Here is a 72089-nt window from a genome sequence, read left to right on the forward strand (position 1 = left end):
AAAAAGGTTGTGAATAACACGATTTTCTTTCTCTTTCAAAGAAATTTGCAAAAAATAGATAAGTTTTGGCCTTCTATTTCAAACTTCTGCCTAAAACCGTGATAATACGATCTTTATGTTAAACTTATTTTATTCTCCATAATACTGGAAACCTCACGTAGTAGATTTGATGTATAAGATACATACAAGAATTCTTAAGTTTAAAACTCTCAATCTTTTTCGATTAGCTACGAAAAAACGATTACTGACTGTGTTGATAATCTCTTGATGACTCACTAAACTTTTACTGACAAATTCCCTGACGTTCATTATCAAATTATGAGAGGTGATTGATTAAATTCTAAAAGAGATTATAGTAAAAGTTGCATACAAAAAAAAAGTTTTTTTTCAGGGAAAATTTATTTTTATTCTTTTTTCACTTTAATTGATTAATTGGTGTACCATGCATAAAAATGTAATAAACAGAAAATTTACCAGTACTAATCAAATGAGGAAGACGCGCTTAGGGTGGCTTAAGTAAATTTTCATGGTTAAAGTTTGGGCCGTATAATTCCACTTTTTCCACAAAATCGATGAGCTTTGTGGAGTCTTGACTGATAACATATCACCTGAATCGTGTAGAAGGGAATTTCTCCGAAAAACACATCATCTATCGCCACTTGAGCTTTTGGAAAAAAAAACACAGACGCCAGTATATATTTTTGCCTCAACATTGAGGAGTTTATTGTCGAGGTCTGGCCATTCTTATCAAGACTCCTGTGTGCATCATATGCTGCACAGCATGTGCTGAATATTTTTTCGAATTTTCATTATGAGACATAACGATCACTGAAGGAGTGCAATGTTCTCGCGCAAGAGGTGCTCGTTGTGAAGAAATTTGCTTAAAAATTTTCGTCATGTTGACAATTGTATTATGTGATAAAATGGTGCGAATGGGCTATGGAATGGCCAAAGAAAAACGACGCGTTTTTTTTGCTCCACGCCAAATTATTGCTTGACAATTAAAGATGAATTAACACTTCCCTCTCGAAGAGTTTATTTTGTGCTTTGGCGACAGTGTTGCTTGTTCGGAGCTCAAACACTGATCTTCAGAAGATCGCCAACCGCTTAACTCTTCAGACACATTTTTGGGAGGCTTTTCATTCCACATAGTGTTCAATCGTGGTCGAAGTGGAACACATGTTCAATAGTTTGTGAGAAGCTGGTGGTGTCCCAAGGACGGCAATAATTAGTGATTAGTTGTACGAAAAGAGAGAAACAAGGGAAACATTGTTATGGATTACTTTTAATATTCGCATTGGAAATTCTTGGTGTGTCTCACAGTGATCTTTTGCCAGTTGATCCGGAAGTACTATTGCGCGTTTCAAAACTCTCACTGGAGAAATCCAACACGAAATAGTCAAAGAAAACACAAAATCTTCTCAATGCTGCTCAGCAGTTCTTGTGACTTTGCGTGCTGTGATGTTAGTGTGGATAAGTGGCTTAAATTGTGGACAACGTCAAAAATTTACCATTATAGTTCGAGGCTGGGCACAATTTTAATTGACCCAGCGAATATAAACATTCTAGAGAGAAGGATCAAGTAGAAATCTGCCCGGAGACTCCAATGAAACACTTCTCTCTCGAAAACACGTTTATGTTCTTATGGAAATTTCTCAATGTAAGTAAATCCTCTGGGAAGACATTCTGGTGTAACATCATCTTTACGTGTCACGTGACTAAGTCACGTGACAACTAAAGTTATGTGAATCAAAATTCCTACTCTACACATCCTCAAAAAATAGCAATTTTTTGTCATATACAAAGTTACTCTGAAGAGCTCTAAAGTGGGTATTATGTCCCTTAAATGGGATACTTTTGAAATTTGGTGGCAACAAAAAAAAGGAAAGAGACCCTTAATAGGATTAGCTGTGTAGGTGTTACTATAAGAATCACTCTAATCCTCTCAGTTGTTTGCAGAGAAGTCCATTGAGGGCAACAAATAGTGCTAATTCCATTTTCCTCAATATATATATTCCTTAAACTTTCCGTCTGGGTAGACGTTTTTGTGCGATACAATCCAATTCTTGTAATGCTCCATGTATTTACAGACGATTTTTCATGGAATATTTAATCCAATTGGACATACTAAATAATAAACGTATGTGTTTCAGAGTAATACAAACAAATAGCTTATGATTTTGGATTCTCAAAAGACTATAAAGTTTTTATATGAGAACATAAAGGTTCTTTTTAGAAGTTATAAAGAGCCTAATTAACTAAAAATTTAACTTTGATTACATGTCAATAATACGAGAATTTACATATGACATAATCATATGTTCTGAATTACAAAAAAAAAAACTTGAGACAGGTAAATAGAACATTCAAAATAAATTATAGTGAAATGTGGTGAAAAATTTGAATTTTCCAATTTAATATAAATGGTTTTAATAAGGCATTCAATATTGAGCTTGTGTTTAAATATAGGTTGAAGTAACCCCTTTTGGCCATATAAATACTTTTGGACATCTAAAATAAAATAACTAATTCATTACATTTATGAATAAGTGTAACTATAACACGCTTAATATGTTTCATTCTAATATTTACATATTCTAATATTTATATATTAGTCATTATATCTCGTATTTAATTAAGAACCATTTTAAAACAAGTGCCCAAAACTACTTAAACTACTTAAAGGAAAAAAAAATTTTTCAATTCTATTTACAAAAAAAAAAAATCTTAAAAATCCCATATATACATTAAAATAGATATTGCTTCAAAGCACCTCTGTACATCAATTCATTTTATTCTTACACCAATTTCAACTTACGAGGCCATTAAAGTTTAAAGTGCCCAAAGGGCTGATTCCTACCCTATCACGAAATAAGTAAATTCAAATAAATTGATTTATTATTTATCATAATCTATAGCAATATAAATCTTTGAATTATAAAATCAAATAGGGTAAGTGTGTCAAATTCCGGCCAGCTTGCAATTTCGGCCACTTTTTTTGTTCCTCGAATTTCCATGAACTTTTAGATTTTACGTACTCTAGAGATTATACAATGCAAAAGAATAACAAAAAATGTAGCTTCGACAAACGAGACAAAGGCATTGGAAGAATTCCCGAAGGGAATGAGAAATGAGGAATGAATGTATTAAGAATTATTTTAGAGTAAATGAAAACGCTAAACTGTTCACAAGGTTCCAAGCAACACTCTTTCAGTTGAAAGAATAAAAAAACTCAATTTGAATTTAAAAACTTACATTTCAAACTTGAGACTTTGACGCTTGCATGCAACTATGCCGAAATTTGGCGCACTTACCCTAATCCCTTTAAGTTTTCTTTCACTCATTTTATAGACGATTCACAATCCAGTTACAGATTTTAGATTTAGACGTTTATAGTAAAATATATAAATCATAAATCCAATATATAAATCGTATAAATCGCAAAATATCTGCTCGTATTCAGATATAAATATTGTATGATTTGTAAATTCTTTATAGCTTTTAACATTAATTTTCAGAAAAATAGGATTTATATTTATTCAAATAATGAAATTAAATTTTGGATTTTTATGAAATTCTTGATTTTTTCACTTTTCTTTCAGGCTTTATATTTCAAATTTCAGTTTATGAATTATCCCATATATTTTTTATATCTGTGACATAATATTTTTAAAGTAATTCTATATAGGTAAATTATAAAGTCTAGCGCTTCCTTGAACGCTTCACGTACGAAACCAGTCCAGCTTGTGAACTACATAATTAAATTTAAAAGCAACTTTGAAAAAGTTAGAATAAAAAAATCTTGAACAAGAAAAATATCCTAGTTTAAAACTAAAGACTTTATACAATGCGCCTTTTCTTACTTCATTTCGCATTTTTTTTTTAAACCAAGCAACGAAAGGATTTCAAAAAATTGACGCATTAAATGGGTAAATTCAATGCTCTTTTATATGGGATAGCTAACTAAAAAATTTTAACAAAATATTGATAAACAATCTGAAGCTAGTTTCTTTGTATAAAGTTGAAGGGTTTGCGATAGGTCTATCGAAGATTGGATAAAAATTATACAAAGTTCATATTATAAAAATACAACATTTGAACAATATTTTTTTTTTAATTTGTATTTAAAAATTTTAAAAATTACCCATTGATTGAATCCTAATCTTTGGAGATCTTTTTGCAAAAACTACATTTGCGATAGTAAGCAAAACTCTTATTTGTAAATTCGTCTGAAATAAAAGAAAAAGATATGTATTCCCTTTTGCAACTGAGTAAAACTCGTATTTGAACGAAGGTTTTTTGGAAAAAATTAAATTAGAATTTTTGGGAGATTTTTGTTTTTAAAAAAAGGACAATTTATACGACATGTTTCAGATCGTGTTTCGTCTTGTAAAGTAAGTTGTCATCAAGAAAAGAAAAATCCTTCGATTGAATACTGAAACAGTATTATCTTAGGAAAACCATACAAAATTGCAATGAAACCTGTGCATTACTTTTTTGGGAAATTTTGCCTCTATACTAGTTTGAAAATTTATGTTTTCTAAAAGAAAACTATTAAATTTTACGCTTTCAACTGATACATATATTACTAAAGGTTTTATCTCTTATTTATTCCGATTAATTTCAAACTTCAGAATGTATTTTTGGATAAATCTCAAGCAATTTTTTTTACGACCAGAAGAGCTGAGAAACGTCTTCTAAATTTCCCTATTCGGATTAAATCTGTGGAAATGAAATGGACTAAAGCTATAAAATATCTTGGTATGATTTGGATCCCAAGCTAACGTACAAAGACCATATTAATTGTACTATAAATAAGTCACTAAAGGCCCTTAGAATAGTTTAACTGTTGAACAATAGGAAATCGAAACTCTTCACCAAATTATTCGAAATAAATTCTTAAAAATTGTCTACAAGAAACTATGGGACTTCTCTAGTATAAAATTTCATTAGATTGCCAAAACTCCCTTTTTATAAGCCCAAATTTCTTTGAAAAAAAATTTCTTCTGTAACATTGGGACCAATTTTCTTCAAAAATTGCTTTTTTGAAGGAAATTGAATGCAGTGCAGTGGGTGTAAATTTTGTCAAAAATGCGATTATTGATAAAAATTACTCCTAATGTGTAGAGGCCTTAATGCAAAACCTCGATTGTAAATAAATTTTTAAATAGCATCATTTGTATAAAACACATAGGGTAAGTGTGCCAAATTCCGGCCAGTTTGCAATTTCGGCCATATTTTTTGTTCCTCGAATTTCCATGAATTTTTAGTTTTGGGATACTCTTGAGATTGTACAATGCAAAAAAAAAAAAACAAAAAATGTCGCTTCGACGAGCAAGATAATCTGCAAAAGACATTGAAAAAATTCTGGAAGGACAAGGAACTATGAGAATGAAGGTGGCCGAAATAGGCCACCAATGCTATGTCTACATTTTTATTCATTTTAAAATGTATTAAGAATTAGAGAAAATAAAAATGATAAGCTGTCTGCAAGGTTCCAAGCAACACATAAAAGAGTAACAAAAATATTCAATTTATATTAAAAATATTACATTTCAAACTTGAGACTTTGTCGATTGCATGCAACTATGCCGAAATTTGGCACACTTACCCTATCTGTCTCATATTAAAATCAGTAAAGCACAATATTATCTCGTCCTTAATACATTTTACTTAATTTCTTATTTTCTTATATAATTCAATTATTCTTTACAATGTATTTAAAGTTGAAGCAAGTCAATCATTTAGAACACTTACTATAGGTAAATATGTATGTTGTAAATGTGCAAAAGGTAGCTCAATAAAAACTTTCTTTAAAAGTAATTTTGAATCGTAGAATTCTTAGACCCACGTAACCTCTTGAGTCTCAATTTCTCAATGTTCTATAAACTGATAAATTTAATGATTTATGTACTTTCTCGAGTATACAAAAATATACATATCACACTAATATTTGAAGGGTTATTGTTTATCATTTTTAACAATTTATTTTTATCATTTATGTACAAAAAAACTGATTTTTTTATATACATAAGAAAATTTAAATGAAAATCTAGGAATATCTTTTTCAATGTCCTGTTCAAAGGATGATAATTGATGATTTAAATTTAAATGGATTAGTAGAGGGGAAGGTGGGGTTACATTGAAAACGATATTCTTCGCATATTTATAAAGAATGCTGGGTTTTAACGTAATAAAACAATTATTGTATATCTAAATTAAATTATTTCTAATACTAGCTTGTTTTAGAAATATGCGACAAATAATGTTTTCCATAAGTCTCCAATTTAAATGTAGCCCCATCTCCCCCTACATGATTTATCATTTATTGCGTTCAATCAAAAATTTAGAAATTTTTTTTTACCAAAGTATTGAAGGCACTAAAAAGGGGTTTCCTCTGTCCTCCTTCCGGTAGAATAACATTATGAGAATAAAATTTAAATTATATCTCTAAATTCGATAAAACGCTACTTACAACTTTTCCCAGAGGTAGGGTAACGTATGGTATTTCGGGACACTTTTTAGCACATTTAAGTTTCAAACAGCTTTACGACTTCTCAAATAATTTTTTTCTTTGTTGATACAAATATTTATGTTCCTTAAGCTATCCAGAATAATATTCTTATCGAAAAATGTTGAAAAATGCATAATTTTTAATACAAAATAGCAAAAAATGTAAAAAAAGTAAGAGTGGTATATTTCAGGACAGTTGGGTATTTCGGGACAGACAAAAGTCGCTATTATGCAAATAAACTTCACCAAGCCTGATTATTTACCTTTAAGTAGAAGTTCTAAACTTCACTCTTTCATAAAAATTTTGTTTAAATTTCACTTTTAAAGTGATTTAAATCGAAAAAAACTAAGCACTGTTTGTGTTGACGTCTGCAAAATTGACCACACTGAAAATCTTGTAAAAAGTGAAATGTGACACTCACAATTCACGCATATTTTATGCTTTAAATTAAATAAAATTTCAGAAGTTTTATGTTTATCTGATACGTAAAGAGCTTAATATTTCATATAGAACTTAAATATAATTAGAAAGCAAATATTTATAAGATTTTTGATGTGTCCCTTTTATACCCATATTATGTCTCGAAAAGAATTTTGTCCAGAAATACCACACGTTACCCTATGTTTTAACCCTTTTTTAGATCAAATACGTCAATGAAAATGATCTTTGGTTTGAGACTTTAAATAATCTCAGTTGTTCTTTTTATCACAATTTTCTTAATTAATGCCGTTAATTGTTAAAAATAGGGGGGAGCTGGGGCTACTTTGAGCTGTGGGGCTAGATTCTTATACCTACTCTTTCGTATATTTCTAATGGAAGCGAGGCCTTATAATAAATTATTTTATTTAGTTCCGCAATCGTATTGTAAAGCTAAATTATGTCACGATAAAGCCAAGTTTCCTTTATAGAAATGAATGAAAAAATCGCATATCAATGTAGCTCCACAGCTCACCCCCTCCCCTTATTTGAAAAATCTTCAATTAATACATTATAATTTCATGAATGAGTATCTTCTGTTATGGACTAATTTTTGAGAAGCACTGAACTAGTAAACATTTTTCTATTCGTTACATTCATCACTTAAATTGTTGTGTATAACATGAATGGTTGATATTCAATTGGGATTGTTTTACGGAAAATTACACAAAAATTCACACAAAATTATTGACATTACTCTCATGAACAGTTTTGGGGAAGCAGTTATGTGGGAGAAAATTAGAAGAGAAACTGGTTCTGGGGGTTCTGGGATATATATAGGAAATTCTTGAATGGTTTGTGTGAAACACTCCTTCTTGTCTTGCAATCAATTCATCGAATGATTCTAAATCATGGAGCAAATATTGGAGAGTAATATTAGAGTTATAACAGTGCTGAGATTGTGGTTGCACATTGTGATTTCACGACTGATTGAGTGTATTGTGTTGCGAAGGAGGGAGAAGCGATAGATTAGGTGGTCGCCACTGATAACACTTTGCCACTTTTTATCCAAGATTCAGTTGATTTTGGGGAGGAGGTCGCGCAACAGGTGGTTCGTTTGAGTGCCAAAATTTTGTTCCGATACTCCATTCAGGGGGTTTATTATATCGTTTTTTTTTCGGGAGTGGCAGCAGTCAAAGGACCTCCGATTTCTGGTTTTGGCCCAGGGTCAAAAGTTGAACAAATATCAAACACCTGTGGCACCCGTGTATTATTTGGTCGAGTGCGCGGAAATTACCAACTCAATGTGCTTCACAACAGACCTGAAAATATGTTGCTTTTTGTAGAATAATTGTATTTGCCCAACTCATTCTTACACAGTGAATTGAAGATATATTGATGTTGTGTTCTGTGAGGGAGGAAGAGAAATGAAAAGTCTCTGCGTATTTCGAATTGATGTTTCCAAGCTTGCCCAGGGCAATGGGAAGTTTTTGTGAAAAGGGTTGAATTGATTTTGAATTTCATTTGAAAAAAAAAAGAATAAATTGATGCTCAATGTCAATTAAAGTGCATTGCTTCTGCAAAAAAGAGGGATTCAGTTGCATTTGGCGTGGAAAAGTGCAGATGAATTATGTCACTTTCCGTTGGAACAGTCTACACGAGACCTTGGTTCTGGAAGAAGGTCTCTTATATGCGTCTGCCAATTAGTAGCTATATATGTCTCTGTGCAAGAGTTTTCACATGTTGATTTTTCTCAACAGGGAAATCGCGTCGCAGTTCAAGGAGATTCCCTCACAATCCACATCGGAGGCGATCAGAATGACAAGAAGGCCTTCGCTAAGCGCAAAAATCGCATCAAATCCACCAAATATACCCTCATCACCTTCCTACCGCAGAATTTACTCGAGCAATTCCGCCGAATTGCCAACTTTTACTTTCTTGTCATGACCACAATAGCACTTATTATTGGTAAGTTCTGCATGGGGATAGAGACATAGTTCAGGGGTTTATCATTCCTAACGGTTCAAATTGTTATCTTATCTTCGCGGAAAACTGGGACGAGTCACTATTGATAGTAGCGATAAGAATGAATCAGAAAGCAAATTTGGGTATTATGTAAGATTTTTTTTATCGTAGATTCTTCCACATTTTCAGTTTGTAGATGTTTTAGGAATGTATTTTAAGATTTCAAAATATTCTTATGCTTGTTATCAAAATTCCACCTCAAATTGACGTGAGGCAAAAAAGTTTATTGAAGCGATAAATTTGAAATATTCTCTTTAACCATCATATCAAAAATACATTTTAAAAATCCTTGTTAATGTCTAGGACGATAATAATTTATGACGATTTTATTAATGATTTATATCTTATTAAATTGCAGTTCGAGACGGATCTGTTAGTTTTTTTTTTAATTAATTAAAAAAAAATAATTTTATTAATTTTAATTTTATATTTTAATTTTAAATTTAAATTTTTAAATATTTTTTTTATTAATTTTAATTAATTTTATTAATTTAAGCTGTGAAAAGAATAAACCTCGTGGTTTTTGAAATCCACAAACAGTGGTCTCTGCCAAACTTTGATCAATAAATCTTCACTAAACTCGCAGAGATCAAAATGATACTTATCTAATGGCCTCTACACAACAGGAGAAATTAGTGTCAATACTGAAAGGTTTTTCCTACACAAGTGTAGGGAATGTGCTTCATGGACATAATTTTGTCTAGTATGTAGAGTGCATAAGAAAAACTCTTCAATATGGACATAAATCTATCTAGTGTGTAGAGGCCATAAAAAATAATTATTTTACACAGAAAAAAAATATTTTGTAAAATTGTTCGTAAATGTTTGTGAAATCCTATGGCAGACTTACGAAATGCTCGTAAATTGTCTAACCCACAAACAAGTTCGTAATATTTTGTACTTTTTTCACAAACATTGTTCGTAAAATGATTATTTGACGAACACTTGTACTTTTACAAACATTTGTTCGTAAATATTCGTAAACACACAAAAAATGTTCGTATTTGTTCGTAAATTTTTGTTTGTCTGGCAAAAATTTAGGAACAAATGACAAAATTTTAAGAACATTTTTTTGTGTGTTTACGAACATTTACGAACAATGTTTGTAAAAATACAAAAAATGTTTGTCAAATAATCATTTTACGAACAATGTTTGTGAAAAAGTACAAAATTTTACGAACTTGTTTGTGGGTTTTATGATTCACAAGCATTCCGTAAGTCCTCCATAGGATTTCACAAACATTTACGAACAATTTTACAAAATATTTTTTCTGTGTATTCTTTGTGTATCTGTGTACAAATACAGCCTTCCTTGCTAAAATACTTCAACTCAATAATACTTAGATTAACTAAACTTCCATGAAATATATACTTTTGCAACATTTTTTTCTCTGTACAACTTTCTTATAAATACTTATGGGAAATAAATGGGTGGTTTAATACTTCAGCGGTAAAACGGGACCCAAAAGCCTCAAAATACTCCTGGATCGACTATGTACGGACTGGAAGAGTACAATATCTGATGAGAACGGATTAAGACCTTTTTCGCTTCTACCAATTTTTATTTGCTCCAATGTTTCGGGAATACGATGTCCTTTGGTTATACTTAAAAAAACGAATATTCTAATTTTTATAAAAGTGTTACAAAAATAGTTCAAAACGTTTTGTAGACCTGGCGAAGGAGACATCGTATTTCTGAAACGTTGTAGTGAATAAAAATTTCTTAATCGTCTTAATTCATTCTGAACAGATAATATTTCTGGTTCATTGAGGAATATAGAGCATTACTGGTTAAACCGCATTGAAGCTTGATAGCACAACAATTGTGAACTATGTCAAGCTTACAATTTTATTAGGGGAAAGTGGTCTGCCTTTGAATGCGGCAGCCTTTGAATATCGTAATTTTTTCACTTTTCTTTAAAGCATAAATTCTTTTCTATTAACTATTAGATAGCTATTCATAATCCTCACAAGTCATCAAAAAATGCAGACCCTAGCTCTTATTTTCTAGATGCTAGGGCAAAAAAACGAATCTGAGCTCTAAACTGTAATTTTGATGTTCCACAATTCATGTGTTTTTTCATAATTAAAATAATTTTTCGAACAAATCTTCTATTGTGAGTCATAGAACGTTATTTTTGGATGGTATTTCTCCAAATACATTTTGATTCAGATGAGACAAATTTTGTGAGTGATAAAAGTTTGCAAATATTGCTCTGCGGCAGCCTTTGAATCTTAATGTTGTGTGTCTTTGAATCCTCTCTTTCCATGCATTGAAACATCTGACAGCTTCCTGTCCGGGAGCAGAATAGAACTCCTACTTTGGTCTGGCGAATGTCATACAAATACTTATAAAATGCTATCTTGCTCCGACCGGGATGTTTTAAACTGACAATTGGCAACTTCAATGGCGTTTTATTACAAATTTTCAAGTGAAAAACAGTGCTTCAGAAAAATGTAAAAAATGTTGTTGTATAATGACTTTTGACTACAGTGGTGGTTATATTGAGTGCATTAGGGTTCATGCTAATCAATTATGGTCCGTTTAATGTTACAGCCCTAATATTCTCAGTGAAAAATTAAGATTCAAAGGCTGCCCAAACACATTTAAAGGCAGACCATGCAGGCTGCCTTTGAATATATCGACATAACATTTTTAAGTTCCTCACCAGGAAATACTGAGGACTTGCGAGTCCTGAATGGGGTAAGCATAGAAGCTCAATGAACAAGAGAATTTTTTGGTGTAGTGCAAAGTAAAACTCATGTTGTAGTTTACTCTGAAAAAAATCTCAAATTTTGAACATCATTTTGCGTTCAAAGGCAGACCACTTTCCCCTAGCCGTATAGCATCATCATAATTTTTAACCGCTTATTTCTACTCGGGTAGAGGGCACAGAACATCCATGTTAACAGCCCATGCCTATCGATCCTCCGTCACTTCAGAAAAATGTTTACGTTCGATGCCATGGCGCTTCAAGACAAGATTTTGAATTTGATTCAGCAACATTGTCCTAGGTCTTGCCCCTAGGTCGAGGTCCCTCCACAACGACTTGCAAAACTTTTTTGGGAAACTTTTTAATTGAGTTAAAGTTATGAAAAAAATGTAATAATTTTGTATGGGTTATTTTATAACAGAATATACAAAATAGAATTTTCATTTGCCCTTAAAAACTGTTAAAACGAATGAATGGACTAATAAGGGTGTATTGTTTAGTAGGTAATTGTCAACCTGAAAAAGTTCTACTGAAATGAAATTGTTATGATAATATTGTCTTGAACAAACGTATGCAGTCACAAAAACATGCCTTAAATATTTAAATAGATCAATAAAAAGTCAGATAGGATGGGAACTACTAAAGAAATTTATTTTTTGGACTCATCTTCAGAAATATGATTAAAGTAGGTGACATTGTTAAGAAACTCTCATACATAATATCAAAAATATAGCTTAGATTTTTGGAGTAGTTATATGATAAGTTTTTCTTGTACTACTTGCCTAGGCTATAACTGATTAGTCCATTAGTGTTTCAATTAATAAACCCCTTAGCAATTTCTTGTGAATCCATTCAAATCAACTACATTTGTAACCGAGTGAGTTGTGATATAAAGACCAAGATATATCGTAAAATCAATTCAAATTTGAGCAATTTTGTGAGTGTATAAGCGACTGGAAAGGGTCGATGGGTCAATAGTGATCGTCACATAAATTGACAATCATCTTCAGACTCAGTATATCAAAATACGACGGAGAGATCGATTCGCAAAAAATGTGTGTATATCTACCACAACACTTTCGATTGTAGTTAAATTTCGATTAGAGCATAATTTGCATTACTAAACATTTGAGACACGGGCAGAAATTTGTCGTTGTGCTCAATTAAACTCCTCCTTTTCAGATCGCGAGAAGTGTTTCTAATTGGAATTTATCATTTATTATTCTTTTAAATTCTTATACGGCTATATAGTACAAATTGGTTGCGCTTTTGAGGTTCAATGTCAACACTTACATCAGCGTCACTCGTGAAATTTAGTAATATATTGCGATAAAGTGTTCAGTATTGATCTCTATAAGTCTTGTTGTAAATACTAATTAACACATTCGGTGCATGGCTTCAAAGATAAAACCCAAAATTAACGGCTATTATTATTGTTACACATGTATAAGCGCATTTACTTAATAGATTTGAGGAAATGTTACGTTTTAATTTTATGCTTCCCAATGGCAGCTCTATTCATTAGACTTCGCAAGAACAGTTTCGTGGTCAAAGTGAATGTTGCTTTACCAAAAGTTTCTTTATGCAAGAGAGTGTCCCTTGAGCAAATTTACACACTTCTTATTCTTCCGGCATGTTAACACTTATTACTTGACTCATATAATTAAATAAATATTTGTTTATGCACCACATAAAAAAATTGTTAACATGACTATCATATGACTAAGATTTTGTCCAAACTATCCAGAAATATCAAAAGTGTACTGTCTAAATTCTTTTCTAATTATTTACATCTTCAGATTACTTTCCTTGCAATTTTTAAAATTCAGTTTGTGCGACGAAGCGCATCAATTTTTTGCTCATTTATCGTTAAATTATAAACATAAAATTAGTTTAAAGTAAGAGTTTTATCTATCAAGGATATAGTCATATATATATAGAAGTGTGGAAAATATATACTAATGGGTTAATACTGAATTTCTTCAGACAGTCCGGTATCTCCCCTGACATCACTAATACCTCTGGTGTTCGTCATATCCGTGACTGCTATGAAGCAGGGCTATGAAGACTACCTACGTCACAGGGCAGATAATATGGTGAATTACTCACTTGTCACAATTATTCGGAATGGGATTGAGATGGATATCAAGTGCCAGAACATCGTTCCGGGTGATCTCGTGAAAGTTGTGCGAGATTGCGATGTTCCGTGTGATTTGGTTTTACTCAAATCCTCAGATCCTCATGGGAAGTGTTACATTACAACGGCCAATCTCGATGGTGAGTCAAATCTCAAAACACTTACTATTCCTAGAGGATTGCCCGGAGTGGATATTGATCGTCTGCGAACTCTGGGGATTATTGAATGTGAGTATCCAGTAACGGATCTCTACTCCTTCAACGGACGTATTGAACTATCTGAAAATGTGGTTGGTCAGCGAACATCCGCTGTACCAGATCTTAATCTGGTCAACAACAATGTTTTGCCCCTAATGGCAGAAAATTTGCTGTTGCGAGGATCTCGAGTGAAGAACACAGAATGGGTCATTGGATGTGCAGTTTATACTGGTCAAATGACAAAATTGGCACTGAATAGTAAGGTGACCAAGTATAAAATGAGCTCAAGTGAGAAGTTCATCAATAAGTTCCTGATATTCTTTCTCATTTTACTTATATCTATCGTTACCATCTCTTATTTCCTGAAGAGGTAAGTTACTTAAGGTAAAGTGCCCTCAGGTCGACCGGTTGCTCTATTCGACCGGTAGAGTTATTTATTCAATTTATTTATTATTTGCACTAATATTTGGCGTATGATCTAACATTAATAGGTCAATTATTCCATAAATAAATACGAATCAGTGACAATTTTTATAGAAATTCATCATTAAAACATTCAAATATTGAAAACCGGTCGAGTCGAGAAACCGGTCGACTCGAGGGAACTTTACCTTATATTGAACATTTAAATATTGATATTAATTTTTTTTATTCTTTTAGATTTTTTGATATGTATCGGCAAGAGCACAATTGGTATCTTGGTGAAATGGTTGCTAACTATCAAATTTCACAGTTCCTTCAAGATTATTTCTCGTTCCTAATCCTCTTCAACTATTTGATCCCAATTTCACTTTACGTCACTATAGAAGTGCACAAGTTTCTTGGTTCCTTCTATATGGAGTGGGATGAGGAGCTATACGACGCAGCAACGAATCAACCTTGTATCGTCAATACTTCTGATCTCAATGAGGAACTTGGCCAAGTAGAAATCCTCTTTTCGGACAAAACGGGTACCCTTACGAAGAATGAAATGATCTTCCAACAATGTTCTATTAATGGTCGAAAATTTATGCAAAAGAGAACAGGATTGCTTGAGGAAGGAAAGCATTTAATACTGAAACTTCCGGAATTTAAGGTAATTTAATGTACAGAATACAAAATTGAGTGAGAGATTCTGTTTAATAAAGCCTATATATATTAAAAAACAGGAAGATATCTTTGGCTTCTTTGAAGCCCTATCAGTGTGTCATACAGTTCAAGTGGCCGGATGCGAAGATGCTGATGTTGAAGCTTCGCATGATATGCCACTAATACAGAGCGATGAGACTGATCATATCACAGCTAGTGCCTTCACATTTGGTGATAATTTCACGGATATCAGTGAGGAACGCGAAGAATCACCAATTCTCGAGATTAATGGTGCAAACGGTGAGGCGGTCAACTACAGCGTTAATGGTGACATGAATCCACTCTTAAATAACCAATCAACTGACACCGATCAACATTTTCTAGGCTACAATAAATCCCTCCACCATCACAAAGTCCAACTCCTTCCCTCACGTCCGTCCAGCGAACACCTACCCAATGTAGCAGCTCTTATTATGGAGAGCAAACCCAGGCCATATAGTGCTGTTGGTATGGATAATGCCAGCTTTACCAACATGCACGAGTTCACCTTCACGCCACAACCGCTCAGCCGACCCAACTCTCATGTTGACCTCAAGAGAACCATTTCCACAGACGCAGAGCATCACAAAACGCACCGACGGACGCAATCCTACAATCTCCCACCTAACAAAGCCAATGCAGCTGTGTCTGTTGTCAGGACACCATCCAAGGTGTCGAGGCAGTCAAGTGTGCGAAGTATTGTATCCCAAATGAATTCCAGGGAGTCTTACGCAGCTCCACAGCACACAGAAGCAGCCAAAATTGAGAGGAATGAATCAATTTACAGAAGAGGAGTTATTCAATCCGTCATTGAGTGAGTATATTTAAATTTTGTTTAGAATTAGGATGGCTATCCTTAAAATTATCAAAAGAATAAGGAAATTTACATATTACGTGTCATAATTTATAATTTTTTCTGTACTAATCAAAAAAAAAGTTCTGAATTAATTTATGACTTCTACAAAAAAAAATGGTCAATCAGAGTATTATAATCCACAGCTCATTTAACAAAGAGTCAGTTCAATGGTCTTTTGCACAATATTTTATGATTTTTTATCTTGAAGTTTTCATGTATACAATATAGGTTCATTATTTGTATATTCACTTACTGTATATTAAATATGTAGAGCATAATACTTTTTAAAGATAGATAACTTTTAATTTATATTCTACTCTTAAGATCTTACTATCTTTTCTCAATAGTAATATATAATTTATTCTTTTGATTTTGAATCGAGACCACTTAGCTTATTGTTTTAGCTTACAATGACTTCTATTTTTTTTTTTAATTAAAAATGTCTACACATAAGGCAAATTTATTGCAATATTTGCTATCAATATGTGATATTGAACTGCAATGCAATATTGAAGAACATTTTTCCAGTTTGTAGGCAATTATTTAACCCATTCAGTCAATGTACCAAAAATACTTGAGATAGAATGTTCATATTTTGGGATAAGTTTCTTACAGATTAATAGATGAATTTTCTGAATTTTTTTTTTTTATCTATTATGTGGGCGAGGGGAGCCGCTGTCGAACACACGCCTTAACGGTCACTGAATTTAACTTCTTTACAGTAATTCATTACAAACTCTATTGATTTAGATAGAGTAACTATCCAAGAAAACACATTGGCAACCAGAATTCAAATCAGAAAAGAGGATGAAGGCTAATTTTAACAGATTCGACGGGATGTCGAATTTTCCGTCCGCCATTTTGAGCAAAAATTTTGCATGACCTTCCGCGAAGCAAGAAAACAATAACAAAATGTATTTTCATCTCTGTCGAACTATTTTTCCCAAGTAATTGAAGAACTAAAGTTATTAAAAATCCATTCCCTACAGCAATTTGGATAAAAATTGCGCAGGAATAAATCATCTAAAATCACTCAATTTGCGTATGATGTATAGGTAAGGAATGGGTTAAATCGTTTTAGAATATTTGTTACAATCTAATCATGTAATCCCGTGTAAGAAGAATTTGCTTAGTGCGTTTGTAATGCGCCCAGGAGCGTCTTCCCCGCAGTGTGGATGCTTCTTCCGTACTCCCGAAGTTTTTGGGCAGAAGTGATGCATTTTTTCGTTAAATTTTATTCCATGTGAAAATGTCTTTTTTTTTCTAAATATTGAGTTGTATGCACCGGATGAGACTTGAACTCACAACTGTGAGAATCGAGTCAGAAATCTCATCAGTCCAAGACCCAACGGTCTTATCTATCGCGCGACTGAGATCCCCTGAATAGGCAATTACTTCAATATTTTGTTTCAAAATTCGCTTCAGTATTAAAATTTAAATGTTACATTGAAATTTTTTTACGACAATAATTTGTCTAGTGTGTAGGCAGCTTAATACATCCCGATCAAATATTGCAACAAGGCTCCTACTGAATTTTATATGTTTTTTTTTAATCTCACATTTACTAAGGTGGTATAAACCATCTTGAAGAAGGCGTACCGCAGAATAGTTTAATCTTTTAATATACAATTTATATAGTCATTTCCCCTATCACAAATTCAAAATTTAAACTCAACTAAATTTAATCTTTATTTTTTACCGTATCATACTTAACACATTGAAATCTTAATGCGATTTACATTAAATTGTCGCTAATGAGAGTTCAAATTTGAGATTTGTATCTTTGACTCTTTCGTTTCCTTTGGAACTCCGGACATCGAAAGAAAATACTCTACATAATATAAAATGTATAAAATTTTAATACTATAATTGTGCAAAATCGACCATTTTAGTTGTTTAATTTAAAAATGTTTAAAAATACACAAAATTTTGGTAATTTATTGCCACGTGATTGAAAATTTCCACTATTATAGTTGAAAAATTTTCAACAATGTTGTTTAATTTGAAAATGTGTAAAATTTTAACACTATAATAGTGTGAAATCGGATAAATTAATTATTTAATTGCGATCTGTGTAAATTTTTTTACAATTATTGTCATAAATTTTTTTTTAACAATGTTTCGTAATTTAAAACTGTTGAAAAAATCTAAAAATAACCACCATTATAGTATGATTATAGTTTTTCACATTATTATAGTGTGAAAAAATACACAACTTTATAGCATATTTTGTCACATGATCAAAAATTAACAGTATTATAGTATGATCATAATTTTTCACACTATTATAGTGTGAAGCCTTGTGTAATTCAACCAAAGTTGTTGAATTTATAAACAAAAGTTATTGAATTTTGAGACAAAAGTTGTTGAATTTTTAAACAAAAGTTGTGTAAAAATTGTTGAATTTCCTTTTGAGAATTATACTTCAGTCGAGATGCTTTTCATTGGGCAAAAGTCATATAGAACATCAAATATTTCTATGCATAATAAGTATATCGTGAAGATTCGAGCATCAGATGTAATCATTTCGCATTGGGGGGGGGGGGGGGGTTTATCCCGAGTACAGGAAAAAACATTTGAAATGTTTAAAAAGTCAAAAAATCAAAATCTTCGAAATAAAATTAAAATTCAACATAAACAGAATTTAACAATTTTTGAGTTTACACATAAAAATTCAACAATTTTTAAATTCAACAATTCCAAATTCAACATCTTGAAATTCAACAATTTTAAATTAAACAATAAAAAAAATAAAATTTTTGGGCCATTTGGAATTTGGAGTCTATAAAAATCCGATTCTTATTAATGATGAAAAATTTTAAATATTTATTAAAAAAATCATCATCATCATTTTCAACCGTTTATCCCTATTGGGGTCGCGGGCCCAGAACATCCAAGTTAATATCCCATGCTTATCGATCTTCCACCAGTTCAGGAAGATGTTAGCAGTCGACGCGAAGGAGCTCCAGGGCAAGATTCTGAATTTGATTCAGCCGCCTTGTCAATAGCTTGTAGATACCCCAACATATAGAATATTTTTGTAAGAGCTTGATTAATTGCGTTGATCCAAAATTTGTGAAATTGACCTATTGAATATGTTGCGACCAGAAAGAGTTAAATCAATTAATCTTTAGAATTCGATTTATTTATTGACGAAAAGATAGACGTGGTCTGCAAAAATCAGTTGATCTACAACAAATACATATATATAATATTATATTTTACATTAAGAAAAAAATGAGAAATTCATTTAGTTTTCACACTAACGCTTTTACCAATATTTTAAACGAATTTATGGAGGGTCAAGTCCACATTTTTAAGACAAATGAATCAAATCCTAAAAATTAGATTATTTAAAAACATATATAATGTATTTGAACGCTCATTAGTGACAATTAATGTGAATCGCAATAAAAGTTTAAGGAGAAAATGTAATAACACCATTAGGGGGAGGTGAGGCTACTTTGTACAGTGGGGCTGCATTGATATCTGATTTTTCGTCTATTTCAAAATGAAGCTAGTCCTTACAATTATTTTATTTAGATCTACAATTGTTTTGTCTAACCAAATTATATCATTTTAAAATCTAGCCCCGCCTCCCCCTAAAGGAACTTGACTCTGTTTTTTTTTACATCGACGTTCCTTAAGATATTAAATATATATCTTTCTAAAAAAAACTATCAAAAAAATTATGACATCTATAAAAATTCTAAAAATACTTATGCTTTTTATTGGATAACAATTTCACGAAACAATTACTAATATTAATATAATTACTAAATTTACATACTATACAACGTTTATAAAACTATTTATTTGGAATTGTGCTAACAACCGGAATAAGTGTGGCAAGTATTGATGGATTGTTTTATTTACAAAAAGGATCATTAATCAGACAATATTTTATTAAGGGAGACCGATGCAGAATTAGCCAGCAAATGAAATTTTTCATTGCCTATTAATTAGTGAAAAACCTGTATGAATCAGATTGATAAATCGACGGTTCCATTCCATACTATTTTGTCTTAGAATGACAACTTTTTAGGAAAACCATTTGAAGTTGGCGATTTCCTATGCTGCCCGTGTAATTTTTTTTCGAAAAAAATGAATATCTCGTTACCCGAACGTCGGATGACTACCAAAATATTATGCTTTTTAGGTGTATTATGGGTTAAAGTTACCCTTTTTTACGTCAATTTTACACTTAAAAAGGTGTGAAATTAACATTGAAAAATGTTACACCTAAAATGTGTTAAAGTTACGAGGAAAAAAGTTAATCGCACCCCCGTTTTTTTTCTCAGTGAATTTTCTCCAGTTGTAGATCTCGGTCCCAGGATCAATATATCTTTCAGAGTAATAATAATTCTAAGTCGATTTAGAACAGTATGGAATGGAGCCATTGAAATATTTCAATGAATGAAGGGGTGATTTAATGAAGGTAGAGTGCCTTCGCTCGACCGGTTCCTCGTCTCGACCGGTAGATTTATTTATTTAATTTATTTATATTTGCTGTAATACTTTGCGTATGATCTAACACTAATAGATCAATAATTTCATGAATAATACGAACCAGTGACAAATTCATAGACATTGACGAAATTGACCATCAAACATTCAACAATTCACCCACAGGTCGAGTCGAGGAAGCTGGTTGAGTGAGAGTACTTTACCTTACTCTGAATAAATAGCAATTTGCTCAATAGTCTTTCTAACGAAACCTTATAACACCCCACTGCGTTGTCTAATTCTACCCCTGACTAATTCTACCCCGGTATCCTCTACATGTTTAAGAAGCATCAAATTGCATGCATTATTTTCTCAGTAAGATATAACCAATTTATTGATTTTATTCCTAAAATTGATTTTTCGCTATATATTCTTTCTGTGTAGACAATTGGATTATCAGGCATCGAGTCCAGATGAGAAAGCTCTCGTGGAAGCATGTGCCAAAGTAGGATTTGTTTACACCGGTGACGATGATGATGTTGTGACGGTGAAAGTGAAGAAGTCAGTTTTCCGTGGGGGAAAGGTATAATGGAATTAGAGATTAAAGCTTTAGGAGAGCACAAGTAAAAGTTTCTGTTTTATTCGATTTCAGGCCCGAAACGTTGATACTCTGGATTCTGTGAAGAGAATTTTCAAAGCAGACAATTCCACCATTATGAAATTCACGCGACTTCACGTATTGGAATTCACGTCAGACAGGAAAAGGATGAGTGTGATTGTACGTGATCAAAAGGGACAAATTTGGCTGTATACCAAGGGGGCTGAAAGTCATGTTTTGCCACTGTGTGATAAGACACCACGTCAATTGATTACCGTGACCCAAAGTCATATCAATGACTTTGCCAAGTTGGGTCTTCGAACTCTGACTGTTGCTCGTAGAAAAATTACAAATTCTGAGTACATCGAATTTTCCAATGGTGAGTGGGCTTTCGGTTTTTCTTGCTCCATTGCATGACTTTGAAATTGTTCTACCTTCTTTCTTTTTTTTTAAGAAATAACTCAGGCCAATAATTCACTAACGGACCGAAAGGCTCTTGTAGATAACTGCCAACAGAAAATAGAAAGAAGTAAGTGACTTTACATTTTCAAAGAATTGTAAAATATTAAAAATAAGTATTAGTAAGTAGGGGAGACTGGGGCAAAACATGTCAAAATGCATATTTAATTATTTCATGAGCTCTGAGTGAGAAAACTTAAACGTTTTATAATGAGCATATTTTTATAGGAAATTTACTGCTCTACAACATTGCAGGAGACTATTTTCCTCTATCTCGAAAGAAATGTAATTATCGAATCAATTTTATGGAGGTTCTCAAAATTTCTGGGGCAAATTTTGTCAGTCTTCGGATAATTTGTGACGTTTTACTCTCGCAAACGTTAAAAATATCAAATAGTCATATTTTTATAGGAAATTTATTTCTCTTCAACTTTGTTAACACTTCGTAGAACCCTAACTAAAAGTGTCACGGAGGGACCAAGTGGCAGCCGCTGCCATTTATCGAATTTTACATAATATTTTGATATTTTTACTTATATTTAAACATTCGGAGCTTTAGTCAGTTCTTTTCTGGTGTCTAAATCAGAAATTTCATCTCCTTGGGTACTGTATCTAAATATTTTTAACCATTCGATGTTTTCATCTTTATCAGAGTCATGAAGTAAGGGAAAGTGGTCTGCCTTTGAATGCGGTAGCCTTTGAGTGTTTCAATTTTTCTCTTATTTTTCAAAGCAAAATTCTACTTAATGAACAATAGTTAATACTATTAACTATTTTCTATTAACTTCGCTTACCAAAATGGATTTTTAGCTTTGGGAAATAAGAGAAAAATTGAAGCATTCAAAAGCTAACGCATTCAAAGCCATGTCACTTTCCCTTTTAATTCTTCTCAATAATTTGCAAAAACACTTTCAACTTGTTCTTTTTAGGCTTTTATACACTAACAATCAAGAAAATTACATCTGCAGAATGTCAAACTCCCATATAAAATGCATATTGCAGCAACTTCCACTTGGTCCTTCCGAGTACAGTTTTTTGTTTTTGCAATATATTTACATTAATATTTAATTTTTATTAAAAATTTTACAACGAAAAAACAGCCAGATAAATTCTGCACGCATTCAATCAGGCCTCCAGGCGAAATGATATATTCTTCACTATAAAAAAATAAATTGAAAACTAAATTGGCAGCGGCTGCCACTAGGGTCCTTCCAAGTGTTAAAGATAATTTTTCTCTATCTTAACGAGAAATGTGCTTAAATTGAGCTAATCAGTATTGATATTTTCTGTAAGCCAAAAATATTCCAAAAATATGACTCAACATTTTATTATTTTTTATTTTACATAGGGGAATGTTGGCATGGTTCGCACAGAGTGAACCTTCAAACAACGCAAAATTTCTCTTTGCAAAGAGCTAGTTCGTCATTCCTTAGCCATAAGACAGATCATTACACTGTGCAATAATTTTGAACTTTTTTTTGTCCCTGGGTTCTCATGCTATTTTTTCTATTGCTAGGGTCAAATGATTTACGAAAATACTTATAATTTTGATTTCATTTGGATTTTGCGCCCGGAATCTAGGCAAAACCTTTTTTTCCGTTTTTTGATACTTGGGTGCCTATATCTCCGATTCTGCTGAACCGATTTATTTCTCACTAGGGAATAATTTGTTCTCCTTTACATGCCCGATAAATCCTCTGAACAGATGAAGTTCGTACAACTGACACCAGGGGCGCTGTAGTCGCATAAATGTCAGAAAACATGGAAAAATTGAACTTTTTAGCAACTTTGATCAAAAATATCTCGAAAACTAGGACTGTCCCTAACAATCTGTTTTATTGGTTTGATAGAGAATTTAATCAGCTACATTTTCGTCCATGTACAACTTTTCTCTCAGATTATTTTTTAACCTCGATATTGAGGTTCAAACGAAAAATGAGCACTCAGCCAACTAAAGAGAAACTTAACTATTTCGCACATTTTGACTTTTTCTTTTCAAGTTTAGATAACCCAGAGTATTATTTTCACTTTTCTTACAATTGTAGGACTTTATTAATACTTATTGCATTATAAAATGTGTTTAGATGTAATACAAGGTAATAACTTGAACAATATCTTCAGTAAGATTTCAGTGTTATTTCAATCTCAAAAGACTATTACAAAAAACGCATATTAACTGCATATTGCAAAATTTTAAATATTTCAAAGAATATTTCTTGTTAAATTTACGTTTTAGAATCAATAAGTATCTATTTTACCTTTTACATACCAGCTACATATGGAAAACTTTGCAAAAAATCCTTTTTCTAAATTCATTTCTTTTTATAATTCTTTAAAAATTTTTCCTACATTTATCTACATTCCTACAATTTTAACCTCATAATTACGTGATTTTCCTCGAAATAAATCTAAAACTAGTTTTTGAACTTGTAATTGTTACTTTATGTATATCACATACGTTAAAGTTTTATACAAGTTTCGAAGTAATAAAATAATATTTAAAAATTTTAAATGTCATATAAAAATCACCATAATATCGATATTTCAGTATTAAATAATATAATAAAAGCTTGTGCTGCCTAATTGCGAGGAAAAAAAACAATAACACTCGAAATGGTGAAGGTTTTATTTAGTTGGCTGAATGCTCATTTTTCGTTTGAACCTCAATATCGAGGTTAAAAAATAATCTGAGAGAAAAGTTGTACATGGACGAAAATTGTAGCTGATTAAATTCTCTATCAAACCCACAAAAAAGATTGTTAGGGACAGTCCTAGTTTTCGAGATATTTTTGATCAAAGTTGCTAAAAAGTTCGATTTTTCCATGTTTTCTGATATTTATGCGACTACAGCGCCCCTGGTGTCAGTTGTACGAACTTCATCTGTTCAGAGGATTTATCGGGCATGTAAAGGACAACAAATTATTCCCTAGTGAGAAATAAATCGGTTCAGCAGAATCGGAGATATAGGCACCCAAGTATCAAAAAACAGAAAAAACGGTTTTGCCTAGATTCCGGGCGCAAAATCCAAATGAAATCAAAATTATAAGTATTTTCGTAAATCATTTGACCCTAGCAATAGAAAAAATAGCATGAGAACCCAGTGACAAAATCATCGTTGCACAGTGTTATTAAGCTCATGAAACGAGATGAGATGTAAATCAGTTCTTTGCAAACAAAGAGAAAATTGACATAGTTTGAAGGTTCACTCTGTGCGAACCATGCCTACATTCCCCTAATCCTTCCTCGAATCCCTTGAAACTTTGTAATGTTAAGAAGGTTCATGAAGGCTATCTATAATAAAAATTTCAAGCCTCAGTTTCTTTTATTTTAGAAAATAGCGAATATTGAAATTTTTGTTTTGACAAATTTTGCCCCAATCTCCCCTATTATTGTTTTTCTCATTAGAATTTAAAATGAAAAGGATTTAGTGTGATTGCTGATGCAATCTTACCTCATTTCTGTTTTAATTGAAAAACCTTATTATAGAAGCATTTATTTCAAATTACTCCTTTGGGACTTTGTCATGCTCACAATACACATTCTATAATTTCCCCTGTATAAAAGACATTTAAAATAAATATAAAAGACATTTAAATTTTCTCTACAAATTAAATGGATTTAGTTGTGAATGAAATGTTGTTCTTTCATTTGAGAGTTTTCCATGATAATTTCTCATTTGTTACGCTCTCGTACTGCATAGCATTGTTGATTCTGTTTATATCTCATGCAAGACTAAATAGACTTATTACTTTGTGCAGATTTAGAACTACTTGGAGCGACGGCTGTAGAGGATGCATTGCAGGATAATGTGAGAGATACATTGGAAGCTCTACGACACGCTGGTATTAAAGTTTGGGTGCTGACAGGGGATAAGGTTGAGACTGCTCTGAACATTGCTTTATCCTGTGGTCATATACCAGATACTGCCATAAAGCACTTCATTGTTGAATGTCAGAGCCCTGAGAAGCTCGAGGAACAGCTTGATATTTTTGAAAATGAACTGAATCGAAACAAGGATCAAGTATTCGCGCTGTTGATTGATGGTGGCAGCCTGGCTTTTGCTCTCTCTCACTTTCCAGAGCGCTTCCGGGATCTCTCAGTGCGATGTAGAGCTGTTCTTGGTTGTCGCTTGAGTCCACTGCAGAAATGCGAGGTGGTACATTTAATGAAGACAGTGGCTGGTCATCCAATTACTGCATCCATTGGCGATGGTGCAAATGATGTTTCGATGATCCAAGAGTCACATGTAGGATTGGGAATTGTGGGAAAGGAGGGCCGACAGGCTGCCCGATGTGCTGATTATGCTTTTGCCAATTTTTCAATGGTTAAACGAATGCTTCTTATGCATGGACACTACTTCTCCCAAAGACTATCTCTTCTTGTTCTGTACTTCTTCTACAAAAACCTCGTCTTCATGATGATCCAGATGTACTTCCAGATCAACAGTATGTTCTCATCACAGTCCATCTACGATTCGCTTTTCCTCACTCTGTATAACGTCGTGTACACTGCTCTTCCTATCCTTGTTATTTCGCTCACCGAGAAAGTCTACCCCATGAACAGACTGATGAAGTATGATTTAAGATTTATTTTAAAATAAATTTTAAAATTATTTTAAATTTTCATCTGTGTTTTTTTTTCAGTGAACCACCGCTTTATAAGAAAAATGTGAGAAATAAGAGGCTGCAGTGGAATTTTTTCTGTGGTTGGATGCTTTTGGCTGTTTATCACTCCTCAATTGTCTACGTGGCCGGATATTTTATGTGGGTGAACAATCCTGCCATTCTCACCACACCACACGTTGTGAATTTCTACTGCTATGGCACTTTCATGATTCATAATGTGGTGATATTGGTAAATTTGAAGCTGTGGCTTTCGTCCGTGTATCAATCTTACTGGTTCATCTTCACCATCTGGCTCTCCATTGCTGCATTCGTCCTTACCACATTCATCTATAACCTTTTCAATCTGTAAGTAATAGATTAAATTCTTAATGGAATTACTGTGAAGCTCAATTTCTGGTATTCATTAGTATGCGCATAATGGGAAGATTGAGGCAAATTGAATTCTTTTTGTGAACATTCAATAGTATCACGATTGTGCTTCGTGCGTGAATCGTGAATGTCTTGGGGTAGTTCCTTCTCTAACATCCCCAAAGCTCCATTGGATCTCTCACAGTTCCACACATATATTTAGGAGATAATCAAGGGGGAGATATTAGGATCGGAAGTGGTGTACAGCTGAAAATGAAGTGCTTGTAAGTCTTTGGAAGTGGAAGTGTCCGAAAATAGAGTCATCTTGTTTTATTCCGAATTTCACAGACTATACGCTACTTTTAGCTCAGATTTTAAATTCGAGTGGCAAAAATACGTAAGGAACGAAAAGTGCCTTTGTAGTGTTTAACCCTTTAAGGACGATTGGAACACCGGTGTCCCATAAAGAAAATAATTTCTCCTGACTACCTAAAGTTATTTTTTTCTTATGTCTGTACATAATTGCAAAGTAGAAGGTTGAAGGAATCTAGGTTATTTTTTGCAAGTCTCCAGCTATTTACTATGTAGTAAATTTTTAAGCTAAAAAATGACGAATTTTTAAATTCTCATAATGAAAATTAATTTTATATATTTTTTATACTTCCAATTTTTTTTTAAACAAAACCGTTTGGGAAAAGAAACTACAATACTCAAACATAATATTTTTCATTAGATTGAAAATTATCATTCATTAGTATTGTCAGAAAAAATACTTAAATTTTTAGGCTATTTTTGTCCCTATCGTTCATAGAGTCAAAAAATACACCGAATCAGGCTCTGTTGGATTTTCTAAGGCTAGATGTAAGACCTTTAACTGATTTTGTACATTGGTTTCATTTTTATTGCTGATTTTTGCTGATTTTCGGTTCACGAAAACTGTCTCGTCGTTAAAGAGTTAATGAGTTGAATTTTTGAAAGGTCTTAAATGATGGACTTACACAAAAAAAAAAGCATTTTGGGTATTTATTTACATCAAGTTTAAATAACTGAAAAGTGCCATGAAAAATTTCGGTATAAGGATTTATTTTTGAAAAGATCAAACTTTATCTTAAACGGTCTCTAACATTAACGGCTATATTGTAGGTATTCGAGTGGAAGACAATTTATAAATAACAATTGAAGAGATTATTCAGATTTTGAAAACCAATAATTCGATCATATTTCGCTGTTTGGAAAAGCTTGCATGTATTTAAAAACTTGATACATGGATGCCACATCTTTTCACTGAAAGGAATAAGAGGAAATGTAGGAACTGTATTACTGGTTATTACGGTACTTTTTGGTGGTAACTTTAATCAAAGGCTTCTCTATCCAATTCCGGAGTAGAGGATTAGCCGGATCCTCTACGGGTTAACGGGAGTAAAGTAAGAGCATGGTGGTGCATGAGGCTCTGAAAATAACCCTTCACTTTCACTGATCTGACCGCTATCGTGTCGGATGATCTATTTTTCAGAGTAACTTAAGTAACTTTCAAATGCGACAACAAACTTTTAGCCGATAAAAAATGATCAAATTTTAGAAAAGAATTATTTTTGATACCATCTTAAGTAAATTTTTTTGTTGTTATAATACATAAATAATATTTATGGATTACAGGCAACTCATTTGCAAAAAAGAAAAATTTTAAAAAGCATTTTTTTTAATGATTTTTCCACCTAATATCTCGAATATAACTTTGTCTAGAAATTTTTGGCTGATACTGTACTTCTGAAGGGCTAAATTAGTTGTTGCACTCGTACTTTTGGTCTCTTACAGACTTTCCAAAACAGTTTCAATAAATTAGAATCGACAATACATTTTTAGAGACCTATTTTCCAGAAATAGCTTCATTGGTCTGTTATGGCCTCTACATACTTGAGAAATTTAGGTCCATATTGAAAAAAATTGACTAGGATTGTGTAGGAAGAACTTTAAAATATGGACATTTTTTTTGTGTGTAGAGGTTATTAGAAAATCCATAGAAATAAATTCTGTTGGTCGTAAAACACAGATAATATTAAAATATCGTTTAGTAAGAATATCTGCTGTTAGAAATTCAAAAAAAAAAATATGAAAAATATATTTAAATAAAATACATGTAAAAATAAATATCTTGACAATTTTTAAGTTTTCTTAAGTAGATTTTTCATAATATTAAACAAACTATTGATTTCTAAGTATGAGAAGTGTATGAAGTGCAAGAAGTGCTGGAAGTGTTGCAGCATTTTCGGGAGTCTTCTGAAATGCTGGAAGTGTGAAGGGCTACTTTATACAAATTGTGGAAGTGCCTGGAAGCGGTGTACACATTTTCATCCTAATATCTCCTCCTTGGATATAATATTCAAGGATATCAGCATAAATATAAAGTTTTTCATTTGAAGTCTATACCTCAGGAGGACATTGCATATGTTTTCGCCTGCATAGAGACCCAGTGTTTGTGGTATTTTTACTGAAGAACAGAGAGCTTACTTTATTTTTCTATACGGCTCAAATGAATTCGTTTCTGTATTATGATTTCGCATTATTATTAAAATTATTTTACTTGTTGTATTTCATAACCCACAAGAAATAAATCTTTAACGCGGGTTTCAGACTGAAGATCTCAAAATTTTATATAATAAACAATTTTCCAATTTTTTTCATAAAGCATGTATTTACGCTTAATGGAATTTCGACAGGAAGTTCATATTAACGCTTTCGTCAAAATATTGTAATTTATTTAACGTAAATGCAACTAGGATAGCGTTTTTTTGTTTCATATTCTAATTGTTACTGGAAAGCTTTCAATACTTACTTACTGTTCAATACTTCAATACTGTTACTGGGAAGCTTTTCTTCCTATGAGGCCGGAAAATCCAATGATAAGTCACAATTTCCTGAAAAATCTTGCCTGATAAGAGGTGCTAAGCCATATGATGAAATTGTAGGTCTGAAGTTGTAGGTCTGTAGAGTTCAAATGCTGATTCGTATTCTTTGATTAAAAGAACTTTTATTTGAAAATCTGAAGTTTTTTTTTATAATAACCAGGTTAAAATGAGAATGCTATTACTTTGTTTTAATTTTGAAGTTTATCGGGAGGACCTTTTAAAGCTTTAAATATTATAAATTATTATGTCAGCTCGTAATATTATCTGTAATATCAAGGGGGAGATATTAGTCAAAGAATCGTGTACAATACTTCCAGCACTTCCTAAATTTATACGGAAAACGTCAAAGACCTCCACACTTCTGGAAGTGCCATAGGTGATTTCCAGCACTTCCTGAACTTTTAAGCACTTTCAAGCTCTCTAGGCGTTTGAATTTAAAAGAAACGACTAAAATCTAATTTGAATTTTCTTCAACAGTTGGATTTGGATTATTGTTTTTTGTTTTTGGATAAGGGAAGAGTACCAGGGATCGGCAGTGTTCCTCGGATCGTCAGGTTATTACCGTATTGTTGCTCAAAATCAAATGATTTTTTAAAAATTATTAGCTACTTTTTACCAATTAACTCTTACAAGAATGCACTGCATTGGCTCTGATTTAATTTATAAAATCAAATTTCCGTGAGAAACCTGATTGAATTCATGACGATCCGAGGTACAGATTGTAAGTTTGCAATTACACCTAATTTTTATAAATTTATTGTAAAATTTAAAAATTCAAATGCGCAGATATAGGATGGATCACTAATATACCAATTAGCATGCACAAAAATACCAAATAGTAATTTTGATTCTTATATTTTCAACTAAATATCGAGCATGTCTCTTAACATTCCGATCTGGGGTGCTCTTCCCTTATTGTAATTGCATTTTAATTCAACTGAAAATAAAATTTTTATTTTTATTATTTCTCGTGGAAGGCTAATTTTTTATATTAAACTGGAAAAACTTATTCATACGGAATTATTCTGCAAACGTCTGTCTTATAATAAATTTTTTTTTCATGAAGGTCAAATATTTAAAATAAAAAATGGTATTCAAAAGAAAATATGAATTAAGAAATTTGCATAGAAAATAGCAAATTTTCTTGATACATAATGCCATTTCGAGCGTTTTTTCGGTCCCGAAATATGCATAATCAAGGGACTGAGTGTAGTTGTAAAAAATATTCAAAATTCTACCAAGAGCATCAATAATTTTTTTTATAGTGTGATGTTTTTAATAATAAGGTGGTGTTTTTAATCAAGCTGGTGCTGCTCAGGGCTTGGACATTACAATAGTTTTTAATCTCTCTGTTTAAATCATTGTCTAGAAAAAAATAAAAAAAATTAAATGATTATAAAAAAGCATTTTGTATGTGAATGATGATATATTTGATCTCAAAAGATGCGAAAATCCAGTTTATCATAAAAATGCCACGTTTCTAAAGAAAAAAACAAGTCGTTTTAAGTTCAAATCGTTATTTTTGTATACAAAAAGTGCATAATAAAATAATATATTGCTGAATTAAAACTCAAAAACAAAAGAACCATTTATAATCTTTGCAGATTTTGGATATACTTTAGTCTATTAGTCAAAAATAATATTTTAGGATTTGGAGTAATAAATGATAATTATTTGTATATATTTTTTTTAATTTTCTGATGTCTCCAGGACAGTTGTAGGATAAATTAATATCCTGTAATTTAGTTTTAGTTATTCCCGATAGTTTACAGTAGAAAAACTATCTCAAATAATCGACTACTATTACACTTATTACACTCGAAAACTTTCTAATTGAAAATCGTAATTTGAAATTTAATTTTTGAAAGGCATTCAATTAAGTTTCTTCCATTTGGAACAGAGCGCGTTAGTTGAACAACATTTGAATTTTTTTAACGAGAATTTTGACGAGGAATTTATGATAATTGCAATAAAAAACAACATTAATTTAACCCTTTCAGGACAATCTTTAATTGCGCTACATGCCCACATGCACTTTTTCTACTGTAATTAAATGAAAAGCGCGAAAAACATTCCATTTTTAAGACTTCCACTTCCGCAGTACTTCCACTTCAGTGTACACCACTTCCAAGCTAATATCCCCCCCATGCGTAATATGCAAAGCATCACTATGCTTCAATTTAACGCAGGATATGTATAATTTTCACAATAAATAATAAGATTAAAATTTTAGTCTTTCTTTTTCGTATCAGTTTTTTTTTAACGTGTAATCATATTTATGTTTTAAGACCATTTAAACCAATTTTTATAGGCCTAAATCTATCTTTTTATGAAAAAAAAATAGATCAAAATCTAAAAATTAGGCGATTCAGACATAATTCACACATTTGATCACACATGAACGACAATTAATGTTAATCGCATTCATACTTTTAATACGCAATAATGATACTAAGGTAAAACTGTTATTTTTTTTAAATTTATTCATAAATTTATTTATAAAAAGTATGATAACTCCCTTAGAATAGCAAGTGAATGAAGGAAAGATACCTCTAAGCAAATTGCAAAGCAGCTTCTCCTGAAATTTCTTAAACATATTTTATTTATTTATAATTAAGTAGGGATTTCGTTTAAATATCAAAGATCCCATTTCATTACTTTTAACCTTTAATGGATTCAAAGGTACAAATTCCTATCACGGAGTTTACAAGTATTGAGTTGTCTGCCAAACTCCATCTTCCCAAAGTTACTTACATATAATGTACAAAACACGTTACGTACAAAACACTATATTTTAGTATAAAAAAAAATTCTAATTCAAGAAGATTCACTTTTAAATTTATAAGAAAAAAAATCGATTTTCCATTAATAATTTTGTGAGACAACACAAGTCTTATCACATAAAAGAGAATGCTTTCATCAATTTACTTCTCGATTCCTCTTCTCAGGAATATGCTTCGAGCTATTCAGAAAATTCGCGATTGAATTAACAACATCTCTGCGTGAAATTTAATTAGGCATTCTCATGAAACATTTTCTTTCAGATCCCTTTTCAACGGCGATATGCTTCATGTGTATACAAATCTCTTATCGTCGCTTACCTTTTGGCTGCTGTGTATTGTGGTGGTTGTTGCCGCGCTCATTCCTGACTTTACAATCAAAGCCCTCCAAGCGCTCAACATCAACTGCGGATCAATATTCCCGGGCCCAAAACTGCCCACCACCTCCAAAACCCGATGCACCTTCTTCGAAATGACGCGACTCTAAATTTCAGGAAACTACTGGCGATTTCCTTTGCACAAGAGAACAGGGAACATGACGTGATTTTTAGTAATTTAACTCAAGCAATTAATATTAAGATGAACGTTTCGTTGATTAATGAGTGTGAAATCTAGTGAAGTGATTGATTTTATACCTAAGATGTTACGCTACTACTGTGTACAAATAGTAATGTGTGGGAAATGAGCTACAATCATTTCCTCTGTTAATTTTTTTTTTGTAATAGTTACCAAAAAGCAAAGTGTATTATTAGAAAATAGGAATATTGTACATATATGTTTGATCCCAGTGAGAGAATAAAAGCCTCTGGAGGACAATCAATCTCTAAAATATGACACAAAGTTGTCACAACAGCCGTTCTCTCTGTGAAGGATTCCGTGTATGGTGAGAATCGATGCTGTAGGTAAAGAGAAGAAATGTGAATGAAGATGGTAAAATGAGCGATTGGAAATTAAAAGCATTTTCCACATTTTTTTTTTTTGCAACAAAGGCTAAAATGTGCCAAATTTCTCAATACCAGCAGTGATTTATACAGCTTAATGTGTGGAGGCAGCAAATATTTTACACAATAAGTTTTTCTGTTATTTATTGGATAAAGAATCAATTCGTGTGATGTTTTCATTCATTTTTTCCTCTTTTGGCAACAGGATATATTTCTTCACACCTTACAAGAAAGACATTAAATTATATAAAATTCAATGTACTGATATATTCATTTTTATGATATACAAAAGTTCCTCTTCCATTAAACTATTACTCATGTTTAAAGTAATATATTTGAAAAGTCAGAACAGCTAAAATGTAATATGACTTATTTCAGAAGTTGGCTGAAGATTTTTAATTCAAATCATATTTATTCATTTCCTATCCAAATTAATTTTTATAAAAGAATGTACGCATACACAAAGAACCTTCAAACGATGCAAATTTTCTCTTTCGTTGCAAAGACCTAGTTCGATTATTCTTAGCCATAAGATAGATAAAATTATTAATCTCATAAGATGAGATGATGATAAATCAGCTCTTTGCAAATAAAGAGAAAATTCGCATCGTTTCAAGGTTTACTCCTTGCAAACCATGCCTATTATCATTTATGTGAATATTCAAAATCGTTTAAGATGATTTTTATAAGTGCTGAATTACTCTTTATTTCCTGCATTTAGTATTAAAAGCTATAAATATGCATTTTTCATTTTTACATATTTGGCAATTATCGCTATTGAAAATGAAATCAATTGAAATTTTAAATATGGTGTAAAATAGAGCCTAAACAGTCTTTACTGTTTGCTCTGTCTTTACTGTGTAACAATCTTTACTTCAATCAAAAGAGGAGCAACCAATGGCAAAAAGCTTATAAAAAATATTTTATGTAGCGTTTAGTTAAATTCCTTCTTATTTAGAATTGCTTCATTTTGGATTTTACATTGTACTTCAATATTGCAACACTTATATGAAATGCGTGAAAAAGTTTCAAGGCTATAGTACATTGGACAGTATCTTAGTAAAAATGTTTAGTTCGAAATGAAGAATAGCTAAAATTCCGAAACTGAAAACCCGTACGGGAACGCCAAAATCCCCAACGTCTAAATACTGAAAGGGCCAATATCCAGAAAACGCCAAAATTGTGAATTTTTAAAAATGTTATCTGCACCGACGATTGCATTTTGGGGAATTATTCTACACACTATCCTGCCTATAATTTCGTCCCTTTTGGGTTTTCTGAATTTTCGGGATTTCATTCAAGATTTTGCCAATCGATTCGAGATTTTGTCTTTCGGGATTTCGACTCATTCGATATTTTGTCTCTTTTGGACTTTGGCTTTAGGGATTTTGGCTTTTGAGATTTCGAATTTTCGGGATTTTCGGTATTTTGGGATTTCAACTCATTCAGGATTTCAAATTTCATGCAATTCGGGATTTTGTCTATTCGGGATTTTAGCTTTGCGGATATTGGCTTTCTGGATTTTTCGAATTTCGACTTATTCGGGATTTTGGCTTTCGGGTTCGACCCATTCGGAATTTTGTTTCTTTGGGATATTTGCGTTCAGGATTTTAAGTCTAGAGATTTTGGCATTAACGATTTTGGCGGACACGGTATGTATACCCTATATTTAGGATGGTAGATCATATTATAAAATTCATTTGAATTATTTAAATTTTAGTTAGTTTACTTTGCTAATTTTTAGATTGGTCATCTTACTAACGCATTAGGTTGTATATAAAAATTCTAAAAATAACTGTGTATAGTTTTTTAATTCTCAATTATGAATATGCATTTAGAAAAAGCATTAATCTCATTTTGTACTCACTTAGAGAATCTGTGACTGAGAAATTGAATTTCATCATTATATTGACTTAAGCAATCAAATTATTGATTTAGTATCAGGAAAGTTAGTTGAAACACTTTAAAGTTTAAACATCCTAAGCAATATACTTTTGTTCATTATTTAGAGTTATGACCAAACGAATTTCACTCTTTTTTATAACACTACGTTCATAAATGAAATTTTTTATCCTTTGCGTTTTTAGGTGTGATTGCTTCTAATCACAACTATTCAAAATTATATAAACAGATTTATACCTATACGCACAAGAATATTAATGTTTAAAAAATAATTCTTAAATTGCCCTATGCTATATAAATAGTTATTTCTTATCACTAAATTGCTGATTTCCTTCTTAAATTTCATTTTTTATATCCAGTCTGAATGAACACCATTGAATAATGACTTTCTCTATTATTAATGTCTAAATATTTTTTATGGAAATGTACTCAATGCATGTACTTTCATCTGGAAAATATTGATTTCATCAAAGTCTCCTTCTAATAATGTGGACAAATTTGTTTATAGAAGATATATCCCATTTCTCAATGATTGTGCTTTTATATAAAATTGAGAAAAGAAATTGGTAAAAAAAAATCTACGCTTTCTTTCTCAATTTATTTAACTTTTCTTCCTGCAAACAAAATAACTTCAGGCACAAAATACAATAAAAAAAATTAAGAAAAATTGGTTTTTATTGTGTTTGGTCGCAATTCAAAGAGGTATATTGCCACAAATATCTAGAGAATTCTCTTTCACATACTCTTCATTCATGGAATACCTATTTTTCCCTTCTGGCCACTTATTGAATTTATTGAGGATTCCTTTCATAAAAAGGTGTCTTTCAGCACACAATTTTAACTATATTTAATTGTTCCACTTACTGTGGGCTACAGAATGTCAAGAATATAAAAAGTTCAACAATAAAAAACACACGCCCATGATAGAGTAAACTGATAAAAGATCTTTTTTGAGGTACTGACAGCATTATTTTATCAAATCAACAAAATCTACTCTGTTATTTCTAATACAGTTTTTTTTTAAGTTTCTAACCACGGACATGGTTTTAGGTGGTTCAGTACACCATCTCCAATTTTAGATTAATTTTACTGTTCTTTTTAATAAAGAATAATCTTATGGAATCATGATGGAACTCTGAAGTTTTCCATAAAACTGACGTCCATCGTATGTCCGCTTCTCCGGTTCAAAAACGCTACAGATTTAACCGCGAAAAATTATCGACTTCCGGTTATAGAGGAAGATGGGGCTACTTTGAGGTATGGGGCTACTTTGAACTGTGGGGCTACATTGTTATACGATTTTTTTGCATATTTATAATGCACACGTTTTAGAATGATGTAATTTGGATAGACAAAATAGTTGTGAATCTAAATAAAATAATTGTAAGAACCAACTTCATTTAGGAATAGGCGAAAATATCGTATAACAATCTAGCCCCACAGCTCAAAGTAGCACCACCTCCCCCACAGTGATTCCTTCTCCCGAGAGTGAATTATAAAATTCACTCACTTTTTATAAATTTTACAAAAAAAAAATCTTTATGAATTATGTATGTCCACTGTCCACGCTTTCTTTGCTATTCTTCAGTAACTGAGTGCCTTTGTGATTGTCCACTGAGAAAAAAAGAGAGTGCGATTAACTTTTTTTCCTCATAACTTTAACACTTTTTAGGTGTAAAAAATATATCAACATTTTTTAATGTTGATTTTACACTTTTTTTAGGGTAAAATTAACATGAAAAAGGGTAACTTTAACCCCCAATAACCTAAAAATTGTAATATTTACACAGATTTCGGATCAATACTGCAGGGTAAAATTAATATTTCCAGAATGTTATTTAAATTTTTCGGATTTCTCTGTGTCCAAATTGCCTTAAGGAGGGAAGCCTGAATTAGAAGTTCAAAACTTAGCAGTTTCTTGCGATATTTTTTAGAGGAGAGAGCAAGTTTAGGTATGCATATATCAAGTTTTTAAATCTTTGTTCGAAAAAAAATATTACAAAATGGCGGACTAATGAGGCATACACTTACACTGAGAAAAAAATGGGGGTACTATTAACCTTTTTTCCTCATTATTTTAACACTTTTTAGGTGTAAAAATATATCAACATTTTTTAATGTTAATTTTACACCTTTTTAAGGGTAAAATTAACACGAAAAATCGTAACTTTAACCCCTAAAACACCTAAAAAGCAGAATATTTACACCGATTTCGGATCAATAATGCAGGGTAAAATAAACATTTCCGGAATGTTATTTTAACTTTTTCGGATTTCTCTCAGTGTAGCGCGACTATAGAACACCTTTTTACAGTGTTCCCTACTTGGTGGGAAATGTACAGCTCGTAATTCTTGTCTGAGAAAAAAATCTAAAAAGATTTTCAATTTTCATAAGTATACGTTTTCTATATATATATAAATATATATATTATATATATTATATATCCCGCGACCCCAATAGGGATAAGCGGTTGAAAATGAATGAATATATTATATATATATATATATATTATATATATTTTCATATATAGTTAAACCAAAAAAAAAACGGAGAAAATTGTGAAAGAGGAGCTTTTTTAGGAGTTTTTTTATGTGCATATTTTGAGACGAAATATTGACTTTAACACGCTGTAAAAGATATTAATTTTTTTTTTTAAATACCATTTAGACTCAACTAGAAGATAATTTAATTCTGAACAGAATAAGCCTTTATTCATTTAAATCGGTCCATAAGTTTTTCTTAATCTTTCCCGCAAATTTGAAGGAATTATCAAAATGAGAAGTAAAGAAAACGCGCATTAAAGTTTCGGATGTTCGCTCGAACTCTTATATAAATCTTCTCTCTCTGTATCTTTGGAAATAATTCGAATTGACTTCTGAAATTTTTATGGTATATTTTTAGATAGTTTATCTACCGATTTAAATAAAAAAAAGAATATAAACCACTTTTGACTTTGTAATTTATGCTTCTCTTTTAATAATATCTATTACTTTTATGTAAGAAATTTAAATTAAATTCCACAATTTGGGGTTACAGGTAAAGTCTGAAATAAGGTAAATTTTCTGTAAGTATTTTCAAAATAATAAAAATTTATTTATTTTAAACACTTAAACACTTAAGCATTTAAAAGTACAGCACTTAAAAACAATATTTTTCGACATTTTTATTTTGGAATTTAAAGAATTCACAGTTGGGATCTCATGTCCCGAGACTGCTTTCAAAAAACTGTATGCGGTGAATACGAGTACTCATAATAGTTTTATTTGAATTTAAAAAAATCAAATATTTTCTGTAAGCGGGTGAGTACAACTCGCATTTCAACGAAGATTTTTAAAAAGTAAATTGAAATTTCGATTAGAAAGATGTTAAACAAACAAGACAATTATATGGGTATTTTACACTTTCGTTTCGTCTTATAAAATAGATTGGGATTAAGGAAACAAAAAATTCTTCATTTAAACCATAATAAACATTTTTAGAAGAAATGTGCAAAATTAAAAGTTTCTTTATCTGAATTACAACGTAACCCAAAAAAGTAATAAAAAAAGGATTAGCTAACATAATACAATAATTTTTGGATTTTTTTCTTTAGGTAACTTTTATAAACTCTTTGACTTCTCTGTGACTTTTGTAATTCTCAATTTTATCTTAATATTTTTCATTTTCAAATATACAAAAATGGTCCCTTTGAAGGCTAAGACCATCAACACAAAATAGAAAATTAGTACATCAAGAGATATTTTCTGCATCCAATTTAAATGACTGGCTCGAGACTGCAGATGTGCAGCGCCCTTATGTCTAATAACATACTCCGTCCAGTATAGAGCCGTATCCAGTGCAGTCATGGGTCGATCCTTGAATACTTTTGAAATGTGCTGAACAGTATTTCTGTATTTGTGATCGTAAAGCACTTGGTTGATAGTTGTTAAGAGACTTTCTTCAGTTAACGTATATAGATCTAATACTATGGCCCAGCCTTCCTGTTGTGCCGTGATTAAGTTGCTTCTCTGATCAGCAAAGAAGGGAATTCCAATTACGGGAATACTGTTATATTTGGCTTCATTCATGGCACCCATACCACCATGACATATGAAAAGTTTAACCTTTTTCTGAGCTGAAATATGCAAGAACATAATCATAGAGCGAATGAAAGATTTATAGGCGTTCTAAAACTTATACCTAAAATATCAGATTGTGGTAACCACTTCTCAATCAAAACGTTGTCCGGGTGGTTGGGCAACTGATCATCTTCCCACTTAAAAACTACTTTTTGTTTAAGTTTGGAGAATACATTCAAAATAGTATCTAGAATCCTAGGAGGAAGGAAAGTTGACTTCATGATCGAGCCTAAGCTGAAGTATATCACTCCTTGTTCTGCATTATCTATAAATTCTTGGATTTTCTACACAGACAAAACTTTAATAAAAACAATTATTATTGTATTTGTATAAAGATCATTTACCTGGGGTAGTGGATCAGGTTGTTGTTTAATGTTGATACCTGCAACTGGAACGACAGCCGGAACGTAAGGTCTGGGTGAACTAATACTGAAGTGATCATTTACGAAGAACAAACTGATGTTCTTCTTCATTTTTTCAAATGACTTGTATCTTGAACTGGGAAAATTTGCCCTAAAACCAAAACAAGAGATATAATGAGTGCTCTTTAATGCATTTCATTTGATTATTACTCGTAATAAACTCCCTCTCTCCAGTCGATGACTTTCCAAATAATCTTTTCTACAGTCACGAAAAAATAATTCAGTAATCGATTAAAAAAGGTCATTCCATTGACATTGCCGAGGAGAAAATGCGGCACTATCGCTACAGTGGATGGATTTCCACTTATTTCGTTGACTATTTCCGTCGGTGGTACTGATGAGATCGTGATCACTGGACAGTGAAAGTGATCACCGAGTCCAATCAGGAAGTTGTTGAAAAACATTTCTAATAAAATCAGATCATATGACTCTTCAGCAATCATTTGGAATTCCTCTGTATGAAGAGTTGCATTTGCTGCTTGCAGACTTTGGCGAACTGAGTCTATAAGAAGTCTGAGGGTTCCAAAGTAGGACCATCCTTCAGTAAGAAATTTTTCCATGGCATCTAATTAAGAAATAAACTAAAATAATTAGACTAACTCTATAGATTTAGTAATTTAATAATTATACTAACTCTATAGATTTAATAATTTAATAATTAGACTAACTATAGTACTACTGCTCGCAAAATGTAAATAATGCTTTTTACAAATAAGTAAGCAAAATCAAGATCACAATATAAAGTTCGGGATTATGGCATATTTTGTGGATTTATTAGCAATAAAAATTATGTGCATTTTATAGACTATAGAGTAGTATTTATAGTATTCTTAGAATTGATAAATAAATAGGATATTGCTGTTTTTCTGTGGAGTCACACGCACACAGTTAATAAAGAAGTGCGCGTGCACAGAGAACATGATATTGATAATAAATTCATTAAAAAAAATCATAAAAATTAATATTAAAATATTTTTAATTAATTTTTACTAAAATTTATGAGAACGAAAATTCCGCAAGGTTTATCGGTCACTGTGAAACCTTGTTTTAAAAACCGATATTTTTAGACTACAAATAAAGCGCTAAGTCTTATCGATTAACTTTTTTAGTCTAAAGCCGGTTTATACGTATGTGAGAATCATATTACCTCTTTGATCAATTGTGGCTCCTGTCGCAACTTTGATGTGACGATATGTTTTAACAGGTATATCCAGATTAAAACTGCTCAAAACTGTCACCTAAACAGGTGTTAATTAAAAATATTGTAAGAATATCCTTCAAGATTCATGTAATCATAACAAGATTCCCTACTTCATGTCCATTCTCCACTAGACCCCTTATAAGCCCTGATGCAAAAATAAAATGCGAGTGAATTGGTGTTGGAAACACACAGAGAATTTTGGAGGCAAAACACTGAGGAAAAAATATAAACACTGAAGTGCATAATATGCTCACAAAGCGAGACATTCTTTTGACCTTGGCGAATTCAACAAACAACACAATAATATCGCGATTTTCGCGCAGTGATGCACGGCTTCGTGTCTATATTTCTTCGAAGTTGCGTTTATACTGCGTTTACTTTATTGGTATCAGAATGTCTGGACTGAAACAATGTGACTGAGAATATAACATTTTAATTATAATGTGTTAAAATAACACAAAGAAAAAAAACGATCTCTTCATTTTTTCGATTTTCGTCGCGAAGCAGATCATACAGATCATAGTGACGACTAAAAGTTCATCTCGAAAATGAATTTGTTGACATTATCATAGTGCAGAGTATTTCCAAGCATTTCTAAATTTCAAATAGGGTTTGATTTATTCTTCAACAAGAAAAACAACAATTTAACCCGATGAGCTTATGGTAACGGAGATAATTTTAAGACAACCTCTATTTATATAATTTCTTGAATAAATAATCTAGCTGATATTTTTTATAATATCAGCTTCTGTGATTTGAGGTGAAATATAACCACGTAAGATCATTCTCAAAATTTGTATGTAAATGTTCTAACTCTCATAAATCACGATTATCATACCCACTAAAATTCGATTTTCGTGGCCGTCTGTCCTGCCGGCCGATTCTACGTAGTATAAACGATAGGTGGTTTTCGGCAGAGGTTAAATAATAATATCGAGTTGACGACAATAGGTGGTGATATCAGATCTAGGCTCCCACCCGACCCCCGCTTCCGCCATTTTGAAACACCCCCAATCTTGTTTTTCCAATAACTTAATCCCTATGTGATCGGTCTCAAATTTTAGTATATTATTGCTGGATCATAGAGGTTTCGAATAAAAAAAAAACAAACCTCTTTCTCAGAATTTGAAAAATTTTAGTAATTTGGAAAGCACTTTTTAAATTCTACAAGTCTTATAAACACCCCACTTTCATCCTATTTGGTCGAAGGTGTCCGATTACTCGAAAAATCTTTATTTTCAAAAATTCGATGTCAAATATCTCCATTTTCAATTTAAATTAAATTTAATAGTAGCTGAGGCCGAGACCTTTCCAATGGTGGGTCGCACTCTGTCCTTGCTTTTACCTTGACCTGAGCTGTAAATGAAAATAACCTAACTGAACCATACTGAGAAATAAAATTTTTTTGCACAATTTTCAAGGCGGAAAGCTGTAAATTGAGGTTTTTCATAAGAATGTTGAAGGGCTTAAATAGACTAAATGAGGTGGAAATCGTGCGCAGGGTGCGATGGTCCATCTCTCCTCGAATTACTATATATCTTATAGAATATGCAAGCAAAGTTCTTCTGAAAACTATACAAATATTCTGTTCTGCGATTTATTCAAATTTTGAGAAAAATAAAGATTTTGGGATAAAATAATAATCGGTGGGTTCATAAATGTTTCTAAAGTTTTTTTTTATTGCTTATATATTTAAATCAGTGCTATTTGTACTATCTGATGGCCAAAGATTTGATAAAATCAGTAGTTAACGTATAAATAATAGTATAAGAGTCAAGTTTTCAGCAGCTATTTCCAGTTGAAGTATAACCATTTACAAGTTAAGTGTAATTTTTAGAATGTCGTTAAAACTGAAAATTTGCATAACATTGGCAATATGTTTTGTGTTTGTTCAAGATGCGATGCAAATTCAACTTAGTAGTGAACTTCAGCTTCTGTCTCCTCATGTGAAAGAATTTCTGCCCCAGCTTGGAAGATTGGCTCAGTTGGAGACTGACAGTGATGAATCCTTTACCGGGGGCTTTACACGAATTCTGGCTTCTGCTGGAAAATGCATGCAAATTGGTCGGAATATTTCTCGCAAAGTGCTTGATATCCTTAATGCTGCAAACCGGAGTGATCTAATGGAAATGAGTGCAAGTCTTAACGAGCTATTTGAGGAATATGCAGATTGTAAATTCTAGAATAACACTTATTTTCTGCACAATCATTTAAAATGATTTTTTTTTTGGTAAATTGAATGGCAAAATAAAGATATCAAATGTGCAAAATGGTCAATTTATTGTCAGAAAAACTTTAGTGCAGAAGAGATAAAGAAGAGGGTAGATTTTGTTTAAAAGAAAAGGAAACCCAGCTGAAAAATGCAACTGAAGGATGCATGGAATGGAGAAGAAAAGAAAAAGCCACTTCTGGATCGCCTATCTTTTTGCCCCTTGTCGAGTGCTATTTAACCACAAACAGAGGATGAGGACTGGTATCAAATATTAAATTGCTTTCAACTTCAACGAAATGCGACACAAGGGGATACACTTCTCCCTTGCACGCAATTCAGACTCGCCTTTTGTACAGGAAAAAATAATAAATTAGATTTTCGTCATTTTTCCCTCTCACTCTCATCCTATTCTCTCACCCTGTCATCCTGGGTTTTATTGTGAACGCCATTGAAATCGGTGACAACCCGCTAAAAGTTACCCATGGCAGAAAATGCAGCATCAACCACAAAACATAAGCATTGAGAACCATTATATGCTCTGTGGTGGAGGGAAAATCGAGATACATAAGGTTTCAGCACAACATGATGGTGGAAACTTTTCACTTTTGCTGAGGACCATTTCATCCAAGTTATAAATCATTAGAATTAACGCTCTATGAATTATTTAGCTAACAACTTCCTAAAATTGAGATGATAATTATGAGAAATGTATACAGACGGAATTTCTTTTTATTTTTCAGTCTAAGAAAAAATTTAATCATATCCAAAGACTTTATTAAAATTATCACTAGAGTCTATTTATTAAATAATTAGGTTAATCCTCTTTTTATTTGTAAAATAATATTTATTTTTGTGATCCTTGAGAATTCTATTATAGAGCTATAAAATTATCGTAGATTCATCGGGAGTACTACGTATTTGCGTGCCTAAGTTCGCTCACATAATCAAAATTTGTTTTTATCAAAAATTAGACGCAAAAAAAATTAAACGAGTTAAGAATCGATATAATCCATTACCCTTTTGTTATCTAGATTGTTAGCTAACAAACTCTTAACGCTCTTCCCAGAATTTATAAAATTTGCATTGAAATATAGTAAAAATTTGAAAGATAGTTAAATTGAATGAAGAACACTATTAATAAAAAAAAATTGGATTGCTGACTTGAACAGAATTGAAAAGTTGTGGGGCCTTCTTGTTGAAGAGCGACAAAAAGGAGTGATTAAATTAAGAATTTTCTAATCATCTTCTTGACTTCTAGTAACCTCGCGGTAGTGCCTCATCGAGCAACCATAGCTACTGAATAAAGCAAAGAAAATTTTACTCCAGTGATTCTTAATTTCCGGATCCGAAGTGGTCATCGTGTAGCATATAAGTAATTGCTATTTCAGGTAAATTATGAAAAAAATATTACCATTGTTCTAGACACTATTGTTAATGATTTCTATAACTTCAGTATACTGCTAGCCGCGGGGCGCTTTTAAAAATCGGCGCTCAGTTTGCGCGCAACTGCGACGTGATTTAAATTCCAAATTGAAATAAAACAATATTTTTCAGTTTCTAGAGAAATATGTAATAACCCCGGAAAATTTCATATTGATCGGTTCAATAGCAAAGTCAAAAGGAAAAATCACATAAAACTCTCAATTTTTGTGCGTTTTAGTAAATGCTACTTCTTAAATATTCTATTGCTTACTATCCATTTACTCCACTAATTTAAATAAAATAATATAATTTTGATATAATTTAATTAAAGGTGAACAGTATAAAAAATTGAAAGCCTATCCATAATATAGTATGTGGAATTCATTTACAAATCTAATGCCTAACTGTTAGTAGTATCTATAAAAACATATTTCATAAATAGATATTAAGTGTAGTAAATTCTGAAATTTAATAACAGAAAATTTGTTAACACAAATTAATTTATAAAAAATGATCGTAATTTTTTAATAGTTCGTGCTTAACTACAAAACAAGCACATTTTTACAAAATATCCATCATGACTTATTATTTTTTACCAATACACCTTCCTTTTTCAATTCAATAGCTTCCCAAATTCATTATCATCAGCAATAAGCGAATCAATGGATGAATTATCTATAACTCTAAATATGATGAATTTTGAATTAACTGAAAATGTGAAATTATCCAGTTTTCTAGAAGTCAACCAAAAGTAAATATAAATTTAAAAAACAAATTCGCAAAGCGGCCAAGTTAACTTGAGTTATTCTGTCCTGAAATACATAAAATAATTATCAAATAATCACTGTTAATTATAGAATATTTTTTATTCTAAATTTTTTTCTAAAAATATTGCGTAAAATGAAATAAACTCTGACTTGAAAATTCTATCCACTTTTAACGGTCTTGTGGCATTTTTCTAAAGCTTATTGAATAATCATTACCAAATTGTCTCAAACAAGGCAGGTAATTTTTAAGCTTAAAAGTAAATTGCAATTAATCATCACTTTGGGATAGTTAGTGCCGGAAAATTAATGATTATTCTCATTATTCTCATATCATATATTACTTTTGCTGTTAACATGCATATAACAATTATTATACATTGACTTTTTTTATTATTTAAACATTTCCCTCAGAAACAGTTTTTTGCACAATTCTTATATTTCTCAAAAGTATTGACTTCTTCGTATGTTTTCAATATAGCTTTTAGAAATGACTTTGAACTTTTTTCTCATTTTTAGGCAGAAAACAAATTCGAGATCAAAAGACTGTCTTTTCAAATGGCTGAACCCTTTTGCTTTTTTTTTTTTTCAAAACACCCTGAAGATTCATTTGAAATATCCCTTTTTAGTTCATATACTCCCTTGTATATACATACATAGCTCCCTATTTACATAAATAGATAGCAGAGGAAAGAGAGTGAGATGTGAAGAGGGTTTTGGTGTTTAGCACCCCTTTTTTGCTGGTCGTGATTTAGTTGCTTCTGGTAAACCGATAAAATTAGGGTCACACGATTACTGCAACTGTTGGCCCATCAGCACCAAGCCTTCGTGCCGAAAAATTTACTCAGAGGGATTGCTGAGGGCGTGTTGGGCATGGATTCACAAGGGATGCACAAAAGCCACGCCTAATGCGTCCTCACCATGTACCCTGAATCCCGTTCCATCCTGCAATGTGCCCTGTTTTAAAAGTTTCGGAATCTCCTGGGGGGTAAAGTGATGGTGTTATGTTGAGGGTGAATATTTAAATTTTTTAGCTATTTAATTAAAATCAATCGTTCTTAAGCTTTTAACGTTCTTGAGATGTTGAAGTATTTGTGTATGTAAAATATATAGTTAGTCATCGATACGGCACTGCCAAAGGGGATGGAATGGTATACAAAACACTCTTCGGAGGGCTGGAAGAGGGCTCTATAGTCACACTTCATTCGAAGTGGTGTGCAGCCTTAGGGAGGAGTTCCTTGTCACACACAATAGATTGCATTTGCCCAAAAGTGCCCGCAAGAGGATCATCATCTTAAAAATCAACATCACTCAGTGGAAGTCGGTTAGTCAATCCTTGACATTAGTTCAGTTAACATCGTGATCATGAAGAGTACTCGAGAGTTATCGCCTCCTCAGACATATTCACGCCTCTTTCGGCCCTGGGATGGAGACAAGTCTACTTCCCTTAAGGGCAAAGAACAGGATAAGTTAAAAAGACTTTGTGATGTGGGTGTTAAGTCAGAAAATGTGGTACAATCTGTGAATGGGCACAAAGACCCATCTACTGTGCAAGTGGATCCAACATTAGAGTATCAACAATTACACGGATATGCGAACTGCCAGCAATTTCTAGACTATCAGGATTGTTATGGAATGGTACCTATCTTTGATCCTCTAACCCGCTGTATGATGGAACAAGAATATGCCAGGGTAATTGCTGAGGATGCACAGACAAAAATTTTAAATTTACGCCGCCAACGTCCAAAAAAATTTAAATGTCCCCACTGCGATGTTGCATTTTCCAACAATGGTCAACTGAAAGGGCACATTCGTATCCATACAGGTAATTTCTCACTCCTCCAACATCTTCAACAAAAAAGATTACTCTTAGCAAACATAAATTGAGAAGGCAAATTTAACTTACAGGTGAGAGACCATTCAAATGTGACGATTCGAATTGTGGCAAAACGTTTACCCGGAACGAAGAATTGACGAGACACAAAAGGATTCACACAGGCCTTCGTCCCTTCGCATGCACAGTGTGTGGGAAAAAATTTGGTCGACGAGATCATTTGAAGAAGCACACGAAGATCCATTTCGCACCTGAGAGACTCTTCCCATCCACTGTCTTCCTGCCCTATACATTTCTGCCAACATACTGAAGATACCTTGTCTTTGTTCATCATTCCTGAAGTCAGTCCTCTGTAAATAATTTTATACAATTAAGGAACAAATTTAAGGAATGTGGTACATCCTATAAAGATAGGTGAAAAGAGTGTTCAGATTTATTTTAGGCATCTCTTGGGCCAATAAAAAAAACACCGCAGGAAGAAATCATACTGTTCCAAAGAGAAATTTTGTGTGAATTTTTTGATGAGAAGGATGAGAGGTATATTCTTTGTTTTAATTTGTTATATACTCTGTGACTGCAATTATAAATAGGGGGAAGTGGGACACCTTTAAATTGGGGCACGTTTAAAATTGGTCTGTTCCTATTATTTATGAATGGAACTAGATCTTATCATTATATAATTTAGCTTCAGAAATCAATTGTGAAGCTATAAATAAAAATATGGTAAGGCTCAGTTTCATTTAAAGTAGAAAATGACCAATTTTAAAGGTGTCCCACTTCCCTCTAGTGATTGAAGACACAAAAGAGTTCACCAGAGTAGTTTGTAATAAAGTTTGTCAAAATTAAAGCATTAAAGTTTTCATTCGGTACCTATTCATCAATTTGAATAAATAAAATCGAATCAATATTATTTTAAAAATTAAATACAATGCTATTTCATAAATATTTCTGAGTGGAAAATGCCCGAAAATATTTCATTGGTCCTTCATAAAAAAAATTAATTGACGATTGTATGAGAAATCAAGACTTGTAAAATACAAAAAGGAAAAACAAAAGAGTATAAAGTTATACAATTTATTATAACTTTGTAAATAGGTGTTTGAAACGCAAAATATAATAGAAATGGAAGAAAATTAAGTAAAGTTTATTTCATCAATTTCTGGTTCCAAGTATATTCTTTCTCACGCTCCCTCTTACTACTTTACTTTGGTGATTTGTTGGACGATGAGAAAATGTCGTGGTGAAAGGGCTCACTTGGGGAATGATTTCTGGTTTGTCGTATTAAGCTGAATTGACCTCTCAGTGGGACATTTAGAAGGAAATGTGAGAATCCCGACTCAACTACCCGATGTGCCAATAAATTGTCCATTCCATTAATGGCAATTGACTGTCCTCGTAATTAATATAAATACTCCCATCAAGTCCCTCTTATATGCTTTTCACCTCAATTCCAAGATTGAAATGTGTATCTGCACGATGACAATGCGCGACCAACAATGACCTACTTCCGGTCAAATCGCTGAGGGTTTTCACATTCAACTTTCCATCGCAAAATGCACTTTTGCATCGTTCTCGAGAGGGAAAAGATAGATAAAAGTGACTATTTCCGATTTATCATTCGAAATGGGATTGAATTGAATTGACGAGTCAGAGGAAATCTTCACATCCTTGGGATCTTGTCTCATAATTTCGCCATCGATCACTCTTGGCTTATGAACACAAAGAAGTGCATTGAGGATATTTTTGGGTGAAAAAGTGATTTTTATTGGAAATGTTGCACAATTCCATCAATAATAGGTTGTGGTCTCATCAATCTTGGACGATGTGACATCGAAACGCGAATTCATTGCAATCAAATTACATTGTAGGGCTCCTAAATTTTGGAAATACATTTTTTTTCTATGGAATATAGTTGAGAGATAGTCTCAAAAACGTTAAATTGAATCTCCAATGGCGTGTAAACCAATTCAGGCCACAGATTTTTATCTTTGGAGTTTTAAAAAGGTTTTCAAACACCAGAAAACTATCTATGATAAAATAACATACATGATAAATTTATGTGCAATTATAAAAATAAACTGAAATAAATTAAGGTGAGTAATAAATAAGTATTCACTAAAGCATAATAATAATAATGCTGGCACAACATTCCATTAAAGAATAAGGCCTTCCCGGAAGGAGATTTTTGTAGACATGCATTATTATTTTTTCTTGTACGGGATGAGGTTGTCAGTCATTTCCGTGGAATCAAGAGCATCACTGGATGCAATCCGAAAACTTTTAACGCCAGATAAATTCCTGGTGACCTAAAGGGGATTAGAACCCGTGACACTTGTATCATAGAGCGAGTACATCCTCTACAAATTGATCCATTGAGTGCCAACATTTAAACTAAAGCATTTAAACACTGAACTAAAACATTTAAAAACTGAAAATTTCGTCTCCTGAAAAGTTGTCAAAAGGAAGTTACGACAAATGCTTATTTAAGTAACGAATATTTTGGAAAGTAAAAGTGTAAAACTACATACAGACATGTTTTAAATTAATTCAGAAGTTGATATATAATAAAAAATTCTATATTTCATGGTTTTAAATATTTATTGATGATCTAATGTTTTAATATTTATGATTTTCTCGGACGCGCCTTACAACATACATAATGAAATACTCAATTAAACTGTTATTAAAATAAAATTTCATTAGTGAATTTAACACAGTGCTTGATTATTTTTTCAGCCCTACAATTTAATATACTCTTACTCATAAATTAATTTTAGTAATTGATAACATTTTCTATAACCAAATGAAAATAAATGTGGTTAAAATAAATTTGGTGTTTGTGTGTTTCCAAATACATACATTAATTAAATTGAAACAAACCAACAAATTAATTGAATATTTTGAAAGAACAAATGCAATGAATTTGAGAGCAAAATTGTAGCCTTTATAACTAATAAACTATTGAACATTCTTCAAAAAAGGATACCATACAGAAAAAAATTATTATATGAGAGTGTTTCACGAAATTTCTTTTATATCTGAATTTGTGGTAAGTATATTATAATTAGTAGGTACTTTTTATATTTTGAGATTAGAACCCTATAAAGGTCTTGATATATAATTTTAAGGTTATTTATTTGGAATATTAAAGCACCACTGTAGTCAAATTAGTATAAAAATCATCTAAAAATGGAAATTTCCTTAGCAGCATATGGTCGTTAAAGAGCACGTGCTAATCCTTTTATTGCTTTCATCTCAATCCATCATATGACGTCAAAAACGTGAGAGATTTACCAAAACTAGAGAATCAATATAGTTAACCTTGCTCGAACTCACCAGAGAGACGAATAGCTTAGATCTAACCCAATATATGATTATTTCTTTATTCTATTAAGTAGTATAACAAACTAAAAATTGAACCTTGTTCGCTTACCATGTTTCCTCGTTTATAAACAAATTGTCTACTATGTGGATTTTTAATCAAGCTTGTTAAAATAAATTTATTTTTTTCCTTTCAGTGAGTTAATGATTTATAATCATAGTATAAATGCACGGATTTTTGACGTGGTTCAGAAATAATATTCTTATTAATTAAATATTATATTCTAAATGGATAACAGACGGCGATGGCGTTTCTTAGAAAGTGACGCTCTGTGTGACTATGGGGTGGTTCTAATTCTAACTACTCCCCACTTATATGTGTTTGTCCACCAGCTCATGTATCTTGTGAGACAAGAGATTTAACGACGGCTAATTTTTCCGCTATGACGTGGCCCGTTTCTGTGCAAAACATGTACAATCATTTTTATGCTTTGACTCGACTATTAATATTGTATTAATTAAATTTAGATTTATAATCTTTATAATCCTTTATCAGACTCAATCTTCGTTTATAAGAATAATTATTCCTCACTTTCCAGATACCATTTGGCATTCGTAACCTTTGGTAAGTAATATGCACTTTGATGTTAATTTTACATTTTACTAAAAATGTTGCAGCAATGTCACATAGTATATCTGCTTGTCCTGTAACGAGGCGAAATGCTAACATAGCTTAAAGAAAGTGACTTTGAGTCGTTGGAAGACTGTCCTTAAATTAACGGTCGAATCATTGATCTTACATTAGATAAGATAGATCTTTTTTCCATTGCACCTCACTAACTCTTCAAAATCTATAATTTCAGGGACAATATTATAAATGTCTCAAACGTCTTTTCTTATTTTTAGTTTCAGATGTGTTTTAGAGGTTATGCAAACATTTCTTCTACGCCGGTATACCAATTATCTCTCTCAATTATCTCTCATGAAAGATTGAATATTTCTTGTAAAACGGGACAAGTTAGATTTAGTTAGCGATAGCTCGGGTTATGTTCTAGTTCCAATATGATAAATTATTTTTATAGAAATTTACATACTAGGGGAAGGTGCGTTGCCTTCGGAGGATTTAAGCTTCACATAATTATTTTTTTCGAATGTGTTATAAATTAATTTGGACCATTTATTGCAGCTCTTCCGGTGTTCGCCAGAGAATTCGTTTCTTTTTCAAAATGAAAGACTTCGAATTCTTACCATGGTAAAAATTCGAAGTCTTTCATTTTCTTTTTATCTTTTCAACTACGTAGAACTGGCAAGATACACATTGAATTGGACCTTTTATAATATTGTATTTTAATATCTAGTCCAATGCCTCAAATTTTCAGAAAAGTGCTATGGGTGAAATCCACAAGCATCATAGAGAAAAATTGAGTTGTCCGAAGGTAGCACGCTTTACTCTACTTCTAACGTTTATTTGAACAAGTTTAACGTAGGTAATAATATATTTTATTCTATGGATACTAAATCAATTGTGATGGAATAGCATGAAAATATAGAGATTGAGCATACCGCGAAGTCTGAAATGTTTTGCCACCACTTTTTTCAATACAACACAGAAAACTTAAAATCACCAGGCTTTCAACCAGATTCTTTGAAAGACAGAAAATGATTTGTGCAACTCTAAATAACTTACAATCAAACGTAGGTGGATACATAACGATGGACTTTTCTATTGTCTTCCATTGGTATGTCTTCAGGTGTGCAATCTACAAAAGGACATTCCTCCTCACGCGTTTTCAACATTCTCCAACCCCGAAAATCAAACAAACAATCAACATGATGTTAAAAAAATGTATGTCCTCTGGGAATATAAATAGTTGTTTCGGCAAACAGTGAAAAGACCTAGAGGATTTTTGTGAAGTAGCCGCACTCCTTTTGTATCATGCTCCTGTGGGTAAGTCAATTGAGTGGATGAACCATGGCGGTGACTTTGAGCAACGTTGCGGGAGTTGATTCTTGAAGGACTATACGATGAAAAGGGTGGTGACACATTTAACAGCACACAATTGCAATATCTGCAAAAGTCATATTTCAATTCCTAAAATGGTCTTGATGTTAAAAGAAATTGGCAAAGAGACCTCTAAATGAAAATCTCACCATGATTAATTCGTTTAGCAGGGTGATGGCGAGAAAATGGGACTTTTATGTGAGTTCATCTTCAATCATTGAGATTATACGACATTATACAGAGGTATTTCAACAGTGATATAAAATATGAATAAAGGCAATGCGTGATAAATTCAATTTGAACGCTTTACAACCCAACTTATTTAAGAATATTGAGCGTGAAAAATTTGCGGAAATAATTGGAATGAGGAGTCAATTGACATGGAACTTGGTCTATTAAGGAAACTCTGGTGTGGCCACAAGTTGAATTTAAATTCAAAAATTTATGAGAGCTTCATAGAATTCATTGGATCGCTGTGAGGGTTGATGTTATATAGAGAATGGGAGGAATATTGTTCAATTTTTCCCCCAATATCACCCATTTAATCTGCTCTACTATGTGTCTCTTCTTCACCAGAAAAAAAATATTCATAAACAGATAGACTTTTGGGAAATTCGTATTCTTCCATGGCAGACAAAAATTCATACATGACGACCATTAAATGGCGGTACGACAAAGAGTGCAGAGATCTGTTAATAATTATTATTTATGGCGAATGATTGTTGACAAAACCGCATCAGTATAAATTCAATTGAGGGTTTCCCATCGATGTGACTTTTGAGGCGCGCAATAGGGGTTTGCCCCCAGGAGGAATGCTATGTATACAATTTATCTGTAAAGTATAGTTACAAATGTGAGTGTTATTCACATACCTCGAAAATATTCGCACCCTGCAAGAATTGAATTTTCCTTCTCCGGCCGTTCATTTTACAGGAAAAGGAAAAATGAGAAAGGACAAAACTCTATGAATTCACTGTCACCGTATGAGGATTTTTATATAATATCTTACCAATACCATTCATCTCCCCCATTCAATCGGCAGACTTTTTTGTGAATGAGTAATTGTATCTCACCTTCAATAGTGTCAAGAGTGAGCAAAGTGATGACAATAAGTAGCAATCATTACCTGCCTCTTCATGCATAATCCGATTACTGTACACTGAGAGAGGACAGAGAAGCCTGGTCAAATGGTGAGTTTGTCCTTTTACATTTTACAATGTGCATACAAAACACCCTAGACATAGAGTCGACAGTATATGTAGTTCCACTAATAAATATAAAAAGGTTTCACACATGAAAGAAAATAGGCAAACTTAAAGGAATATTTCAAAATTAAACGTGATAATTTCAAATTTATATACTTATTACAAGTTCTATATACTTCATTTGTATTATTATAAATTTAATATTGAATGTTAAATTTTTATTAATAATAAAGTAAAAGGTATAGAAAGTTGAAATAAAAGGAAAGACTTTTTTTCTGTTGACAGATCAGAAAATGTCCTGTTTCAAATATGCAATAACCATAAAAGAATAGTTAGTTAACATTGAATATTATTAAGTCATAATGAATCTTAAAAAGAAATTATTTGGGTTTAATTATACCTTTTCACCCTCTATAAATGTCTTTAACAAGTATTTTTAAAAGAATTTTTGGGTTATAATTTTAGGTTTTTATCTAATGTTGGAATCTAATATCTAATAATAGAGTAAAGGAATGCAGAACTGTACTGTTAGCAATGATAATGTTCTTAACGGACTTGAGTCGTAAGTAATCCTTCCTGAATTGGACCAAGTCCAGTCAATCGTGTGCTAAATTTATTAAACTTTTTCATTGAAATTTCTGATAAGAAAAATATGATATGACTTGTTCAAATAAATATTCTTTTCTTTTTAATAATTAAGACACCATAATAATACTTAGACTAAGGAATTTAGCTAAAATATATATACTAGAATCCATTGAATATGGACTCGTTCATTTTATTGTATGGAAATTTCCATAAATATTTCAATCAATTTAAAAAGAACATTCAAAGTTTTTGTACAATAAAGCTGGATTCACATGATGAAAATTTGCATGAGAAATTTTACTTTGTAATTCTCAATTTAATTGACAACTGTTCCCAATTTCAAATCAAATGCGCGCGCGACAAAAATCAGCTGTCAAATCAATTGTGCGGTGCGCGTGAAGCAAATTTGTTTGTTTCCTTTGTAAAAATTCACGGAGAGAAAAACACAGAATATTTGGGCAGAGAGTATTCCAAGGATTCCAAGCATTGCCCTCGTGTGTGATATCTTGGTGGAATCTGTGTGCATTTGTACAGAAAGACATCAGGTTTGAAGAAGTGTCAGGATAGGGCCATCAGCAAAACATGGAAGAACCACTCCAACAATAGAAGTGCTGTTTTTCCACGCGAACTCAAGAATTGAAATTGAAGCTTGTGTGCAGCATCACAACCGGAGAGAAGTTGCACCTGAGCCGCAGAACCTCGGGGGGATCTCTCACCAGTTGTAACAAGTAAGAAATTACGATTACTGTTTGTTAACTGCGAAAATTTGACAGCTGATTTTTGTCGCGCGCGCATTTGATTTGAAATTGGAAAATGGTTGGGAATTAAATTGAGAAATAAAATCATCTTTATGAAAAATTTCTATGCAAAAGTGCGTAAGCCTCAGCCAATCTGAATGCTCTATTTTGGTTTATGTATTTTTTCTTATGCACTTTTTCACCATGTGAATGAGGCTTAAGTGTATGAAAACATGCATTCTTAAAGTCGAATCCCTAATTACAAAGTAAAAAGTGGTCTATATTTTTTTTATTCTTTAAATCGATAGATAAACCATCTAAAAATCTACCATAAAAATTTCAGAAACCAATTCGAAATATTTCCGAAAATACAGGGACGAAAGCAAAAAGTGCCGAGCAGATTTGCAAACGCTTGAATTGACGGGAAAGATTAAAAAAAAATTATTGACTGAATGAAACGAATAAAGGCTAATTACTTTCAATATTATATTCTTTTCTTGTTGAACTAAAATAATTGTTGAAAATCTATTTTTCTGTGTTTTAGAGCATGTTAAAATCAAAATTTCGACCAAAAAAATTTTTTTAAACCCTGAAAAAAGTTCTGATTTCACGATTTTCTTAGTTTTTCTTAGTTTAACTATGAAATACACTATTAGAATTGTTTTTTTTTAGATTGTATTTTTCAATTAAGAATTACAAGCTGTACATTTTCCGCCAAATATGACTTGCTTTGACAAGGTGCTTCACTCATTTGGTCCGCCATTTTGTGATACATTTTTCTAAAAAAAAAAATATTTAAGCACCTTATTATGGGCCAATCCATCTCAAAACGACCGAAAAAATCGCAAATCGAGGGGTCATGGTCTTAGATGTTTTTGAATTTTACATATGTTAAAGTACACGATAAAATAATATACCCCTATTTTTTTTTCGTCCGAAAAAAAATCCTGGCCGGAGATACATGGCGTCAAAGATGGCGCCTCGCGCTTCATTCCTCAATTGCGATTTTTAGCAAATATTTTAAAATGCTCTATTTCGGGAACGGGTTGAGATTTCTTCTTACTCTTTTTTTTATTTGAAAGATAATTTTATACTCTTTAAAACGATATACTTGATTTTGCATTATCTGCTTTAGTTTTTTTGTAACGGTCTTTTAAAAAATTTTTGAAAAAATTTAAAAATTAATTTTTCTCAAAAACCCCATTCTCAAAAATTTTGATTTTTTTACTGTTGATCAGTAACATTGAGTACTACATTTCCTGAAAAGGCGAGCTTCCACTTTTGCACTTACTTTTTTTAAAAAATATTTGAAAAATTACCATATTTTCAAAATTAAAAATAACCAGCTAAACTCAAAATTTTGAGTTCAACTTTTCAGGGAATATAGTACTCCACAATACTTATAAACAGCTAAAAAATCAAAATTTTTCGAAATCAAGTTTTTGAAAAAAAATTTTTTTTTGAGTTTTAGATAAAAATGTCTTTTATTGACAAAAATCAAACTTTAAGATACATTTGACACATGTGTCAATATGTAGATTTTTTTATTTTTTCAAAAATAATCCAAAAAAATTTCCAAAATTTTTTTTTTGAAAAACTAAAACAAAACAAAAAAAACATAATTAGTACATGTGTTTAATATGATTTAAAGGCTTATTTTTGTCAATAAAAGACATTTTTCTTTAAAACTCAAAAATAATTTTTTTTTTCAAAAACTTGATTTCGTGAAATTTTGATTTTTTGGCTGTTTATAAGTATTGTGGAGTACTATATTCCCTGAAAACTTGAACTCAAAATTTTGAGTTTAACTGGTTATTTTTAATTTTGAAAATATGGTAATTTTTCAAATATTTTTAAAAAAAAAGTAAGTGCAAAAGTGGAAGCTCGCCTTTTCAGGGAATGTAGTACTCAATGTTACTGATCAACAGTAAAAAAATCAAAATTTTTGAGAATGGGGTTTTTGAGAAAAATTAATTTTTAAATTTTTTCAAAAATTTTTTAAAAGACCATTACAAAAAAACTAAAGCAGATAATGCAAAATCAAGTATATCGTTTTAAAGAGTATAAAATTATCTTTCAAATAAAAAAAGAGTAAGAAGAAATCTCAACCCGTTCCCGAAATAGAGCATTTTAAATTATTTGCTAAAAATCGCAATTGAGGAATGAAGCGCGAGGCGCCATCTTTGACGCCATGTATCTCCGGCCAGGATTTTTTTTCGGACGAAAAAAAAAATAGGGGTATATTATTTTATCGTGTACTTTAACATATGTAAAATTCAAAAACATCTAAGACCATGAAGGGTACCCCTATGGTCGTCTTGAGATGGATTGGCCCTTATAATAAACATATATGTATAAACATATAGTAAAAATTTAGAAAAGTTCGGTTGTCTTATGTCTCCTAAAAAATCGCGGAAAACAGTTAATTTTTGGCCTCCTAATTATGGACACGGTTCTAATCTTCCTTGTAAGGTAAAGTGCCCTCAAGTCGACCGGTTCCTCAATTCGACCGGTAGAGTTATTTATTCAATTTATTTATATTTGCACTAATATTTGGCGTATGATATAATATGAATAGGTAAATTATTTCATAAATAAATACGAATCAGTGATAATTTCATATAAATTGACCATGAAATAGTCAAAAATTGGCCCACCGGTCGACTCCAGGACACTTTACCTTACATGAAAAAAAAATTAGTTTAACTCCGTAAAAAAGCTATAATAAAGAGCATTAAGGGCTTCAAGAAATCGTAGTCCTTATTATTTATAAAGTTTTGGTTTTGTGTATTTATCATTAATAGGTTATAGATTTCTTTGTAGAATTATTTATACAATTAAAATAATTTATTATTTGAGGTAGGATTATACTACTATTGTTATTTAAAATTAAACTTATAGTGAAAAATTTAAATAAAACGATTACCAAAGCTATCAATGATATAGCATTCGAGCAAATATACTGGTGATCTTGCAAGATACCTTACTTATACCTCAGAAAATACAAATGTTTCTGGTGAGTGTCATTCAATGGTTTGTCGGTAGATTTCACACACAAAATGAAATGTGGTCAAAAATGTGTGAAGGTTTTGTTTGATTGGTTTGTGTCACCTTTTCAAGAGGATATTTGTCACTCTGATTTTTAGCATATTTACCAGTGACTTTTCATCTCCTTTCAAACCCTCGCAAACACAAGAGATATGCTTCTGTTTGTTGTCTACTGAATATGACTCTAGTTGTGAATATAATTCAATTTGTTAGAAGCACACTTTTGGGATTATGTGTGGAATTTTCAACCCATTTGCCCTTCAATCTACTAAAATGGTTCCCCAAAGTAGAAAATATTTTTCATTCTTACCATCAGAAACAACCAACTGCATTTTGTTCCAAAATTGAAGCTTTTTCTATTAGGTCACATGAAATTTTTGCAAATTGACGAAAATAATGGTAATTATCAAGCAGAGTGCTTTTTTCCTTCTTTGTCTTCTTTATGGAGCGTGTTCAAATGAGAAGTCCTCGAGAGGATTTCTCTCTCTCTGCATGAAAACTCTCACTTTCTCTGTAGCTTTTACCTGAGTCTCTCCTATGCAGTGAAAGTCTCAAATTTTCAGTACTGAGAGAGCTTTCATTGTGACATCACGCGTTTCTCCCCAAAAAGTCAAAAACCGTGGATAATGCTTTGTGTGTATTTCTTATATCTTTAAAATCCCCTCAATATCTCTCAGGTGCTTGTTTTTTATTTTCATCCTCTTATGCGAAATACTAATTAAAATTTTCGCATGACTGTTCAAATACTCCAAAAAAATATTCTAATAAAATTCTACAAAAGTTAGTGATAAGCCTAAAATACGTTATTGTAGATGAAATTCTTTATGTGAACCATCTATACATACCTGCAGATTTGATTTTGTGTTAAATTGAGGGTGTAATACAGAAATTTTTACTCAAGTTTGTGATTAAATTCGATTTTTGCATTTAAACCAAAATATTTAATATTTTGAATGGACTTCCTAAAATGGATATACTGACAAAAATATAAAAATAATACACATTGTGAAAATTGATTGAAATATTCTAGGTGAATTCCCAGAAATAAAACGATAATAATTATTGTAATATTCAACAAAAAAAATATTTCAAGCGATAAATCATTGTAAAATTCAATTTTCGCGTCAAAAATGAGCTTTTTGCGACGAGGGAATATTACTACGATAATCGTTTTACTCGTAATATACACGATAATCGTAGTAAATTTATTTTACTGTGTTGGCCTCAACAACTTCCACAAATTTGAAAAGGATTTATCTAAGTATATCGATTTATTAAGAAATCGAGATAATTAAAATTAAGAATTTTTGTTTCTGCATCTCACTCAGTCCCTCAATTAGTAATCTGGCTTGAAATATTTCAAAGATTTTGTTGAGTTTTGTAAAACTTTAATAAGACAAACTTAATTACGCATTGTCAACTTAAATTACACTCCAACCTAGACGTTTTTGTAGGTTTTAGATGTTCTAAGCATCTAAGTTTAGGCCAAGGTTGTCCTAGAGGAGTCAAGTATCTTCGAATTAAAGCACCTAAAAACCATATGTGCATAATCAAATTTAAGTCTCATTTTATCCAATAGTATAGTTGGGAAATTAAGAAAATAAGGGGATTTCAAAAAAATTACAGAAGAAATAATAAAACAAGTTGCAATTTTCATACAATAAATAATAAGTTAAAAAACAGGAAATCGATATCCCTCTTGCCTTTTCAATTAATCTCAAAGTTTTTTCGGGAAAAAAGATTTTGACCAATTTCGTAACCTGTCAGTATTTGAAAAAGACTTTGGAAAAGTTTGAGTTTAACCTCAGGACATAGCATTATATGGGGATTATATATTAAATGGCATTTTTAAAAATATCTCTAAAATTTCTGGAAATCTTAGCTTTCATGTCACAGAATATTGTTAAGAATAGGTATGTTATATAGAATTAATTAACCTTTGGTGGTGGTTACATTAAGAGAAATTTAATCAGAATGTTTCAACAAACTTTTGGCAAATGTTTGGTGCGGTATAACAAGAACGTTAATAAATAGTAAAACCTTTTTTGTACCCTTAGGCGAAATGGGTGAAACCCTTTAAGATTTTTGTCTTGAGCAAATAGTTGGTATATTCAGTACTGTGTTGAATGGTGTGTGTTTTACCATGAAACTTTATTGGCAACGGCGTTGCATCTTTCATTATCATATTATGTCACAACTATATACTCTTAAAGTAGTAAATTGAACTCGAAAAAATTTACATCTACACCATTGAGATTGAGACACATTTATTTAGAAGGAGGTATTAAGGGTAACTGACATTTTAAGGCATTTGCAAACTTTCAATTTGTCTTGCAAGGTTTGCAAAATATGGTTAAGGATATGGATATGGGTATGGATTAGAAGGAAATTATTATTTTTAAATTAAATTGCAAGAAAAACTTTATGAAATATTTTGCCACACCCACTTGTTGAAAAATCATTATTTCGAGAAATTGGAGTTGAATTTCATTTAAAATTTTACTTTCTCTAGCATTCTTTCAAGCATTCCTTATACTTCTTCTATTCCATGAAAATTGAATATTTAATTATACATTTGAATCTTGCAGAATAATCAATTCCGTTAAGAGATAAAGTCGTAAGGACAATGGAGTGACAACTCAAGGATACAATTTTAATCTTGAATATATATTCCTCAATGAACTTTCAAATTCAATTTTCAATACTGTCATCTTTTGTATCTCTAGAGCTTTTTGGTCTGTCGATCACTCAAAGCGTTATATTTTTTTTATGTTAAATGGGGTAAATAAATAAATAGAAGGTCCATGAATTCGAAAGTACATCGACAACGAATTGCGATGGCAAGAACAAATCATTTCAAAATATTTCGTATTTTTACTGCTATGAATTTGAACCTTTCTCACATACTTCAATTTGAATGGAATATGTAGCATGAAAAGCACATAAATTCCAAAACAATGAGAATACCACAAAAAATTTAGAAGTGAGAAGGCTACAAAAAACTCAGAAAGGCTTGAAATGTGTATAAAATGGAAATATGCCACAGGGGTAAATATTTTCTCCATACAATTCATCTGTAATGGCCGCAAAATGATAAGGAGTTACTGACGTGAAAGTGCCACAAAGAGACATTGAAAAATGTTCCTTACTGATGCATGTGTTCTTTACTGAAAAATGTGAAAAGTGATGAATTTGCTTGAGAAAAAATTGTCTTACATGATTATCGGCAATAATTTTGTAAGTAAAGGGACAGATAATCCTAACCGGCTTATGTAGGTGAGATTCTTAACGTGAGCTAACTCGGAGTGCATGCAAATTCGATTTAGAGCTGAAATTGTGAGTCGCCATTCAGTTATCTTGAATCAAATTCGTGAAATTATACAAATTTTGTATTTAAACCAAAATATCAAGGATTGGGATGAACTGGCACAAAAGTGATATATGGGTGAAATGTAGACCAGAATGTACTCTATAATTTTCCTATAGAACATGATCTCATCGATTACTCAGAAGCCAAGATAATCGAGGTTTTTTGTTTCTTAACTCGTTTTTTCATCCAGAGTGCCCCAAGTAGTCATTTGTTGAACTTCAACTATATCAAAGAATTGTTGTATTTTGTGAGACTCTTCATTTAAAACCCTATTTTAAGTGTCTTGGTGGAGTAGAGGCAGTCAAATTGGCATCTGAGTGATTTCAAAGCGTTATTATGGGAAAAATCAATTTTTTCACACTTAAACGGCAAAATCGGAGTGATAGCGTAGTCTGAGCAGAAAATGATGTATGGACGAAATTTAGAGACAAATGTCCTCTACAATTATGTTGAAGTAATCATCAAAATCGGTTTAGCGACAGTCGAGATAATTGAGGTTATGTGATATTGAAATTGGTTTTTCGACTGTGGCGCCCCTGGTGTTGGTCCCACGAAGTTCAAATATTCTAGAAAGTTGTAGCATTTGGTGAGATCTTTCGTTTAAGCTCTCATTCATCAAAATCGGTCACATAGAACCGGAGATATGATTTTTTGAATTTTGTGAACTTTGACCCCTCATATCTCCGGTTCTGTTTTAACCACAGCGCGCATTTGTACCATTTTGGAAACGTCCTAGACTGGACTACAACATACTAAAATTTGATTAACTTGCACAATGCCGTTTTTGAGAAAAATTACTTTGAATTTCGATGAATTTTGACGCTATCACAGCGCCACCTGTGGTGACTTTTTGAACTTCCATCTGAAAGTGCTTATCGAGACGAAACCAAAAAGGTAAAATTTAGGTCGCTATGTTAGTTAGAACCGGAGATAGAGGCCGGTCAATGTTCGAACTTTGACCCCTTATAGCTCGGGTCAGGGGTTATGGATCGACTTAAGGTTTTTTTTGTTTGATAAGTATAATCAACTGCTACAACATACTAAAATTTCAGCCCGATGCACAATGGAATTTTTGAGTTATTTAACTTATAAGATTTAAAAATTTTCTTTTTAATAATAGCGCCCCTAGCGGTGGTTTTATGAACTTGCGATGTTAGAAGGGGAAGTGGCATTTCACGAGAGCTTTCCAAAAAGCCCTCACTTTTTAAATTCTGACAATTATAACCGGAGTTATGCCCATTTTAAGAAATTTTTTTTGGACCCTTATAGCTCGGGTCAGGGGGGTTGGGGGACCTTAAGTTTGGTATTGATGGAAAGCCCTAAGGCCCAGCTATAACATACTAAAATTTGAGCCCGCTCGATGCCATAGGGGCGGAGCTATTGAGAAAACAAAAAAAGGGGGGTCTTCAAAATGGCGGAAGGAGGGTGGGGGGTGGGGGGTGGGGGGTGGGGGGTCAATGCACCAAGTTGCAATTTTCACCCGATATATAACCTTTGCCGAAAACCGCAAGTCGATATCTTTTTTAGTTTAGGAGCTATTAAGCTCCAAAGAGCGGCCGGCCAGCCGGCCGGCCGGGAACGTAAAATAGCCACATATATATTCGTGATCAGGAAGTGGCGAAACACATTTTGGCCAAGTTTGAGGTCGATCGGACGACATGAAATTTTGTTAGGATTATAGTAGGTGAGATTGTTAAGAATCTCACTTAATAATAATAAGAAAGAGTATTCCCAGAATTAGCTATTCGTTATTCACCATAATCGCTATATAAAATCCAAGATATTCTAGACTACACAAAGAATAAATAAAATAAGGAATTTATAGAGGTTTTTTGTTATAATATAATATAATATCACCTATATTCAAAAAAATTTCCCTGTCTCAAAATTTTAATAATATATCTTTTTTTGGATGGTAAATTACAAAAGATGTAATAAGTCTCTCAACCTTTCAATATATCTTTACATAAGTTCAAAATTACAACCTTTTTTACATCTTATCAAATTTATTTAAAAAAAATCAATTCAGAAATGATTTATATTTCTAAGCATGTAAAGCCATTCAAAGCTATGGAGACTTAACATTTAGATATTGTGAATTGGAGTATTCGAATTATTGCATTGTGTTTCAAACTTTGCGTAATTAATAATATTTTAATTTTTCCCACCAATCTCATTGGACTCTAAAACCAAGCTGTGTAATTTTTTTTCATGTTCACATTAACTTTACAATCTATTTAAGCTATTTTGCCCGCCATATTCTAAAATAACCTTTAATTGAATTGTTTTAACTCCCATAAATAACTTATGATAAAACTTTATAACCACTAGAGAGAGTTTTACTCAACCAATTGGGATAACAATGAATTCATTCGAAAACTCTTGAAATTCCCGTCCAATCTGAAACTATTCCATTCGGTTATAAAGCGAATTAGAACCAATAATTAAATTTTAACCTTTATTACTTTTATTGAAATAACTCTTAGTTTCAATTTGAAGTTTATTTCATGCCTAAAGATACATAATATTCCTGGTTAAGACTTTACAAAACTGAAAGTTTAATTTTGTTTCGTTTTGTGTCAATAGGAAGACCATTTTAATTAGCTGTAGAATTAAATGAAATAGATTTTATGCCTCGCAGTCTTAGGTCGGGCATATTATATTTCTTCTCGTCTTTTGAATGTTTATCACTATAAGCAAATAAAAACAATGAAAAATTCAATTTTAGTATTTGCTCAGATGAGAGAAATATATTGTGAGTACAGATAGCAAATTTAATAAAACTTTATAAATATCAGAGAAAGATGAATATCCGCCTAGATAGCGACTCAAATGTAAATTGAAGAAATTTACCATCTCTACAGTTATAATTATTATTATCTCTACTATAATTATTATTCATAACTTGTGAATAATAAGTTTGTAATAAAATAAGTTTTAATATGTAAATTTACCTCTTGAGAGAAAAGTTGTTAAATTTACCTTTTACTTTTAGCAGTGTTCTCCGACTCTGGACGAAACATCTATAGGGGAAAGTACTCTCCCTTCGAACGTTCATGCCTTCGAATAATGTGATTTTTCTTTTAGTTTTCCTAAAATATTTAGACATTTCTATTAATTAATAATTAAAATCTATCATCAATTGTTGATAATTCCTTAATAACTTATTGTAAATCTCTTACGAAAAACAAAAGAAATTCACATTATTTGATGGCATGAACGTTTGAAGGGAGAGCACTTTCCCTTATAGGAATCACATTGGAAATATTCTATTTCCAATATGAATCCAATTTCGTAATGGAAACTATTACGTTCACTTTATCTTTCAATCTTTTGTTGAAATTTAATCACAAAAGCTTTTCGCATTCACTAAAAATTTCAAACAGTCATAAATAAAAACATACCTGTCTAAAACATTTCTTTAACCTCTACAGATAAAATATGAAGATAATAATAAATATTGTATGAGATAAAAGCATGATAAGCATGAGATAAAAGCATTCTTGATAAGTAGAAGATTAATTTTTTGGATTATGTGCAATTCAGAAAAAAATAGATTTCTTTGGACGATAAGTGACAGAATATTATTTTTTCGGATGAGAAAAAGGTCAATTTATAACAATCCGTCAAAATTTTCCATGGAAATTTTTTTTGCCAAATTTAAATCGAGCGGCAAAATGGTGCTTCTTAAGTAGTGGTTCCTTTAGCGGTTTTATTCACTGTAGGCAGTTTTTAGTCATCAGGATTTGTCGGATGCGACATGTAGTGATTGGTACTAGAATATCCTTCCAGTATTTGAGAAGTTTTATAAGTAAAAGTCACTGCTTCGCAATAAATTTGTACCAATTCCATATCAGATAACATGGTATTACCTTTGAAAGTGCAGTATTTTCGCCCTTAGGAGTCCTATTTCTTGAAGAATTAATAAATAATGTTACCCAAACGACTCATCCTCTTCGTAAAAGCTTTCACTTTTACACTAATTCCCCTAGAGACTTTGATTAAGCTGTTTTCATTACATAAAAGCTTATGGCCTCTATCAATCTCAAATTCTAGTTTTCAAATAAAATTTTCCTACTGTTGAAAGGTTCCAATTTGAATAAAAAGACAGATTTTATCATTTTATTGCCAATACAAACCATTTCTTATTAAAGAATGGTTCTATAAACATTAAAAAATAAAAATACCTATTTGAATTTCGCACTTTTTCATACCACGAAATTGAATTAACGGCCAGTATGCACGCACGAACGACAGTGAGTGCGGGTCACTACGATAAAAATGGATGTTGGGTAGACCTCTTCTTGACATAATAATACTAAGTTGATCCGACCCACCTATTGCCACATACCTATTTCAAATTCGATATACCTATTTGAATTTCGCGCACTGTATTTGCACTAAACTTTCTAGTAATTCTGATAACCTTGAATTACTAAAATCATTAAAGCAAGTTAATCCAATCTATTTTTTTTTCAATTTCTTACCATCCTGGCTGTGAAACGATAAGATATATTGATTTCGGGTTTTCAGTGACTCTCCCACAAGTCAACATTTTCTAGCGAACCAACTTACCCAAATCACCCCGCACCCTTTCCATCTCCTACAAAAACATGTTTTTTGACTTATCTCAAAATTGGCCTAAGCAATTTCGGTCATTTTCGGATATATTTTGAAGGTAATCCAGCTGAACATTTCGTTCTTAGACATCTTTTTCCGGTTGATTCGCCATCTTGAATTATTCATGGTCAAAAGTCAACCAAAACTTTAGAGCTGACTTTTCAGACGATTTGGTCAATTAAAATATGTTAATGATTTTTTAAAATACCCTCTTCTGGAACAATTTTCCATTTCATATGGTTTTGTGAATTCTTCACAAATTTCAATCGACGTCAATCTTACACGGAGGTAGCCAAAATCCCGAAAGTCAAAATTTCGAACGCCAAAATCCCGTAAAGTTGAAATCCCGAAAACCAAAATCCCAAATGTTTAAAATCCTGAAAGGTATGAAATGTATGAAATTATTTGGAGGAAAATGTGTAGGGGAAACTGGGAGTACCACCAAACATGGGGTAACACCAAACACTATTTTTTATATTTAAACTACTTGGACTATCTCGACCATTTCTTCAGTGGACAAGCATCCCTATAATGCCTAAAAACTTCTATAAGTCTTGTCCTCTGAATTTCAATATCCTATTAAAAAATTGCAGTGTTTGGTGCTACCCCATGTTTGGTGGTGCCCCAGTTTCCCCTAGAATAATTTCCCAAGGCACAGAAAATTTCCCTTTGCCTAGAGGAAGCACGGGTGCAATCGTGGGAGTAATTTATTACACTTTTAAAAATTCGGGATTTTGGCTTTCAGGATTTTTAGCCTATTCGGGATTTGGCTTTCGGGATTTTGACCGGGATTCAATCTTACATACATCCAAAAAAGTTGCGAAAAAGAAAACAATACAGAGCTCCTTCTCAGAAGTTCGAGCAGTTCGCAATGCCTCGGACGCCTCGGATGCTGTGCCATCTCTTCTTCTGGTATGATGAAGTTTACCTACTCAAACCAATACCATATAATTCGAAATTTTATTAAATATATGGTACAGAATTTTAATATAAAGTGAGAGAATTGTATCATAGCACCACTAGGGGTACATTTTTGAACTGAAATTCAATACAACTCGCTAAGATGTACACAAAGCTATTGAATATGAACAACAGAATATAATTAATCACAATACATAGAAGAAAAAATTCGTGATTTTTTTTGTTTGTAAAATGTTTTTGCCAAATGTTTGTAAATTCCCACTGGAGACTCATTAAATTCTCGAAAATCGTATACTCACTAAAAAGTTCGTAAAAATTTGTAATTTTTCACAAATATTGTTCGTAACATGATGATTTGAAGAACCTATCCATATTGAATTGAATAGCATACGATTGTGTAAGAAAAGCTGTCAATTATGGATATAAATTTATCTTAGTGTATGGGGGCAATTAAGATATCGGTATTTGGGTTAAAATAACATAGTCGAGTACATTTGAAAACTTCACATTAAACAAAGTCCTTTTTATCTTATACCTGTGAATGGAAAATAAATCACCACAGTTGGATCATAAACGTCCTTATGTATTATTAAGGTATCGGAAGTGTTTACACCTATTATACTTAAGAATCCATAAAATGCACTTATCCTAAAACATAAACAATTTCTCATTGAAAGTTTTTACATTTGTTTAATACATAATTGATGTTAGAGTAGTAAATTGAGACATAATACCGTGCACTTGGCATATTTACCTTGAGGAACTCATATAATCAGCCCTGTTGTGACTTGTTGTTTCTAGCGAAAACGATACATGACATCCAGTACAAACATTGGCAAGAATGTTGAATTCTCTCTTAAATATTTCTCTTCTGTTAATCGATTTACTTTGAGATAACTTGTTGTCTTTGATACAGAATTTTGTGAGAAAGTAGAGACAACTATTGCAATTATGCTCACAATTTTGTGTTTTTTTTAACAGTATTTATTTTCAAAATAATTATTGTCAAAAACATTATTAAGTTTTCTATACTATATAGAAAAGATAAAATTTAATTTTCTATTATACATAAGAGGATGCTGTTTTCAAAATTAAGTATTGGGGATTGTATTGTATCCATTCGCAGGAATTTTGAATGGTACATATTGGGACTATGTTGTATCCTTGAGGACTTGATAACACGTATATGTTATATTGTAAGCATCTGCTAGAGATGAAAAAGAATGCCATTAGGATCAGAATATGTAGCAGTATTTCGTAAAAATTATAATCTATAAATTGTACTTTTCTCGCCATGTAAATTTGTAGATGAGTGGAGATAAATGATCACGAAAAATGTATGATGGACTATTCAAAGGTTGAAATACATATTGTACCATCTGCATATGGTGTTTTCCCTACTTATTCACTGAACATTTTTCATCATTTTGCTCAATGTTGAAATATTTTATGTGAAAGAGAAGGAATAACAAAAAAACTGCAAAAATGCATTAATATAAAGAGGATTCGAAATGACAAATATATTTTTAAAGCTTGAATAATTCCTTTCCCAATTCATATTTATGTGTATATGTATAATTAACAGATTAAAAAAAAGTACCAATTCAAATAATATTTGTACATTCGTTCTTTTAAATAGATGAAAGAACTTGGTCTTTTCTTTGCTAAGGAATGAGAAACGAATATGAAGGCATGAAGTTCCATGAATGTAAGATGTGAGTTCCCTTATAAATAATGTAAAATAATAAGATTTCAAATATTAATGTTCTCTTCGCATATGCTTGTTTCAGTCTACCATTCTGTTTATTCTCTTAAGACACCTTATTAGTTATTTCTCTTTATTCTTCTTTCTTTAAGATCCGGAGTGGCATATAGAGTATGTAAAAACGAGACTTTTCCACTTCATATTCCTTCTTCTGCAATCTGAAAACGTAAATTCAAAAAAAGCTTTCTATCTCCCATCAGAATTCCCTTGTGTGTTTGACTTCCTTCCTATAGCTCTCGTGCTCTCTTTGAGCGAAAGTTCTAACCCCTGTTGCAAACTACGTCATATACTCTCATTCTCTCTGAGAGCATTCTGGTAAAAGCAACAAGCAACGAATAGGTCACAAAAGGAGAACAAAGCTCTCAGTTGAACTTGAGCTTTTTAAAGGTGCTGAAGCACATTCGTGTTAACATATCAGTGAAAAGTTTCGTGTACGAATTACCTAAAAATTGTGAGACATTCCTTTGTTATTGTACCCATAAAAGTGCTCCTTTTATGCTATGATGACTTGAAATAAATGAAGTATTCATGAGAAAGGATATTTTTGTACTGAAAATTTCTAAGTTTTACCCTGTAATATGTAAATCTTTTTTCTCGTTATGTTTTACCTAGAAAAAAATAAAATTTGTAAATTGATATCACATGAAATGGTTCTTTTGTAATAATGATGTCTATTTCGATAACATTGCAAGCTATTTAGCTTTCAAAAACGTTTATGATATAACGTTCAAAGAAGTATGTTTTAGAATACTGAGCCTTAGAAACCATGAGGGCAATCATACATCGATCAAATACATATGTATGCATTATGTATATAAAATTACGTTTTAGAAATTCGTCATAATTTACAATCTTATATATTCTCGTAATAATTGTAAATGGATGATACATTGAACCTCATTATTTCATTGACCGAACTCATCAGAAGCAACATTTGGTTCAATATTATGGTAAAATTGGTGGTTAAAAAATAAATTTGTTAAAGTTTATCAAAGAGAAATTCTAATTAATGTTTACAAGTAGTGCAACTTTATTAGAAAAGGGGATATCAAGATGTGTATTACCAGTATTTCGGGGGCATGACTTAAAGTGATTCTTATCAATTTTGAGTAATTTATCGGCCAAAATAAAATATTTTACTAATCCTTACGAATTGTTTAGTATAATATTTTTAACTAAAAAATTTGGAATATTTAAAAAAAAATCTTTCAATAAATGACAAGCAACTAAATAAAGCGATAATTATTTTTTATTCTAGATTTAATTGTCTTATGGAGTCTAGGGAAAATATTATAGAGATTAGAGTTATTTTAAAAATTGATTTAAATTAATTGCAAACTGAAAAAAATGTAATAACAATGAAAGTAAAAAATACCTTCCGCAAAACCAGTAAAGCTTTTTTTGAATTATGAGTTCAGATGGTCCGTTACTTAGCTTTGTAACATATTAAAAAATTGAAACAAATTTTAGGTCACAGCTTCAAAAATTGTTCAAAATTTAGACCAATTTAGACACTTCAGTGCTATCTTTTTTCATTTTATATTAGTTCATACACATTATATACTCAAAAATACTTTCAAGCTTCTCATTGAACTTTTCTTTAATTATCTCTTATATTTTTTGTCACACTGACTGTCGAAACTTTATTAAATTTCTTGCTCAAGTTTTAACTGCGAAAGTTGAGAGGTATTTTGTACAAGATACTTTATTTGCACGCAAGGTGTGGGAATAATTAACCAGAAATATATAATGTTACAATGAGTAAAGCATTCTAGTGGAAAATTGATTTGCTGTGTACTTCAGTACTTTGCATGTGCTAATCTCAATAAAAAAGTGATATGTTGCGTTAAGGCTCATACTGTTGTACATACTTGTGGACTCACATAAAAATACCATATTTTTGTAGTGAAACTCCATACGCTAGCATGAAAAGAGAGAATATCAACCGATAAAAAGGGTTATTGTATGGGAATAAATTTAATAAGTGGCAAAATATGTGCTTTTCTCCTTATTTTATTTTTTTTATCTAATTCCCCGATAATAACGTCAATTATACTGATTTTCAATTTAAAAAAAAACCATCGTTATTGTACATTGAGAACAAGAAAAAAATTACTAATATGTTTCTAAGTATATATGCAATACGTGATTTATTGTCAAAAGCTTCAATTTATAAAATAGGTAAATAAATGTCCCTTTGCATAAAACAGTATAGATTTAATTATTTTTTAAATCTATGACTAATATTAAATACCCAATTATCAATTCATTTTTTTATGGAAAATATTTTCGTCATTAGAATATATCAAACCATAATTTTATTTTAAGTTTAGGTTAACAAGATACATATTTTATTAGTGGAAGGAGAACACACAGTAATTTATTTTTAAGTGGCAAGAATTCTTTACTTTATGTTTCTTAAAAACAAACTTTGATTTCAGTAACGTTAATTACATACAATAATGATACTACGATATAGCGATATGGAAAAGACACTTAAATTGAATTTAAGATAGTGCGATATAATCTGAAAGAAAGTTAATGGTAATAATGATTAGTGATGAGTACAAAAAGTGAATTGTGATCGACTGAAATAGTAATTAAAAATAAATCAAAATATGTCACTAACAGTAAAGATTAATCAATTTCATCTACCGAAGCCAAAATCAAATCTCATAGGACGTGTGGAATTTCGAGGTAAGCAGAATTTTTCAACAATTACAAAACTCCCCTTTTCTGTATTACATTTATTTAGTCAAGAATTTCATATAGCTTTTTCATTTCAAAACTTCCATATAACTTTTTTAATCCCCCCCCATTCTAGATTTTGCAATATTATAAATTTCATTTCTCGCTTTATAACAGAAAAGTTTCCGATGAAATGCTTATAAGGAAACCGACTTCATATTTTCACATGAAAAACGACTTATTAGAATCTTGTTTTAAAATTTGCTGTCGTCATACTTAATCTACATCTTAAACTCACTTCCTTGTAATTATTTTTGAGCATTTTTGACGCCATTCTTCACATTACAATATTACGGGGAGCAAATGAGTGGAATATTGTAGAGCTTTCAATTATTTTTGAAATGGAGACGCCTGGTTGTGATGGAGATGCCTGGTGGTATTCTAATTGTCACGAAGAACATGTCCCTATTATTTCTGCGTGAAGAAAATTTTCAAGGAATTACATCAGGCAACAATGTATTAATTTTGTGGTGACATTAGCTTGAGTTAATCAAACAGTTTTGAGTATATTCTTGTTAAATAAATTTATTGTGTTATGTACTCAAAAAATTATTCTATTGTAAGGAATCATAAATAGAAAAAAGAAACAAATTTCTATGTGAGATTCTTTTTAAATTAAATTCAATTGGATAAGATTCTATACAAAAGCAAAAACAGAAGGAACATTTTCTGGAGAGATCGTTTATTCTCTAACTTGAATTTTAATTCACATGCCGCATATTAGGTTTATGAAATTAGAAATTAATTATGACAAAATAGAGGAAAATTGTGATAGGCGCATCTACAATGTTTTCTCTATTGCTCCATCCAAAATTCAAA

General features: G+C 31.7%; 4 protein-coding genes across 9 annotated transcripts in view; 3 read left to right on the forward strand and 1 right to left on the reverse strand.

Moving 5' to 3' along the window:
- Nucleotides 1-1517: 1517 nt before the first annotated feature.
- Nucleotides 1518-32945, forward strand: LOC129807515 (phospholipid-transporting ATPase IF-like). Of its 5 annotated transcripts, none has more exons than XM_055856826.1 (12): nt 1519-1660; nt 8692-8899; nt 13657-14374; nt 14665-15079; nt 15153-15399; nt 15457-15925; nt 20858-20996; nt 21066-21390; nt 21466-21540; nt 25229-26042; nt 26114-26440; nt 32394-32945. In XM_055856826.1, the coding sequence occupies exons 1-12, from the start codon at nt 1607-1609 to the stop codon at nt 32614-32616; spliced, it is 4014 nt and encodes a 1337-aa protein (XP_055712801.1). In that variant the 5' UTR covers nt 1519-1606; the 3' UTR covers nt 32617-32945. The 5 variants fall into 5 exon arrangements, with proteins under 5 accessions (XP_055712799.1, XP_055712801.1, XP_055712803.1 ...); XM_055856828.1 differs by having other exon boundaries at nt 15153-15372; XM_055856827.1 differs by lacking the exon at nt 1519-1660 and adding an exon at nt 8084-8612.
- A 4711-nt stretch (nt 32946-37656) lies between these two features.
- LOC129807555 (UDP-glycosyltransferase UGT4-like) lies at nt 37657-41083 on the reverse strand. The gene is made up of 6 exons (XM_055856911.1): nt 40824-41083; nt 40660-40750; nt 39663-40077; nt 39435-39603; nt 39152-39374; nt 37657-39086 (listed from the first exon to the last, which is right to left on the reverse strand). The coding sequence occupies exons 1-6, from the start codon at nt 40977-40979 to the stop codon at nt 38572-38574; spliced, it is 1569 nt and encodes a 522-aa protein (XP_055712886.1). The 5' UTR covers nt 40980-41083; the 3' UTR covers nt 37657-38571.
- Nucleotides 41084-45408: 4325 nt separating this feature from the next.
- Nucleotides 45409-47385, forward strand: LOC129807590 (Krueppel-like factor 2). Its single transcript, XM_055856970.1, has 2 exons — nt 45409-46936; nt 47020-47385. The coding sequence occupies exons 1-2, from the start codon at nt 46477-46479 to the stop codon at nt 47253-47255; spliced, it is 696 nt and encodes a 231-aa protein (XP_055712945.1). The 5' UTR covers nt 45409-46476; the 3' UTR covers nt 47256-47385.
- A 23578-nt stretch (nt 47386-70963) lies between these two features.
- LOC129807506 (otoferlin-like) overlaps nt 70964-72089 on the forward strand; it is a 22854-nt gene continuing 21728 nt past the window's right edge. For both annotated transcript variants that reach the window (XM_055856804.1, XM_055856805.1), the window contains exon 1: nt 70964-71219. In XM_055856804.1, the coding sequence (XP_055712779.1) occupies nt 71141-71219 (79 nt within the window). In that variant the 5' untranslated portion in view covers nt 70964-71140. The remainder of the gene's footprint in view (nt 71220-72089) is intronic.

The sequence above is a fragment of the Phlebotomus papatasi genome, chromosome 3, assembly GCF_024763615.1.
Source record: "Phlebotomus papatasi isolate M1 chromosome 3, Ppap_2.1, whole genome shotgun sequence".
In the NCBI taxonomy this organism is placed as follows: domain Eukaryota; kingdom Metazoa; phylum Arthropoda; class Insecta; order Diptera; family Psychodidae; genus Phlebotomus; species Phlebotomus papatasi.

Bases quoted from the DNA above. Each gene is read 5' to 3' on its own strand.
- LOC129807590 (XM_055856970.1), top strand. From the start codon at position 46,477: ATGAAGAGTACTCGAGAGTTATCGCCTCCTCAGACATATTCACGCCTC. The intron at 46,937-47,019 runs GTAATTTCTCAC...TTTAACTTACAG, and splicing joins GCACATTCGTATCCATACAG to GTGAGAGACCATTCAAATGT.
- LOC129807515 (XM_055856824.1), top strand. From the start codon at position 1,607: ATGAAACACTTCTCTCTCGAAAACACGTTTATGTTCTTATGGAAATTT. The intron at 21,391-21,465 runs GTGAGTGGGCTT...TTTTTTTTTAAG, and splicing joins GTACATCGAATTTTCCAATG to AAATAACTCAGGCCAATAAT. The intron at 21,541-25,228 runs GTAAGTGACTTT...TACTTTGTGCAG, and splicing joins CCAACAGAAAATAGAAAGAA to ATTTAGAACTACTTGGAGCG.
- LOC129807555 (XM_055856911.1), bottom strand. From the start codon at position 40,979: ATGTCTCGCTTTGTGAGCATATTATGCACTTCAGTGTTTATATTTTTT. The intron at 40,078-40,659 runs GTAATATGATTC...TTTCTTAATTAG, and splicing joins AGCCACAATTGATCAAAGAG to ATGCCATGGAAAAATTTCTT. The intron at 39,375-39,434 runs GTAAATGATCTT...TTGTCTGTGTAG, and splicing joins AACCTGATCCACTACCCCAG to AAAATCCAAGAATTTATAGA.